Source organism: Onthophagus taurus, chromosome 8 (assembly GCF_036711975.1).
Source record: "Onthophagus taurus isolate NC chromosome 8, IU_Otau_3.0, whole genome shotgun sequence".
Taxonomy (NCBI): Eukaryota; Metazoa; Arthropoda; class Insecta; order Coleoptera; family Scarabaeidae; genus Onthophagus; species Onthophagus taurus.
In genome coordinates, this window is record NC_091973.1 from 13,419,803 (window position 1) to 13,480,750 (window position 60,948).

Below are 60,948 nucleotides of genomic sequence, written 5' to 3' on the forward strand. Positions count from 1 at the left end.
CGATGTACCACCATCTACATCATCGGCGTCGGCGGTAAGGTCAATTTTGCAACCTTCTAAACATATTCCTCAACCGCTATCGGGTGATAATAGATCAAAGGTATGCGATTTGTGCGGAATTTCTTTCATGAATCATATGGCTTTAGAGTCACATCTCAGGATGAATCATACGATTGAGGTTGAGAAAGGTGTTAAGAAGATTGCAACTTGTTACAAAGATCGAGTTGCGTCTTATAAAATATCTGGAGGTCATGATGATGATGATGATATCTCCACATATCTAGCGCGTACCCGAAATACTGTCGGAAATATTATCACACCTTACATGAACCTGAACGGCTCGGTGAAGGTGCAACTCGAGCTTTTATCCATTTTTATTAAAACAACAATTAATGAAAATGGAGATGAGACCGTTACCGCGTCCGAAAAGAATTTTAATACCAAATTCGAAGTAATTACACAATTCGCCGATTTTAATGAAACTTATGATGAGATGGTGGCACGTATTAACCATCAAGCTGAAGAGTTTCAGGAGTGGGGGTCCGGTTGGGCCTTCTTCTCTATTTCATACCTTCTTCTAAACATCAACAAATTCCAACCTATACCCGGCTCGTCATACATCCCGCTTCCTAAATCAATCGCTACCAAGAAAGCATGCATCAACATCAAAAACTGCGATGACAACGCTTGTTTAGCTTGGAGTCTCGTATCTCATCTGCGACCGGTTGAAAGTAATAGAAACTTGACATCATCGTACCCGCACTTTTCAACCGTATTAAATTTAAAAGATATAAACTTTCCCGTGCATTTAAAAGACATTCCTAAAATTGAACAATTAAATAATTTAAGTAGAAATATTTATGAACTAGTTAAATCATCCAAAGAATACGTGATGGAAGGACCAATTTATTTTACAAAAAATCGACGGGATACCCATATAAATTTACTTTATTTATATGAAAATGGACACGGACATTACGTTTTAATTGTAAATCTATCACGTTTGATTTCTAAACAAGTATACAACCACGGTCATTCTGTACACCTTTGCGATGGTTGTTTAACACGCTTTTCCACACGAAAGTTGTTAAACGATCATCAACTGCATGATTGTAATCATATTAAAACCATTTTGCCATCGAAAAATGTGCGCTCAAGGCCAAACTTTCTAGGTTCGTATACACCTGAAAATATTTTACAATTTAATAATTATAAAAATACTCAAAACGTTCCCTTTGTTATATATGCGGATTTTGAATCGATTTTAAAGCCGGTAGAGTTTTGCGAACCTAATACTTCAACATCTTTCACCGAAGCGGTAGATATACACATGCCGTATAGCTTTGCTTATTATATCGTTTCAACATCCGATGTTAAATATTATAAATTCGAAACGTATACGGGCCTCGATTGTGGTAAAGTTTTTGTTTCAAAATTAATCGAGGACGTTAAATTTATTTACAACGAATATTTAAAATGTATTAAACCAATGCTACCTGTAACCGCTGAAGAGGAATTGAAATTTAATTCGGCTTCGTTATGCCATATTTGTAAGTCACCGTTTGATGGTTTTAATCAGAATAAGGTTCACGACCATTGTCACATTACCGGCAGATTTAGAGGTGCCGCACATTCAACGTGTAACCTTAATTTCAAACTCCCTAATTTCATTCCGATATTTCTTCACAATTTTAGCGGCTATGATTCACACTTTTTCGTAAAGGAATTAGCTGATATCGATTCGGAGGGTGGTATCGATGTTTTACCCAACAATAAGGAAAAATACATTAGCTTTAGTAAAAACGTTTTAGTTGATCGCGTTAAAAAGCAGCACAGAGATGATTTTGAAAACGTCTACATGAAAATGCGCTTTGTAGATTCATTTAGGTTCATGGCATCCTCTCTCGATTCGCTCGCCAGCAATCTTGTGGAGGATGACTTTATCCACGTTAAAAAAATTTTCATACGTCACGAACAGTTTAAATTGTTAACAAGAAAGGGTATTTTTCCTTATCAGTATATTGATTCTATTGATAGATTGGGTGAAACATCATTACCATCTAAAGATGCTTTTATGAATAAGCTGAGCTTCGATGGTATAAGTGAAGATGAATACAATCATGCGTCTGTTCCGGCCGTATCACTAAAAAGGCTAAAGGTGTAAAGAAGGCTGTGGTTAAACGCAAAATTACCTTTGAACATTATTTGGAATGTTTAACGTCAAAAAGAGATATTTACATGAAACAATACTTGTTCAGAAGTCAAAAGCATAGCATATATACCATGCTACAAAATAAATTGGCTGTTTCATCACGTGATTCGAAACGTTATATTAATGATGATGGGGTGAGTACATTAGCGTGGGGTCACTATCGTATCAACACTCCATTATCATAAATAGTTTATATTTTTTGATTATATAATTGTAAAAAAAGGATTTCGATGGTTGAATTGCGAATCGCGTTTAAATGTAATTTTCTATTCCCTTTATGTTGTAAGTTCAATTCGGCCACTAAGGTATTTGTTAACATTACTCCATCGAAATCCTTTTTATTATTTAAATTTTTGATGTTAAGTTAAATTCTGCTGTTATTTAGTTGACTTTTAAAAAATTATGTTTAATTCTAAATTTAAATCATATGTGTCTCAGTTACCTTTTAAAAATCGAAGTGTTCACATCGTCGTCATAATGTCTTGGACTGACTTTCGTCTTAAACTGAAGCAGTGTTTAAATACCGATTTCCCAGAAGAAATTACTCAGCTCGATTTGGTACTTGTAGATATACGAGACATCGATGGTGATAAAATAAATGATTCACAATTTGTACAGTTTTGTGAATTTGAAAATAACATATGGAGGGTTTATCGCAAGGGTGATATTCTGTATGTTGGTAGTGATGAAGACTTTGAAGATCATCGAAAATTTAAAGACTTCCTAAAAGTTAATGGATACTTTCCTGATAATGAATCAGCTAAATTAATTATTGGCGACCATATTACTGTTAATGATTTTGAATATATTAACGATTGTTATTACAATTATAACTATTGGCATGTGTATCGTAATGCCAATACTATATTTGTTAATTTTACCGATTGTTAAATTTTGTATATATTATTTAATTGTGTATAAACTTTCAAGATTTTATTTTAAAATGTTTCAATATATTTAAATTGGGTTAATTGGGAAAATTAAATTGTATTATTTAAACCTTTTCCTTCATTTATTTAAATGTATTTTTTTTTCACGTACATCATTTTTGTTAATGAAAATACATTAAAACAATTTTATAATTTGTATTATTTTTTTTACTTCCTTAATATTAATTATACAACATTACAATTAATTATACAGCATTTCATTTAGGTCAATTATTCCATTGCTCAGCATTATTGCAGCCGGCGAGGTGCATTGCACTTTACTTAGCGATGCGCCGCGTCGTTTGTCGTAATTTGACACTTCCGCCCGGCGAGGAAACCATTGTATCGCGTAACTCATAATCAGTTTTACTTTAGAAACCGAACGTGTCAAACGTAAACCGCGCGCAATGTCTCGTAGTCGTCTCTGTGTTTTTCTTTTTTTCGGTCTCTGTGAGTTTAAACAAATGAAAAAATTTATTCGAAGTTGAGTTGGATTTATCCGTCAAACGTAAACCGCGCGCAATGTCTCGTAGTCGTCTCTGTGTTCTTTTTTTTTTCAGTCTTTGTGAGTTTAAACCAAAGATATAAATTTATTCGAAGTTGAGTTGGATTTACCCCTTTTACCCTATTTATTGTTCATGGAAAACGTCTTACGAGCTGCGCATGGTCGTCACCTTCCGTTGTGGTGGAGTTAGAAGCGGGCTTGCTTCTCAACGTTTCTTTTTTACCTACCGATCAAGAAATTTTTTGGAGTTACAAGATCAATGTATCATGTATAATAATAAAGCATGGTGGTAAACCGAAGCCCGCTCATATAATTGAATTTGTAAAAAAAAGTACCATAACATTAAGGTTTTTATTGGTGTAATTATTATTTGTTTCCATCATTCGTATCAAAATAAAATAAAGAGTTGCACTTTTTTTTAATGGATAATTGTTATATTTATGTTCTACCGGTTTCGACTCAAAATAGAGTCATCTTCAGGAACGCGTCATGATTTGAAAAAAGGCCTGGTATCAATATTAAACATTTGTTCGTGATTAAAAACTTAAGAAAATTAAAAATTAAATAAATGTGTAATTATGGGCGGATGCGATGAATCGTTTTAATATTGATACCAGGCCTTTTTTCAAGTCATGACGCGTTCCTGAAGATGACTCTATTTTGAGTCGAAACCGGTAGAACATAAATATAACAATTATCCATTAAAAAAAAAGTGCAACTCTTTATTTTATTTTGATTAAGGTTTTTATTATTTTTTTTGTAACTATTTATTATGTAATTAAAATGTTTATTAATACTTTTATTGGGTTGATTGGGGGGGAAATTAAATTGTGTTAAATTGTGTTATTATTATTTTCCGGAATATTCCCAAGTTTCTGCGCACGCGCATTCAAGAGTTGTGAGGCGCGCTTTTATGCGTTCAACACGCCATCTTTCAGAAACGCCGATTCTAGACAGGAAGTTGTTGCTCCTCCGCTCCTCCGTGACGTCATCCGCCCGATGTAAAAGGATAGGGGGGAGGGGTGTCAACCAAAGGCTTGGGGGAAAAATAGGTTGGTAGCTAGATCTGGTGACTTTTTAAAAAAGTAGCAGTCTACCTGGTTGGTAGTGGTTTAGTTCCACTACCAGCCACTAGGTGGCGCGTTACTTTTTTAAAAGTCACCAGATCTGGTTACTTTTCCAATACCAACCTATTTTTTTTTCTCCTCCGCCTTAGGTTGGTACCCTTCCCTATCCTTTTACATTGGGCTGATGACGTGACGGAGGAGCGGAGGAGCAACTTCCTATCTAGAATCGGCGTTTCTATACTACTCTCTGGTCCGAATGATTTTAGTTTTAGGAGTTTCTATTCGTCCGAGATTCCAATGCAATGGAGGAAGTTGCTCATTTTTCACCAAGACCATATCACCAATCTCCGAAGAAGAGGTAGATACATTCCATTTCGCTCTCTGGTGTAAAGTTGATAAGTACTCTTGTTTCCATCTATTCCAAAAGTTCTGTACGGCTCGCTTTATAAGTTGCCATCTGTTCAAACGATTAATAGGAACCTGGGCGAATCCGCTGATCACCAATTACTCTTAGCAATGCCATTAAAATGTGGAGCTCCTGGAAGATGAAATACCCAGGTTAATTCTAATTTTTCCTCTGAAGACTGGGCGAATTCTTTCAATTTGTTATTGGTCCCTATAAAGTTGGTCCCTTGATCCGAAAGAAGTGTAGAGCATCGTCCTTAATGCGATATAAATCGTTGTAGAGCAGAATGAATCCGTGGTGAGATCTGAAACTAGCTCTAGACGAATCGCCTTCGTGGCGGTACAAACTAAAACACAAATATAAGATTTTACAAACCGCGAACCTCTACCACGATTGAACGTGGTGTAAATGGGGCCGGCAAAATCCACAGCGGTTGTTGCAAATGCCTTGACCTCTGATAGTCGACAACGACGACGATCCGCTATAAACTGTGGATATGATTTGAGTTTACACCGAAAACATCGGATACATCTGGATATATTTCGGTAAATGATGCTCCGGGATGATAAAATCCAATATTGTTGTTGGACCAATGAGTAGAAAGTTCTTTGACCCAATATTCATTTTTGGACGGCTCTGGGAAGTTTTATTATTTGATGTCAAAACTACTGTCCTTTTCCAGAAATGCAATCAGTTGTTTGTCGAGATTTCAAATTCAGCATGTTCAGCTTCAAAAGTGGTATTTATTGAAGAGTTAATTTTTTGAAGTAACAAGTTAAATAACAGACAATCCCATTGATCGACGGGAAAGCCCAATGTTCGAAAACCTTCTACACTTTCCTGGAATGTATCGATAAGGAAACGAAAACCCTTAGCAGAATCCTTCAGAGGTTTTTATTCTGTTAACGCCCTTTAATGTTTTATAGGTGATAGCATAATTATCATCAGTAACCGGAAATCCCTTCAACAGATTAAATGCTTCTCCAGTTAACGGTGTGAGTAGATGTTGATATTTAACAATAGGAGAAAGTGACTGGTTTTCATGTATCATGGTTCTGTATACAGTGTGTCCCCGGATAGGTGAAACGACTCTTATAAAAGGTAAATTTTTTTCGATATTAATTGTAATTTTTTGGGGTTTAGCCCTGCTTGGTGAAAGACTAATTTTGAACATATTTTCAATTTAAAAAAAACGAGTGTGTCTTGACAGTGAAAGAAAAACTTTTTTTGTGGCAGGTAAAGTACCTTTTCTGTTTACAGTACGTCAAAGTGTTACTAAGAAGTTTTGTTCAGAATGAAAAACCATGGCCATATGCAAATTTTCAGAATGATCGGCCTACTTTGATAAAAATCCGTTTCAAACAATTTTATTTCTATCAAAGACTGCCATGGAAAAACAAAATTGCCTTCCTGTCAATGTTAATCTGCCAAACTGTAAATTAGTAAACTTAAAGTGTTTTTTAAATACAATGTAACATTAGAGGAAAAAGTTTACGTGATTCAATGTTATGAAACCGGGGAAAAACTGATAAATATGGCTATTGCTTTATTTAGTGGAAAATTTTCAAATACTGGAATTAAAAGAAGTACTTGTTGGCGTTTAATCAAAAGATTTCTTACCGCAGGAAGTATTCACCCTAAAGAAAAATTATGATGAAACTGATTAACTGTTAATTATGATTAACTGTTTTCTTTTGTGAGCGAACACACAATTAATTTTTTGTAAACATTTTAAGAACGGTTTGTTTATTTCTCCCAAACAATCTGATTCTCAAAACAAAAAATCTTAATAAAGCATCTAATCTTATAAAGTAGGCCGATGATTCCGAAAATTTGCATATGGCCATAACTTTTTATTCTGAATAAAATTTCTTAGTAACATTTTACCATACTGTACACAGAAAAGGTACTTTACCTGACACACAAGAAGTATTCGCTTCTGTGTCAACACTCACTTAAACTTTTAAAACTTGAAAATATGTTTAAAATTAGTCTTTAACTAAGCAGGGCGGAACCCCAAAAGATGACAATTAATATCGAAAAAAATTTACATTTTATAAGAGTCGTTTCACCTATCCGGGGACACACTGTAGATCGCAAAACGTGTGCCAATTTTTATAATTTCCATCAAAAATAGGCAGTTAAAGTTTAGTCAATTTCGGTGTTGTATTTACTGGAGAAAGAACATTTGCTGATGTAGATGGTTCTGATAATTTGTGAAGTAAAGCGTTAATTTCATAGTAATCTAAATCCACTTGTTTACGAACGGCATCTTGAGCGTTGAAATCGACTTCATCACAGAGACCAATAATTGAATTGTGTGCCATTTTAAAATTATCGTAGATATTGGAAACATCGCTTGCTCTTTCAGTAAAAATTTGATCTTGCATAGGATTAACAGGATTGGTAGTTAAGGCGCGTCCGAATGTGACGGTTTCAGAAATTTAAATAATAAAAATAGTACGTTTTAAAGTTAATTTAGCAAGTTTGTCAGCCATAGTTGAAACCAAATGGAAAAGTTTCAAAAGAGAAAAAAAAAATGAAATGAGAAAACCAAAATAGAATGCTTCCAAAGGGAAGAGAGAAGTCGAAAAATCGAACAGAAATATAAAATAAAATTCCACAGAGAATGAACCAAGGGAGTGGAGAATCGTAGAAATGGTAAGATAATTCAAGTGTATATTTTTTTCTTTTCTTTTCGAAAAATAATAAAGAATGACGTATTTAGATTCTTAAAATAACGTAAGTAACCAAAAATAACTTTCGAGAATAACTAAAAATAGCCGTAACCAGTTTTTTAGGTAACCTGTGATGAACATATTTTAATATTCAAAGTTACATAATTATAAATTATTGTTATTATATAAGTTGCCAATTAAACAGTTTTATTACATTATCGAGTTCAAGTAAAGTCCAATGCACCTCGCCATCGGAAGTGTTAAGTTACACTTTGGCCATCGGCGCGTGGTTACAATAACGCTGAGCAATAAAATTGTTGGCGCAAATGAAATACATAAGTAGTCAATAATTCTAAGCGAAAAGCATTCGTAGCCACATAGTTTTAACGAACACAATAGACATGTAATAAAGTAAAATAAATTAGTAATTTTAAACTAAAAAGAGTTTAAATCTTATCCGAAAATACATACATACACCCTAACATGTGCACCAAGATAGGTTTTGGTGAATCGAAGACCGTGAAAAAACGTGGTTTTTGAAAAGGACGAATGACACCAATTGGTGAAAATGGATTCGATCCCCAAAAATAAAATTTTGAGTGAAAATGTGATCGAAAATATGAAGGAAAGAGAAAATTCCGGATAGATCCGGCTCAAAGGACCAATAATTAACGCGCGGCAATAAGCCGGGATCTAAAATTGAAGGTGCTGGTTTGGTAAAGTGAAGAAAATAATAAATGAAATAAATGGAATAAATTCTTACTCTCTTTACTATGATTTCCCACCATACATAAATTATTTCATAAGCATAATTATAAAATACGGGTCGCGTTTTACAGGTTTTCGTGTGTTCTTACGTGTGGAATTCACTTGATTTTTAATGCGAGCACGGGCCAGGAAAACGTCGCTTTTTCCCCGGTTCCTAACCGGCGCGCGCGCCGTTGTGTGTGTTTGGTTGCAGCTTCAACACTTATCGTAGACCCTTATTAATTACCTCGAATAATAAATTTATTTCCAGGATAGGATTGAGGACTATTGAAACGACAATTATATTTTCATATGCCAATATTTCGCTTTTGTATTAAAGCTACTTCAGGACTTGAATTTAAACATTACAAAAACTTACAAATTGTACTTGAAACAATAAAAAATATCAGAAATCAGCCACGATGCACATCTTAAGTCCATGTGAGAACCACAAAGGTCGAACATCGGTCGACGAATAACCGAAAAAACAAGTTTTAAATGAAACACGTGTTCCTCGTAAAGCGTGAAAACGTGAAAAACACTAAAATTTAAATTTAAAAATTTAACCCAAAAGCACCAAAAACCAAACGGGATTAAGTGAATTTAATCAGAGGGTTCAGGGTCGGAAGCAGAATTATTTTTGTTATAAATTTCAAAAATTAACGAATGAACGTTGCTCAGGGAGCTGACATCAGTGCTAAAATTGACTGAATTATAATTTTTATTCACAATGTGGAACATTTCAAGAAATAAGCGTTTCTGCTAATTGTTTCCCTATCCAAAATCTTGGTCTCCTCCAAATTGAATAAGTGAGCAGTATCCAAGCTATGGTGAGCTAAAGACACCTCTCTTTTTTAATCATTGGCCAGTTTGACCAACCTAACATTCATTACATAAACCACAAGGTACACAATAGATGACATTAGATTGATATTCAAAGGGAATTTTATCTTTCAACTTTACCAACTTTGAAAGGGTAATACTCTACTATTTTTATTTACTATTTTTATTAATTTATCAGTCAATTCAGGAATGTAAAGCAACCTCCTGTACGTTATACGTGCCTCATCTTTTTCACCATTGAGAATAAGAGCAATATCTTGACGAATGTTTCGACGCAATGTAGTGTACAGCTTCAACACTGAAATATTCCACTAATACTGTAGTATTAGTGGAATAAATCACAAAGGAGTTAATGCTGGCCGTGTTCACCATCCCGTAGAATATACATAGAGTAAGTATGAGAGAAGTAAACTTGTGGTGCATTTGTCTGTACTATGTTTTTCCTTGCATTTACCGCAGATTGTTGTTTCGTCGCAGTTTTGTGTTATGTCGGTTACGATTATTTTATAATGTTTGAACATGAAATAAAGTCCTTCCTTAACTAGCCTTTGAAAAGCATTTACATCCCCTGTTGATTGGTCTTTGAGTGTTGGCTTGTTGTATCTATATATAATTTGAAATACGGGTATTTCGAAAACTAATGGATATCTTTGAAGAAACAGTCGATGAAGACTTGTAGAACTGTCGAAGACGGTCGTAGAACTAATAAAAATCATAATTTTGGCCGGCTATTTATACTGTTTCGGGGTGAAAAATGGATTTTTCCGCGTGGGGGATCGTATCAATACAAGTTATCAAAAACTAATTTACAATGCGCGGCGTTAATTAATAAAAATAACAAAAATCTAACGGTGCCTCGGATGCGGGATACAAAATTACATAAATTCAGTTTTCGAACGGATAAAATCAGTTAAGAAATAGCCGAGTTATTAACAATTAATTAACAATGATTAACGGAAAAATTTATAACAAGTCAAAAGATACCTTTACTTACACGGAAAATCACAAAAATATTATTAACAAAATCGATCACTGTTTACGGCACTTATACAGGGTGATCCAAAAAACCGTTGACAGACTTCTAGGGCAGGTAATACATTAAAAAATTAGGATGAAAAGTCGCAAATGCCTCCTTGACGAGATATAGCGGGTCAAAGTTTCTTTAAAATTAAACATTGTCTGCAATAAAAAACCCTTTTTTAAAAATATTTTCAACTCCACCGCTAATTTTGTCAAACGGGCAGTATTTTCGTGTAAAGTGATCAATTATCTATCAATTGGTCTCTTACAAAACTTTGATTAAAGCAACAGTTTTTGATTGAATTAACAAATTTTCTACAAACGTGTTTTTCTTAGAAACTATTGCTTTGATCAAAGTTTTGTAAGAGACCAATTGATAGATAATTGACCACTTTACACGCGTAGAGAGTAATGGCGAAGATAATATTTTGAAAAAAGTGCTTTTTATAGCAGATAATGTTTAATTTTAAACAAATTTTGATCCGCTATATCTCGCCCACGAGGCATTTACGGCCCCATGTATATTAAGACTATTCATCTTAATTTTTCATGTATTATCTACTCTAGAAGTCTGTCAGCGGTTTTTTTGAATCATCCTGTATAAACAAACGTTTTCCCAACCACGTGTTTCACGTTAAAACCAATTAATCGGTATTAATTTACGCGCACCTTAACACAAAAAAATTCCAGCAGTTGGGCGATGTTCGGGGCAATCCTACATGGGCAGTTCCATGGATGACCAACAGGAACGGAGTAATTTAATTAATTATAATGCGGGATGGTTTCGGTTAATAATAGTGTTAATAATAAACGGATCATCTTTAAAATCGTTCAACGGTTATTTCATATTTGTAAATGTTTGAAATCAGTTCGATCGTTCTACGACTTCTAATTCCGCATCATAAAAAATAGTCGCTGTACGGTAGCTCAACGGTAGCTCGCTGGCTGCTGAAACTTCCTCGGAACGGTCGGCTGGACTGATAGCAACACACTTGTCATATCTTGTTTGAAAATTTGTTAATTTCGTAATTATTTAATTATTTGATAATAATTTTTCGGTGAGTACATGTTTTCGTGATTCAGCAATTTTATTAATTACTTTCATAACGGTTTCGAAATGGGAAACGGAGAAAATTAAAGTTTAATTAAGAAAATAATCAAAATTAATAAAATGTGAAATGGGTTGCATAAACGGGTAGTGTGGGAAGTATACTCGGATGTATTTAGTTTTCGGTAATTTTTCGGGATTTTCGGTTTTGAAATATAAAAAAAATGTAACTTCGTTACAAATTTAAAATTAATACTGGAGCTAATGTCAATTAGTATTATATCCTTAAACAAATTAAAACTAATAAATCGTGAAACTAAAATAGAGAATACTAATGAAAAATTATCGACTTTCACGGGACAAATTATTCATATTCTTGGAAAATGTAATTTAAAAATAAAATTTGGATTAAATCAATGTATTTTCTGATAAATTAATTACGACAACAACAAAAAGGTTATATATAATAACTAATACATTTACAACACCAAACACAAAACGGGTCCTCGCCTAGCTCAATTGGAGATTGGGTCGGGTAGAATTTCTGTAATGTGAAACACAGTTGCTTCCGTATTGTCCACGAACTGTGATGTGAAGTTGGTAAAGTGAGTGTTGTAAACAAATGACAAATACAACAAAAAAAATTCATTTTGTGGATCCTTGTTATCAATATGTATAAATATGAAAAAGTCATGTATGTTTTTATGCTCTTATTGATAAATAATTTAAAACTCTGCCTGACGCGTTTCGGCGATCTACGCCATCTTCGGAGGCTCTACAAAATTAAACATAAAGGTACAGAAATCATTTTGCGCTGTTACAATTGTAAATATTACTAATGTGAGTAGAATTTTTAAAATTAACATTAAGATTAACAAACTGAATATAAATTAAATGAAACAAAGTGTAACAAATTTGAATATTATTAAAAAACATGTGTCTAACTTACTTCGTCCTTTTTGGTTATGTCAACATAAAATATAAGTCACTCTATCCATGTGCGGTACAATCAATATGCTTACTGTAGTAATCGTTTTAAATATAAACTAATGATGGTTTGGATTAATAATTTTATCAATAATTATTTAGTCTTACTCGAGAGCGAACAAATTTGGGAAGAGGCGTGCTTGGTGTTCGTTAGTGGTCTTGCGCAGTATTAACTATATGGTACGCATGCGTGTTGAGGATGGTCAAACTCTTAAGTTTAAATATGAATTTTGAAGAAGTTGTCATTAACATTCCATAAACAAATGAACTATAGAGGAAAAAGGGGGAAAAGGAGAAATAAAGGTGGGAGGAGGGGAAAGTGGGGGGTTAGGTAGGATAGGGGGAGAGTAGCCGTTGGGACCCCATGAAGTGCGGAGACTCCACACGGACAAGATGAAGAAACCCTCGGCATCATGGGGGTTTTTTGAAAGGGTATTTGAGGAAGGTGTAAAGTGGTATCTTGGTATCATAAAAACATACATGACTTTTTCATATTTATACATATTGATAACAAGGATCCACAAAATGAATAACTACGTTAATGCGACAGAACTGATCCACCGCTATAATAATTACACATTCAAGGTACAACAATACAATCAACACATCCAATTCATTAAGATCTGCAAAACAGAAAAGCTGACACCAAAATTTATTAAATACAAGCTACCCCAACATTTGAACCACTTTCATAGAAAACAAATTAGGGAACAACATTTGAATCAGGAATTTAGGAAACATCACACTAAAATAAATTTTTTCAATCAGGAACTTCTACTAACATATAATATCATGTGTAAATCACTTCATTATTTAGAAATTTACGAGATTATACATAATGCTAAGATGTTTAACAAAATGGAATTGGATTGCAGCTGGAGAACAAAACAGAGAAAATTAACAAAACTCCGTAACATCAAACTTCAAGAAGAGAAAAAGAACAATCACCCTATACAGGCTTCAACTCATAAATTCTATCGAAGAATTACCAACCTTTCACATACGGTCTTCAATGATGACGAAATAGAATTTCTTAATAAGGGACATAAATTCATTATTACACCTGCACAACCAAACATGGGAGAGATAGCAATCGAGATAGAGGCCGCTACACATGGATTACCACAAGAGCAAGAGGAAGAACTTAGGAAAGATTTAATTCAGTTGATCAAGAAAGAAGAGAAAATTCATACCTCTAAATCTCAAAATATATCAAGAACCACCATGCAACAAAGGACGATAATATGTAACATCAGAAAGAAGATCAAGAAAAATAACCTCATTATCACGGGAGCAGATAAAAATGCAGGTTTGGTTATTTTAGATAAAAATGATTACCATAACAAAACAATGCAATTCTTTAACCAAAACCAGTTCACAGAGGTTAAAAATAATCCAGCAAACGCATTTCACAATAAAAGCAAAAGAATTTTAAAAACAATAGAACCTTTCCTAAAAAACAAGAATTTATTCCTTCGAAATATGATTCCAATGAATCCCCAACCACCTTTGTTATACTCCTTGATAAAATTACATAAAGAGAATTGCCCTATTAGACCAATTATTTCATCAATAAATTATAGCACTTACAGAATTAACAAATTTCTCAAATTTTTTCAGAAATGAAATACAATTTGTTCCGGAACATACCATAAAAAATAGAGACGAACTAATCCAGACATTAGAAACAATTTCATTACCCGACATTTACACTTTTATATCCTTTGATATTACCAACCTTTACACCAACATTCCTATAGAAGAGACTTTGTTAATAACCAAAAACCTACTTATGACGAAAATCGACCAAACTGACACAAACAATATATACCAACTATTGAAGCTGAGCACAGAAATGAATTTTTGCCAATTTAACCAAAAATTTTACAAATACAAAGACGGGCTCCCGATGGGTTCTCCACTTAGTAGTTTACTATCTGATATCTTCCTCAATTCCCTGGAAAAGACTATTCTACATAAAAACAATAACAAAAATAAAAACATCTTATTTTGGAAAAGATACGTAGACTATATAATAGTAGTTTGGAACGGCAATGATAGACATGAAATAATGAATTCGGCGATTAGAGCATATTTACAGCGCATGAATGAAACCCCAATGCAATCGTTAAATAGAAATAATGAAATTAACATAATTAAAACAATAGCCATAAACAATAAATTCCCAAACAACTTCATACACAAAATTATACACAAAATTAACAACAAGAATCAATTGCAACAAACCACTACTTTACAAAATATCTATAACAGGAATGAGAAAATATACAGATCTATAAAATTTTGCGGCCCTGTTTCATACAACATTAAACGAATCTTTAGTAAATATAACATACAGATTTCTTTCAGAAATAGCAATACCACAAAACATATGCTATTTAACGCAAAAGATAAGACAAACAAATTACAAAAAAGTAGAGTATATAAATTAAAATGTAATGACTGTAATGCTTCCTACATAGGTCAAACAAGGAGAACACTAGAACAACGCATCAAGGAGCACATAGCACAAACAGAAATAAGAGATGGCGAAAGGATACTTAAATCGAATTTTGGTAGACATTTGAAAGAAAATAACCATGCTTTTAACCAACAAGAGGATGCAGGACTAATAATTCAATTAAATAAAGGAACAAAGTTAGAACTTCATGAACAGTATGAAATAGATAGATTAAGAAAGACTAAGCCAGACATAATATGTTTGAATGATCAGACACAATTGAACAAGATACCACTTTATACCTTCCTCAAATACCCTTTCAAAAAACCCCCATGATGCCGAGGGTTTCTTCATCTTGTCCGTGTGGAGTCTCCGCACTTCATGGGGTCCCAACGGCTACTCTCCCCCTATCCTACCTAACCCCCCACTTTCTCCTGCTCCCACCTTTATTTCTCCTTTCCCCCCTTTTTCCTCTATAGTTCATTTGTTTATGGAATGTTAATGACAACTTCTTCAAAATTCATATTTAAACTTAAGAGTTTGACCATCCTCAACACGCATGCAACGAACACCAAGCACGCCTCTTCCCAAATTTGTTCGCTCTCGAGTAAGACTAAATAATTATTGATAAAATTATTAATCCAAACCATCATTAGTTTATATTTAAAACGATTACTACAGTAAGCATATTGATTGTACCGCACATGGATAGAGTGACTTATATTTTATGTTGACATAACCAAAAAGGACGAAGTAAGTTAGACACATGTTTTTTAATAATATTCAAATTTGTTACACTTTGTTTCATTTAATTTATATTCAGTTTGTTAATCTTAATGTTAATTTCAAAAATTCTACTCACATTAGTAATATTTACAATTGTAACAGCGCAAAATGATTTCTGTACCTTTATGTTTAATTTTGTAGAGCCTCCGAAGATGGCGTAGATCGCCGAAACGCGTCAGGCAGAGTTTTAAATTATTTATCAATAAAAGCATAAAAACATACATGACTTTTTCATAAAAAAAAATAAGTCGAAGATTTGAGTTGCAATAATATTTATTTGGGATAATACCGAAAGAACGAAAAGCAAACAAAAAAAAATAGATAACAAACAATTAAATGTAGAATTTCGCAAAAATCAAAACAAAATAAACTATTCATGGTTCCGAAAACAAAATTAAAAAAAAATAATGTAATTAGCGAACGAACAATGAATGAAAATAACAAAAAAAAACTAAAAGAAAAATCCCTACATTGAACCCGCACGACTCCGTATATTTGAGCTCAAAATAAAGCCGTAGAAAGAAATAAAACCGAAATCAAAAATAACTTCGCCAATGTAAATTATCTCACAAAAAAGATTAATATTCAGAACCCAAAAAAAAACGATCAAACAAAATATAATTGAAATAAGAAATAAATGGAATATAAAAATGGAAATTAAGGAAGTTCTAGAAGTACGCTGCTAAAAAATAAAATACAAACAAATGTATTAATAAACAATAAAAATAATTAAATATATCACGTTACGCGTATTATGCAACTCAAAATCTTCCTTCTTTGACAACACAAAACAAATTTACACCAAAACAATTCATTAAAGACACAAAAAAATCAGACCGTTACAATTTCTACATTTTCTGTTGAAGAAGGTGATAATGATTCCATTTTGGGACTCGACACCAGTTTAAAAATAAATATTGTTAGATCTAATAATGAAGACTTATTAAATGTTATATCTGTAGTTGATTTAAATTATAATCACTTAATTTATCAATTCAAAGATATTGGTTGTTTAGGAAAGCCATATCATATTGAAATTGATAAGAATTTCACTCCTGTAGTAAAACCTATAAGAAATATACCTTATTCATTACAAACTAGATTTCAAAATTGTTTGAAGGACTTAGAAAAATTAGAAATAATTATGAAAATTAATTATAACACTGATTGGCGCACCTGTAACATACAAACACGCAAGTTTCTGACTTCAAGGTCGGATTACAGCCGTATAAATCCAGAGGGCATTTTGGGTGACAAACCCCATGTCTTACCTATAGCTCTCCCGCATTGACCGAATGCAACGTACGCTTTTTTTACTCTATTATCTAGGTGAGCTCTCCATATCGTTTTATTGTCAAGTCTGATGCCCAGATATTTGACTTTTTTTGACAATACCAATGGAGTATTAGCAAGGGATGGCATTCTGGGCTTGCCAACTTTCCTCATCCGTGTGAAAAGAATCAACTCTGTCTTCTTAGGATTCACAGAGACTCATCAATTTCTCATTCGTCACATCAAGACTCTATCAATTTGAGAGCTACTTGCATCCTATCAAAAATCACGTTTATCTACTTTAAGTTGTTTTATCAAAAGCTCCTTCTATATCTATGAAAACACCCAGGGCGGAATCCTTTGGGTCCAGCACTCCACCAACAAAGCTCGTCACCGAGTCAAGAGCCGTTAGTGTGGAGTTGCCCTGAGTGTAAGCGTGTTGATTAGGATTTACTGGTTTAGTTGGGAGACAGAAATCTGTAATGTAGCGATCACACAGTCTTTCCAGGGTTTTCAAAAGAAAGGAGGAAAGCTGATTGGTCTAAACGATTTCGGTGTGAAATAATCAAGCTTACACGGTTTTGGTATGAAGTTCACTGTGACCTCACGCCACAGACTGGGTATAAAGAACTTGGCAAGTGTAACCTCCAGGTTCACCATGGTGAGTATTAATAGGATAAAAAAAAATAAATCCACGATGATATTTTATTTTTCTAATTTCGGTACAACAATGTTTCGCTTTTTCTAAAAGCGTCTTCAGGTACGACTAGAATAATATGAAAGACAATTATTACTAGTTGACGGTTTTTTTTTAAGTTGGTGATATAAAATTAAAATAAAATTTTTTAAAAAAGATCTTACAGTCAAAAACTAAGAATGGTGATCAAAAACTCCAACGTCGGGTATAGGTTAGGATAGGTTAGAAATTTTTTGAAATGCTGAGGGCAGGCGTAATTAAGCGCCTTCAGCCTTAACAGTTAATTACGCTTGACTTCAGCATTTCAAAAAATTTCTAATCTATCACCCGACGTTGGAGTTTTTAACCTGACATGGTAAACCCACGCCGTTTCCAAAAATTTTACTTAATTCTTTAATCCGTAATTTTATCTTCAATCATCGGTCCGTCGTAGTTTTCGTAAGAGAAATTTTTCCACATGATGACAACCTTTTGTTACGGGGGATGGATTGCGCCGAAGAAGAAACAACAGTTGTTGAATAAAACGAAATAATTTATTTACAAATATGTACAAAAAAAAACCCTCAAAGGTTTTTTTAAGACGAAAGGGGTCGTCTTCGAATTGGCGGTTGAAGTGCTGGCTTGTTGTCGCTGTTATTGTTGTCGCTGCTGTTGTCGCTGTTATCGTTGTAGCTGTTGTTGTCGCTTCGGAGTTCGGTTGGAATTGCCCGCTGATGGAAACCCGGCCGCCTTAAATAGGCGCCCTTGGGTAACACCCTATCAACCGGGCGTTGTGGTTGGTTGGCGACCGTCCGATCCGTAGGTAGGGTTGACGACCAATGGCCAAGCAGATCGAACGGCGCTCAATTCGTACTTGGTGACACTTTCCTTACGTTCTCGGCCAGCCTTTCCAATCCTTGAGATGGAGGTTGGTCCTCATACGAGAGGTAAACTGATGCCATCGACTTGACAAGAGTGTTCTCATCTTCCTCAGCGGTTGGAACATCATCTGTTGCCATCCGTTCTGCCGTCTCTCCTTCCGCGGCTGCTCCAACACCCTGCTCGGGGTCGTTTAATCTGCCAACGCGGGCCTTTAAGGTGTTGAAAAGGTAGCAGATTGTACGTTCATTGGTTTTAAGCCATTCGGCGTCCTTCTTCGCTGCCCCGAAGACAATGAGGCGACTCACAAGGTCTGTCCTCACTTTGTAGCGGAAGAGGCACCAGTTGGCGACATCTAGGCTATTTTGGGCCGCTAGAACCTGAAGTGTCTGTTCCCCGGTGTTCACATCCACATCAGTATCGGAAATCCAAATTTGGATTCTTGAAAGGGTAGGAAGATCAACTTCCTTGACAACACTTAGTACTACGCCCTCTAGGGGCGGTATCAGCGGTACTGCAGCCTTCAACCACGTTAAAGAGCTTGATCCTGAACAATTAATATAATTTCATCTTTACATCTAAATTCTTTTACGTTAAAGAGTGGTCATCATTGCAGGCGACCTGTAAGATCTGGCCTGCATAGACCATCGATGTAAACGTTGCTATCGGCGTTTGTTGTTTAGGGTCGAGCTGAGTAATTACTTTAAACAAAGCGTTCGTCAGCTCGTATTTGACATGAAGAAGTAAGATATTTAGGATTCAAATTCTCAACGTCAGGTACCTGTTTAGATGACGAAATAAATGCAATTACAAATATGCCTAACCCTAAGAATGTTAAAGACGTTCAACGATTTTTGGGTCTTATAACATATATTGGTAGATTCATAAAAAATTTATCTCAACGAACACAATCTCTCAGAGATGTTATAAAGAAAGACAATGTATTTGTACGGGGTAATGAACAACAACATGCTTTTAATCAATTAAAACAAATGATAGTCAGTCAAAAAGTTCTTCAATATTTCGATTCAAGCATATTTCCAAGCAAAAAACCATTCGTTTTATCAGTCGATGCTTCTAGTCATGATTTGGGTGCCGTATTAATGCAAAACGGTAATCCTGGTGCATATACATCCAGGTCTCTAACGCAAACACAATTAAACAAATTTATTTTGGTGTAACTAAATTTCATCATATGTCTTTGAAAGTTTCAGTGGAAACTGATCATAAACCACTTATTACAATATTTAAAAAACCGCTAAATTCATGCCCACCACGATTGCAAAGAATTTTACTAATCATTACAAAATTATAATATTAATCTTATAAACCTGGGAAAGATTTAATAGTGGCTGATACGCTTTCTAGAACACCTTTAGGGGAATTATTGAATCATTCAATTTCATATTTGCACTGTTACTAAGAAAATTAACATAAATGTCAATAAATTAAAATTACTTATTGAGGACACAGATAAAGATGGAGAACTAAAACATTCAAAAAAAAGGATGGCCTAACAAATCAAAAAATATCCCAAATAATATTAAACAGTATATTAATCTAAAGTTCAATTTAACTGAAATTAATGATTTAATTTATCTGAATGGTAGATTGGTTGTAACTTCAACATGGAGAAATAAAATGTTAGAATTAATTCATACTGGACATTTAGGTATTACTAAAAGTCTACAAAGAGCTAAAAAAATTTTATATTGACCTGGGATAACAAAAGATATGATTAATTATACAAAATTGTGCACTTCTTGTTTGAAATATTCAAACTCTAATAGAAAAGGACCAATGATTATTGACAAAATTGAACAAATTCCTTGGTATAAGGTGAGAGTAGATCTGTATGAATTGTATGGAAAAGTTTATTTGCTGATTGTCGATTATTATTCTAAATTTCCGGAAATTGTATTTTTGAATAATAACTTAACATCAGACAATGTAATTAATAAAATGAAATCGACATTTGCTCGACATGGCATCCCATCTATTGTTGTCACGGATTCAGGGAAACAATTTACAAGCGAAAATTTTTTGGTATCTTCAAGAAAATAGAACTTTAATCACAAAATAGCTATCAATAACAATTGAATGGTTTAGCAGAAAGGACTATTCAAAGCGTTAAAAAAGTAATTAAAAAATCAATTGATAATAATGATGATATATATATGTCATTATTAGCCTATCGAAACACACCCATTTACGGAATGTATGCTAAAGACAAATTTATTAAACCCAAAACTGATCAACAAAAAAGAATTTAAATCAAATTTTTTAAATCATCAAAACAAAACTAAAAGTTATTATGATTAAAAAGATGTAAAGTTGCGTAATCATTAATCATTTTAAGACAGGTAGTTTGATAAGATATTGTAGTAATTCAGACTGATACGAATATCTGATCCATATCTACTCCAAAATCTTATTTTCAAAATTCACCGATAATGATAAAGACTTATTTAAAACCATCTTGTTTCTGAAATTGAAGAAATTTAAACAACAAATCGATACAATATCATTGATAAACATCATTTTTGGAAAAACGGAAAGAAGAACATTTAAAATATTTTGATCGACATTGTATGTCATTCCGAAATTCTACATAAATTATCTTTTGACGTATCTTGTAAAAATAAATTTGAATTATTTTTGGAATAATCTAAGATTGCCAGAACTTAGTCACTATGCATTTTGATAAAAAAATTGAAGAACCGACGCTTAAAAAAATAACAAACAATCAGAGTTGAAACGTTGAAGACAAAGCGTCGTTTTGTTGTGAACGCATTCAACAACGAAAAGAGACTAAAAACAAGAACATAACCCGAGTGAAGGGGAAGAAGAAATATCTTAAGGTGAATTTTAATATAAAAAAAAAACTAGAACTTTAAAAAAAAAGACTAATTTAATCAAGTGTATTAAAAATTCGTGAACCTTTAAAACATTACCTGAGACAATAATCAGGATACAAAAAGGAAGAATACAATTAATACGACCGATTTGGAATTGAACACCTAGCGCCAACGTGTGAAATCACCGAGGATTTAAGTTGACATATAAAAGGCGTCCATAGTAACCATTGTTTGAAGGAGAAACAAATTCTAATTAAGATAAGTCTTTAATTCGAATTCGTCGAATTTGAAGGCTTAAGATTTCTTATAGATACGGGAGCAGAATGTTCTCTTATCAATTCGAAGTTATATGAAGAAGTTAAATCGGTTTACGCATGCGATAGTCAGGAATTTAATATAAGAACACCTCACGGAGTTGAAAAAACAAGAAGCGCGGTTTACGCACCGCTTCCTAACATCTTTAAATCACCGGAATATCATTTATTTGTATTCTTTGATTTTTCACGTACATTTGATGGTTTATTTGGTTTCGATCTGTTAACAAAATTAGGAGCTTCGCTTGATACAAAGAAACAAGTCATTGTTACAGATAATACAACAATTCCTTACAAAATTGACAATACTCAAACAATTAAACCATACTCGCAGTCATTAATGAGTTTTCAGGTCACTAACATTGAAAATGGCTTAGCTTTGTTTCCTGTAATGAAAGATGATACAGACAACGTAATGATCCCGGAAGCACTCGTCGAAGTAAAAAACCATGAAACGCAAATTTTTGTTACAAACAATTATGGAAACCCGATCCGTTTGAACCCGACGCCGATAGAAGTGCAACCAGTAAGCGAAATTGAAGAAGAAATAAACATCGGTTATAATTTTATAGATAAAAACCATTTAGCGGCACTTCAAGAAAAGAATGTTGAAAAGAATTTGAAATTGGATCATCTAAATTTAGAAGAAAAGAAGGCTCTTCAAGCATTATTATCGAAATACAAACATTTATTCCATATAGAGGGACAACAATTAACTTTTGCTCATAAAATAAAACATCATCTTAACCTAAAAAATAATAGACCCATCTATGTTCGAAATTATCGTCAACCAATCGAGACAAAAAAGGAAATAAAAAAACAAACTATGGAACTACTACGACAAGACATCGTGAAAGAAAGCGTTTCGCCTTGGAACGCACCTGTCCATATTGTAACAACCCAAAAAGACGGAAGAATAAAAAATCGAATGGTAAGTAGTATAGAAACGCCGATTCTAGATAGGAAGTTGCTCCACAGCTCCACATCCGCTCCACATGACGTCATCAACCCAATGTAAAAGGATAGGGAAGGGTACCAACCTATGGCTGTGGAGAAAACAAAAATAGGTTGGTATTGGAAAAGTAACTAGATCTGGTGACTTTTAAAAAAAGTAACGCGCCACCTAGTGGCTGGTAGTGGAACTAAACCACTACCAACCAGGTAGACTGCTACTTTTTTAAAAAGTCACCAGATCTTGTTACCAACCTATTTTTTCCCTCAAGCGTTTGGTTGGCACCCCTCCCTATCCTTTTACATCGGGCGGATGACGTCACGGAGGAGCGGAGGAGCAACAACTTCCTGTCTAGAATCGGCGTTTCTGAAAGATGGCGCGTTGAACGCATAAAGGCGCGCCTCACAACTCTTGAATGCGCGTGCGCAGGAACTTGGGAATATTCCGGAAAATAATAATAACACAATTTAACACAATTTAATTCCCCCCCCAATCAACCCAATAAAAGTATTAATAAACATTTTTATAATAATAAACATTACATAATAAATAGTTACAAAAAAATAATAAAAACCTTAATGTTATGGTACTTTTTTTACAAATTCAATTATATGAGCGGGCTTCGGTTTACCACCATCCTTTATTATTATACACGATACATTGATCTTGTAACTCCAAAAAATTTCTTGATCGGTAGGTAAAAAAGAAACGTTGAGAAGCAAGCCCGCTTCTAACTCCACCACAACGGAAGGTGACGACCATGCGCAGCTCGTAAGACGTTTTCCATTAACAATAAATATGGTAAAAGGGGTAAATCCAACTCAACTTCGAATAAATTTTTTCTTTGGTTTAAACTCACAAAGACTGAAAAAAAAAAAACACAGAGACGACTATGAGACATTGCGCGCGGTTTACGTTTGACGGGTAAATCCAACTCAACTTCGAATAAATTTTTTCTTTGGTTTAAACTCACAGAGACCGAAAAAAAGAAAAACACAGAGACGACTACGAGACATTGCGCGCGGTTTACGTTTGACACGTTCGGTTTCTAAAGTAAAACTGATTATGAGTTACGCGATACAATGCTTTCCTCGCCGGGGCGGAAGTGTCAACTTACGACAATCGGCGCGGCGCATCACCAAGTAAAGTGCAATGCACCTCGCCGGCGGGAGTGTCAAGTTACAATCAATGCTGAGCAATGGAATAATTGACCTAAATGAAATGCTATACATATATATAATTAATATTAAGAAAGTAAAAAAAAATAATACAAATTATAAAATTTTTTAATGTGTTTTCATTAACAAAAATGATGTAAGTGAAAAAAAAATACATTTAAATAAAAGAAGGAAAAGGTTTCGGCGGCTCAGTGGTGATGTAAATTAACGAACTATATAATACAGACTTATTTAATTTAATTTAATTTTACGCGAATTGAACCGATAGCTGCAAGGTGAAATATAAATACTTTAAAGACAATAAACCACTGAACCACCGAAACCTTTTCAATTTAATATTAAAAGCCTAGCAGTTGAACGGAAATACAAACAAAAAAGATGCGTGTTTAAGAAATATATAAAACTTACTTATTTAATTGAATTTTAGCGGATTGAATTGATGGCTGTAAGGTGAAATAGAAACAACAAAATGATGTGTTTAAGAAATACATTTGTTATTATTTAATTTTTAAGAATATATAATTTTTATAATACAATTACATTTATATTAATACAGATGAACATCAGGGTCATCGGTCGGAAAGTTTTTACGTTTCAAGCTTCTTGACGAAATCCAATAAATATACAGGGTGTGTTTTACCAATGTCTTTTGCACCCTTATAAATTATAGACATTTTGCTAAGTTCCATAATTTCTTCGTCGGTAATATCTTCTGCGATGCGTCTTGGTAAATAAATTACGAATCCAGCCTCCAGTTCAAGTACCACGGACGGCCAAGAACACTTTTTAAGCCGTTTCGCACACTTAATCGGGTATGGAGTGTCTGTTTGAAGCGCAGAAATTGATTTTTTCGGTGGGAAATTGCACTGACCCAATTGACTTAGACGAGACATAATTTGTTTCGTAGATTAATAATAATAAAACGTAACCTGTTAGCTTGGAAATAGCTGTCATACTAAATAAATTATTTAGAACATGTAATTATATGTATGAAAATAATGGGGGTGGGGAAATGTGTAATAGAAGTTTCTAGAAGGATGATGCAATTCGCACGTCAGGTGTTATTGTTATCTAAAAAGCAAATCAAGCAGTTTTTGTGTAATAGAAGTTTCTAGAAGGATGATGCAATTCGCACGCAGGTGTTATTGTTATCTAAAATGCAAATTAAGCAGTTTTTATTATTAAATCACCAAAGTTATGTAAAGTTCATTGAACCTCACCAACACTTGTTTCAACATGTTTAAACTTGTTTAAATTAAAATAAATATAATTTTTTAACGCAAGTATTCGTCAACATTCTTAATAGTAGTAAGTTTAAACTCATGAAATCATATCAATATATTCCATTAAGTAATAATTTATTTCAGATAAATTTTGCAAGCAAAATTCTCGAATTAATTTTAACTTATCCTTCGAAAATTTAGTGTTCATAATAAAATCAATGTAATCATTAAAATGCAAATTGTCTAATACTTTTAATTTGTATGAAATTAAAAATTCCTTAGATAAAATGTCTTGAACTTCCATCAAGGTTAATATAATCGGAATAAAAAAATTATTTTCAGGGTCCATATCTTCATATGTGATGCACACACAATTCTCAACGTCTGCAGTAACTCTAAGAATTCCATCCGCTAACGGTATAATTTGGTCAGAAAAGTTCATTTTAAAACGAATGATTTTAAATACATTAATCAATTGTTCCCAATCTTCACGTAGAAAAGAGAGTATATGTGATTTCGATTCTACATCATTCCAAGATTTAAAAATCAATTTCACACATGTTATAAAACCTCTCGCCACACTAATACCAACTTTTATGTTAAATCTATCGATCGAATATAAGGTTTCACCAATAAATTTATTTTCTTTCTCTATATCATCACGAAACTTCTTCCATTGTTTATTAATTGATACCCAGTAAGGGCTTTCAGAAATTTCACACCCAGTGTTAACATCCATATTTCATCAAATTTAGTTGTAAACTGAATACATTAATTTTTTAATTATATGATATATCTCACACCCCCACCCTCTCCCAATAAATTTTACAACTATTATAATAATAAAACTACAATCAATTTTTTATTTAAAAATTATTATATTTACAACTTAAATACAAGTAACATTATTGTGATTATATAAAAATTTTTGTAAAATTAATACATTGTTTTGTGAACATACTGCTGGAGAGCCGGTGTGGAACCAACATTGATTGTTGGATGAATTTAATTTAGTCTCATCCTCCTCCGCAAATTCTAACGCAATATCCGTTAGTATTGAATTGCTGTTACGTGTTTTCAAAAACTGCTTCTTTTGATTTCCCTTAACAAATATTTGATCGTAGGAGGAAATTAAGGTATCAATTACATTTAGACCTTCTGATTGATTTATCCACCCATCGCTATATAGCAACCTGTGATGGTTGCGTTCCAAATATCTCACTGATCTTCGATCTCGAACGTTTAACTGTTGGAATGGTATACTAGCTTTTAAGTGTAAATGTATTATGTAGTCGGTGGTGATATCCACAAGAGTAAATTCTTTAACTTCGAATTTAGAATTGATGTAAAACCCCTGAACGTCTACAACCGCGATTTTGAACTTCATATTGTAAACTAACATATGACCTCATGTGTAATTTAATTTATAATTACAAATACCTCCCCACTCAAAGGTTTGTATGTATACATGGATTCTTGGAGTAGTATACAGTATGCTTTTGTATCAGGCGGAAAATCTTTACCGCTTTGAATTTCGATACGCACCTCACATGATGCGGATGGGGCGGCTTCTTCATCGTTATTCTTAGTGGTATCCACCACGAATAAAGGTCTTTTTTTAAAGCTTGCGAAATCCATAATCGGTTGTTTTCGAGATGTTTCCCAAATATATGGTTGAAATTCGGTATACATTTTATAGAGTTCAACATAATTTTCTTTCGCAAACTCCAAATTCATCGACTCGAATGGATAGCAGTATGAGTTTAGATATACTTTAAGATCTATAATGTTCAAGTGATCGAAAAGTGTACAATCTGAATTCGGCTGATCCTTTCGATTGGTTTGGAATGCAACTATAACGTATTGAGGTCTACCTCTGTTAGTTGTTGACGTGACCGACCAAATCTCTTTATTTCCCTTTCTCATTGAAGGTAGCTCATAAAAAGACCACTTCCGAAACGGTACGGGAATGTTTGCGTTTTTATTTAAACCATCTAACAGCTTCATCTTTATAGATGGGCTTGGGTACACATGTTTCGCCAACAATGTAACCGTTTTTACAGTAAACTCTGCGGTGCTAGAATCGGCTTTTGATGTAGATTTATAACAATTGGAGTCAGTACGACTTCTAACAAATCTAAATTTGAAGCGACCTCTCATAACGTGATTATAGTCCCTAAATAATCCGAAAATATGACTTAATGGGATTTGAAACGTGAAATCCTTGTTCGCACTAACTGTGGGCAAATTTCCTTCGGGTGGCCATTTTAAACCAGCTATTTCTAAAGATTTGCATTCCACTTCGTTTTGTTGAAGTAGGGTTCGAATCAATGATGTTAAACCGGGTTCACGTACCCGTTCGATTTCAGTACCGTTATGCTCAAATGCGATATACTCAAATAGATATGTTGGTAAGTTGTGCGTTAGCTGGATAGTATCAGTTGGATCGTTTAATTTTTCTTTGTAATCTCCCTCAATACGTATATAACTTTCGAAGAACGAAAATAAAACATCTTCTTGGTTTAGTTCAATGGTAAATATATCGTTATTTTGAAAAGAATTTGTGGAAGGATGGTAACTATGCACTTCTTCTCTAGCGATCGAATTATCCACGATGGGTTCGCGGTATATATTTAACTTTTGTGTAGACATGATAACCCAACTGCTCGAGAAAACGTCTGTTGTCCGCTCGCAATGAAGTCTTTCTTTTAACTGATCTAGATGTTCTCTTTCCACCTGAGTTATAATGTTTTCTTTTGATAGATGAACGCTGTTGAGGATCGGTGGCTTTTAATTGGAACAACAGCCCCATTATGAAGTTCGTTTTAATTCTAATCTAATAACAATTTCTTCTCCACGAAAGTTTACCAATTTACCACGCTGATCAAGTAATCTTAGTGTAATGTTCGATATCGGACGATCGGTGTCCACTGGCAAATAAATGGGGTTCCTTGGCTCTATATTTATACTGAAACCAGGATCCACAGTTGGAGCGAATTCATATAGCGTGTGAGATAATTTGTTATTGTAATACGAGCCGGAAATTATATTACATTCCACTCGAACGGATGTCACACGTATTATATTTACCGGAAGATCTGATTTATGCTTTATCGATACATCTAGTTTACGATTGGAAAACCCCAATATAGAAGCTATCGTATTTGGTTGAGAGAAATCTATCTCAAAATAATCGCTTTTTATTTCACACTGCAAGGTGTTATTGTTAGCCTTGAGTGAAAAAAATTTTTCAGGATCATCAACCGTATTTAATCCGATACGACGTAAAATCTCTTTTTGTAAAAATTTCTCAATGTCCGTTATTTCATATGCACCAGTAGGAATTTTGATTTCCTGTGGTAATGCCCCCTCGTCTATAGTTGATTGTCGGCTTTTATTAATGGGCAATTTTTCGGTAAAGTAAAATTTATCGTTTACTCCTTGTTCAATGTTTGGTATACTGTTATACGTATAGAATCCAATAAGACCAAGCGAGTAACTCGAGTTAGGGTCTAATTCTATAGGCGGATAATAGTCTTCGGAGATTTCGCTTTTTGTACTGACCAGTGTGAACGTCTGTGACATTTTCACTCAAATGAGTTATTTCTTATGTTAAGTAGGAAATTTATACATAATTGACCGCAGTTATACGGGTTATCCTTTTGAAAATTATCGTGGTTATACACAATTTGACATTTTTTAAAGTATTTTAAAAGTTCTTTAGGTGGTTTTAGATCTCCATAACTGTCGAAATATAACACCCTATTGCCAATTTTTTTATAGGCTACCCAATGGGTTCCGCTACCTCGGTGATCATCTAAATTTACAACAGCTGACTCATAATATTTAGGACCTTCTTTAGGCAATCCATTTCGCATATACACTCCGCGAAAATTTGGAATTTTAAGTGTTTTAGCGTATTTTATTATATCGAGATTTGTTAGAGGTCTATTAGGTAGCCTAGTTACAAGTTTTTTTGTTGCTTTTTACTTAAATATAAACCCAATCCTTTTTTATATTTTTTAATATAAAGTCCACTTCCGGTTTCGCCAATCGCGATAGCTTCCATCGCCTTATTGTGTCGTTCAGCTTCTTTCAACTTCTCTTTAGCCTCTTGACCACTCTTCACCGCGCGATACACACCAGCCGCGCTGCCTGATAACGCTCCGAGAGCTGATAGTCCGGCAAATATGGCTGGTAATATCGGTAGTATACCACCACTTGTAATAGGTAACGGGATTGTACGCGGAATTTTAACTTTTTTCTTTCCACCCGCGGATTTAACAGCTATACGAGCACTTTTCAAAGCTAATCTAGCCGCTTCCCGTAAATTATCTGTTGTTTTGGGTAAATCTTTAGCGATTTGCTTTACCAACACGCTTTTAAATGCTATCGGTTTATTTTTTTTATCTTTTAATCTTTTAATTATTTTTTGTCCCTTATGACCCATTCCCAATTTTCGTTTCACTTTCATAGCGTTTGTAACTAACCAAGCTGATGCTTTTTCCCCCAATGTCGAATCTTTCGCTTTCACTCTCCCCCAAGCGTTTTCCTCCAAACGTCTATCGGCCATGCGACGTTGTTCTAAAGAATTATTGTCCGAATACGCTATATCGTGTTCTCTACAAGCCCGATCTAATGGATTTATTCCTTTATCGCCTCTAGCCAAACGTTTCTTCAATTTTGTTCCTGGTCCACAAAATTGATAGCCTGGAACGTGTAACTCAACGGGTAGTTTATTGATAAGTGTATTAAGTATTCCGCTTCCCCCCGCCGTCGCAGATGTACTATCTCGAGTAAACAGCATACTCAACTGATGCGGTTTACGCTTTCACATCCCTTATATACCCGCACATGAAGATTAAAACTCATTTTAGTTTTATAATGCGTGTAGTGCAACACCCATCTCTCACAATGTCATTAACCGATCTCGATCGGTTAACGATGATGAAACCGATAACCAGTCGTAGGCATGGCGATCTCATACCGAACAGTATACGAGCAATAGTATGCGGTCCGAGCGGATGTGGGAAAACCAACTTGATGTTAAATCTCATTTTCGATAAAAATGGTTTAAATTTTGAAAATATTTATATATACTCAAAATCCTTACATCAACCGAAATATGCATTTTTAGAAATGATTATGAAACAGTTACCCGAAATAGGACTTTATAGATTCATCGATAATGATGCCGTTATAGATCCGTCTGAAGCTAAACAAAACTCAATTTTCATATTTGACGATGTAGCATGCGATAAACAGGATAAGATATATTCGATCATTTTTCTGTATGGGACGACATAATAATATTGATTCGTTCTACCTTACGCAAACCTATACGCGGATACCTAAACACCTAATACGAGACAATGCAAACGTCTTAATTCTATTCAAACAAGATGAGGTTAATTTAAAACATGTGTATGATGAACACGTTAACACCGACATGAAGTTTGATGTTTTCAAGGACGCTTGTAAACGGTGTTGGAATGATGATAAATATAACCCTATGATTATTATGAAAGATTTTGAAGTAAAGGATGGAAGGTATCGTATAGGAATGGATAAATTTATTTACCCGGACTAAATTATTGCATTGTTATCTGGTATTTGTGAGAGTAAGCATGTCACATAACGATGAAATGACTAAGCGTTCCATACGTGAGAGGGATAAAGCTATAATTAACATAACAAATACTATTAAGAAAAAATATTTAGCGCTTAAACTCGGTCGAGAAAACGATGACCGTCTTATCGCTAAACTACATCAGCCTTTAAGCGATTCATTAAAAGATATGACTAATAAATTAAGTGAAGTGAAACCTTCTTCTTCTGTACATTACCATCACCACTATCAACCTACTGATGATGTCGGTGTTGACGTTAAAACGAAATTTGATGAAACCGATTTTAAAACTCCGGCATTTAGGAAAAAATTAACTTTTCCTGAAAGTGATGATGAATTTAAAACGCCGCCGGATGCAAAACAAAAATTGAAGGCGGAGGATTTACCTATAGAAAATCTACCGAATCAAATTCGGGATTTATATTATACGTTTGGTAAAAGAGGAGAAATTGATGAGAGAATGGGTATACGTTATGATCCTGATGAAAACGATTGGATGATTGGATCGAAGACTGTCCAGTTTAAACCTTCTCATATTGTTCTCGGAGGCGAAAAACGCATACAAGCCTCTACGGGGTTATATGAACTTATACAGTTAAAACGACCTACGAACTATACCGAAGAGGATCTACAACGTTACAAATCTGTTCTAGCGTATACGGGTGCGCATAAGCGAAATTTTACGGGTCCTATAGTTGGAAATAAATCGTACAAGTATACTAAAATTATTAAACCTTTATTTACATTTAATAAGTCGGGGGATGGATTAATACCCGGACGACATCTTGAAGTGAACTCGAAAATCGTTGAGTATAAATATTGGGATGATGTTAACGAATTGGTAGATCGATTGAAATTGTTGTACGCTTCACATGCGGCAGGAAACAATTCCCATATTAATGAAATCACATCCATTATAGAAGAACTGAAGGAGAGCGGCGTTATATAATAATAATAATAATAATAATAATAATAATAATAATTTATGCGTACCAATGAACGGTGGATCAAGCGTGAGTGGTGTGAGCATTGATAAGTTTGGTCGTACATTACGTTCTGCGCGGAATAAAGTATTGAATGATGAGAATTTAACTACATCTCAACGCCATATTGGATTCCCTTTAACCGTAGATGGAGATTATGATATCCAGGGGCGTAAACTATCTAACGTTCAACAACCGACGGATGAAAATGATTGTGCGATAAAAATTTATGTAGACGAAATATGTGAAACATTGAAAGCTACAATCTTAAACGAAATTAAGGTCATAATAGCGGACGTTCAAAGAATTATTGGAGATCATAGTAAACGTATACATCAGGTGTCAACAAAAATTGATATTAAAAACTCTACACTCTTACGCGACATTAAAAAAATTAACGCGGAAATCCTATTAAATGGTCAGCAAATTACAACTCTAACAAAATCATTCAACACTAATTTAAATGCATTTGATATACTCACAACAAATCTACGAAATGGGATACAGGGTGTTGCAGATCGTCTACTTGATATGGAAAGCACTATAAATTCACGACTAGATATATTGGAGAAAAAAAAGTTGGACCTAATCCATGAGCGTAAGAATGCAGGTATCGAAAGCGAAACAAACTATAGTTGAAGAACTTCATCGTCCCGCTAGACGTTTATTTCCTAGACGCAGAACTATATTGAAGGGGATCGATGATTTATGGCAAGCTGATCTTATTGAAATGATTGAATTTGGTAAAATCAATGTTGGACATAAATACATCTTAGTGGTTATCGATTGTTTTTCAAAGTATCTCTGGATGCGGCCGTTAAAAAATAAATCCTCAACAGATGTAATACACGCGTTACGTTCAATTCTCTCTGAAGGTCGTGTACCTAAAAATCTACAAACTGATCAGGGAAAGGAATTTTACAATACACACTTCAAAAAGTTGATGATGGAATTTAAAATTAATCATTATTCAACGTATAGCGTAATGAAGGCTGCAATAGCTGAACGCGTAATTAGAACCATAAAACAAAAGTTGTATAAAATGTTTAGTCTTTACGGAAATCATAAATGGTTACACTTATTGGATGCTATTACAACTCAATATAATAATTCAAAGCATTCAACCACGAAAATGAAACCATCTCAAATAAATTCGAAATCTGTAGAAAATAAACTTCTCAATACGGTGTACAATCATATTAAAATTGCCGGTAAGGGAAACTTTAATGTTGGAGATGTAGTTCGCATTAGCAAGCATAAGCATGTCTTCGATAAGGGATATTTACCCAACTGGACCACTGAGTTATTTAAAATAGTTAAAACACAAATTACGAATCCAATTTCTTATTTATTAGAAGATATGAGTGGACAACCTATTAAAGGAGCTTTTTATGAATTCGAACTTCAAAGATCCAAACAACCTGATGTGTATCTTGTTGAAAAAGTGTTAAACAGAAGAAAGAATCAAGTGTTCGTTAAGTGGTTAGGATTCGATTCATCCCATAACAGTTGGATACCGAAAGACAATATCGTTTAGGTTTAAATGTTTTTTTCTAAGTAAAACGTATATTTACTTTACATTATTGTCAACTTAAATATTAATAAATCCTATTATTTATTTAAAAACTTTTAATTTATTACATCCTTATAATTAATTAGCGTTTTAAATTTCTATTTATCCGTATTTCATTTACACCAATAATTCTATTGCTCAGCATTATTGTAACCACAATGTAATTTAACACTTCCACTGACGTGGTGCATTGAACTTTACTGAACCTCGACGATTTAATAAAAACTGCTTAGTTTGCATTTTTATCTAATATAAATACCTATTATTTCTAGAAACTTTTTACTTCACAGTCATCTGTGGTACTCGCAACATCAGCAGTTTTAATAAGCGGTTGCTCTCGTTAAAGTTTATATTTGACACTGTCAATTTCAAATCTCTTTAAAGATGTTCGCGTGCGATAAGTGTCAAAAGTCGTTCACTGCCAAAAGGAACCTCGATCGGCACACGCGACTTTCGCATACTAATAACGTTAAGAACGAGTGTTCTTTATGCGATAAATCTTTTTCGAGATTCGATAGTTTTCAAAGACATAAAAGATTAGTGCATGGTTTAGAAGTTGGTCCTCAGCGTCAAGCGCCACCTCCAGCAATGGCAAATTATTCGAAAGTGAAATCCACCATCGATGTACCACCATCTACATCATCGGCGGTGAGGTCAATTTTGCAACCTTCTAAACGTCTTCCTCAATCGCTATCGGGTGATAATGGTTTAGAAGTTGGTCCTCAACGCCAAGCGCCACCTCCTGCAATGGCAAATTGTTCGAAAGCGAAACCCACCATCGATGTACCACCATCTACATCATCGACGTCGGCGGTAAGGTCAATTTTGCAACCTTCTAAACACCTTCCTCAACCGCTATCAGGTGATAATAGATCAAAGCTATGCGATTTGTGTGGAATTTCTTTCACAAATCATATGGCTTTGGAGTCACATCTCAGGATGAATCATACGATAGAGGTTGAGAAAGGTGTTGAGAAGATTGCAACTTGTTACAAAGATCGAGTTGCGTCTTATAAAATATCCGGAGATCGTGATGATGATGATGATGATATCTCCACATATCTTGCGCGTTCCCGAAATACTGTCGGAAATATTATCACATCTTACATGAACCTGAACGGCTCGGTGAAGGTGCAACTCGAGCTTTTATCCATTTTTATTAAAACAACAATTAATGAAAATGGAGATGAGACCGTTACCGCGTCCGAAAAGAATTTTAATACCAAATTCGAAGTAATTACACAATTCGCCGATTTTATTGAAACTTATGATGAGATGGTGGCAAGTATTAACCATCAAGCTGAAGAGTTTCAGGAGAGGGGGTCCGGTTGGGCCTTCTTCTCTATTTCATACCTTCTTCTAAACATCAACAAATTCCAACCTATACCCGGCTCGTCGTACATCCCGCTTCCTGAATCAATCGCTACCAAGAAAGCGTGCATCAACATCAAAAACTACGATGACAACGCTTGTTTAGCTTGGAGTCTCGTATCTCATCTGCGACCGGTTGAAAGTAATAGAAACTTAACATCATCGTACCCGCACTTTTCAACCGTATTAAATTTAAAAGATATAAACTTTCCCGTGCATTTAAAAGACATTCCTAAAATTGAACAATTAAATAATTTAAGTATAAATATTTATGAACTAGTTAAATCATCCAAAGAATACGTGGTGGAAGGGCCAATTTATTTTACAAAAAATCGACGGGATACCCATATAAATTTACTTTATTTATATGAAAATGGACACGGACATTACGTTTTAATTGTAAATCTATCACGTTTGATTTCTAAACAAGTATACAACCACGGTCATTCTGTACACCTTTGCGATGGTTGTTTAACACGCTTTTCCACACAAAAGTTGTTAAACGATCATCAACTGCATGATTGTAATCATATTAAAACCATTTTACCATCGAAAAATGTGCGCTCAAGGCCAAACTTTCTAGGTTCGTATACGCCTGAAAATATTTTACAATTTAATAATTATAAAAATACTCAAAACGTTCCCTTTGTTATATATGCGGATTTTGAATCGATTTTAAAGCCGGTAGAGTTTTGCGAACCTAGTACTTCAACATCTTTTACCGAAGCGGTAGATATACACATGCCGTATAGCTTTGCTTATTATATCGTTTCAACATCCGATGTTAAATATTATAAATTCGAAACGTATACGGGCCTCGATTGTGGTAAAGTTTTTGTTTCAAAATTAATCGAGGACGTTAAATTTATTTACAACGAATATTTAAAATGTATTAAACCAATGCTACCTCTAACCGCTGAAGAGGAATTGAAATTTAATTCGGCTTCGTTATGCCATATTTGTAAGTCATATTACCGGCAGATTTAGAGGTGCCGCACATTCAACGTGTAACCTTAATTTCAAACTCCCTAATTTCATTCCGATATTTCTTCACAATTTTAGCGGGTATGATTCACACTTATTCGTAAAGGAATTAGCTGATATCGATTCGGAGGGTGGTATCGATGTTTTACCCAACAACAAGGAAAAATACATTAGCTTTAGTAAAAACGTTTTAGTTGATCGCGTTAAAAAACAGCACAAAGATGATTTTGAAAACGTCTACATGAAAATGCGCTTTGTAGATTCATTTAGGTTCATGGCATCCTCTCTCGATTCGCTCGCCAGCAATCTTGTGGACGATGACTTTATCCACGTTAAAAAATTTTTCATACGTCACGAACAGTTTAAATTGTTAACAAGAAAGGGTATTTTTCCTTATCAGTATATTGATTCTATTGATAGATTGGGTGAAACATCATTACCCTCTAAAGATGCTTTTATGAATAAGCTGAGCATCGATGGTATAAGTGAAGATGAATACAATCATGCGCAAACCGTTTGGCGTACATTCGGGTGTCAAAATTTACGTGAGTATTCAGATCTATATCTAAAGACCGATGTACTTTTACTTGCAGACATCTTTGAAAAGTTTCGAGAGGTTTGTTTTAGTACTTATGGGTTAGACCCTGCCCATTATTATACAGCGCCAGGTTTATCTTGGGATGCTATGCTTAAGTTCACGCAGATCAAACTCGAACTTTTAACAGATATAGATCAGGTACATTTCATTAAAAAGGGAATTCGCGGGGGCATCTCGTTTTGCGGTCATCGTCACGCTAAGGGAAATAATAAATATATGGCCGATGGTACTTTCAACACCGATTTACCTTCAAATTATTTAATGTATTGGGATGCAAATAACCTCTATGGATGGGCAATGTCTCAATATATGCCCGTTAATGAGTTTGTTTGGTTGGATGCGGCCCAAATTGGAAGTTTCGAATTTAGAAACGTATCCGATACCTCAGATTACGGGTATATATTGGACGTTGATATTGAATATCCGCGCGAATTACACGATTTGCATAACGACCTACCATTTCTAGCCGAAAATATATGCCCGCCAAACTCTAAAAGCGTAAGCGATAAAAGACTTATTCCAAATTTATTTAATAAGAAAAATTATGTAATTCATTATAGAAATTTAAACCATGCCGTCGCTCACGGTCTTATAATTAGAAAAATTAATCGTATTTTATCTTTTAAACAATCAGCTTGGCTTAAACCTTACATCGACGTTAACACACATTTACGTCAAACTGCTAAGAATAGTTTTGAAAAGGACTTTTTTAAATTAATGAATAATGCGGTTTTCGGTAAAACTATGGAAAATGTAGATAAAAGGGTCGATGTGAGGTTAGTGACAAGTTGGGAAGATATACGTAAGAGAACGGGTAGACCAAAATTAGGGGCACGTAGTCTAATTGCTAAATTAAATTTTAAAAATATAAAAATTTTTACGGAAACATTTTCGGCTATTCAAATGGAACATCTGCATGTGGTTTACGATAAACCCTTATATGTAGGGTTTGCAGTTTTGGAAATTTCTAAATTACTTATGTACCAATTTTATTATGATTTTTTGAAACCTAAATTTGGTTCTGAAATTCAATTGTGCTACATGGATACCGACAGCTTCACTGTGTCCATTACCACAGATGATGTGTATGCATTCGTAAAAGATAATTTAGAACGCTTCGATACGTCAAATTATCTTCCGGATAATGAGTTTAGCATCCCACTACAAAATAAAGCGGTATTGGGGTTGATGAAAGATGAAAATTCAGGTAGAATCATGTCAGAATTTATTGGTTTACGTTCTAAATTGTACGCTAATAGGGTCTGTTCCGGCCGTATCACTAAAAAGGCTAAAGGTGTAAAGAAGGCTGTGGTTAAACGCAAAATTACCTTTGAACATTATTTGGAATGTTTAACGTCAAAAAGAGATATTTACATGAAACAATACTTGTTCAGAAGTCAAAAGCATAGCATATATACCATGCTACAAAATAAATTGGCTCTTTCATCACGTGATTCGAAACGTTATATTAATGATGATGGGGTGAGTACATTAGCGTGGGGTCACTATCGTATCAACACTCCATTATCATAAATAGTTTATATTTTTTGATTATATAATTGTAAAAAAAGGATTTCGATGGTTGAATTGCGAATCGCGTTTAAATGTAATTTTCTATTCCCTTTATGTTGTAAGTTCAATTCGGCCACTAAGGTATTTGTTAACGTTACTCCATCGAAATCCTTTTTATTATTTAAATTTTTGATGTAAATCCATTTTAGTTGTAAGTTAAATTCTGCTGTTATTTAGTTGACTTTTAAAAAATTATGTTTAATTGTAAATTTAAATCATATGTGCCTCAGTTACCTTTTAAAAATCGAAGTGTTCACATCGTGGTCATAATGTCTTGGACTGACTTTCGGCTTAAACTGAAGCAGTGTTTAAATACCGATTTCCCAGAAGAAATTACCCAGCTCGATTTGGTACTTGTAGACATACGAGACATCGATGGTGATAAAATAAATGATTCGCAATTTGTACAATTTTGTGAATTTGAAAATAACATATGGAGGGTTTATCGCAAGGGTGATATTCTGTATGTTGGTAGTGATGAAGACTTTGAAGATCATCGAAAATTTAAAGATTTCCTAAAAGTTAACGGATACTTTCCTGATAATGAATCAGCTAAATTAATTATTGACGACCATATTAATGTTAATGATTTTGAATATATTAACGATTGTTATTACAATTATAACTATTGGCATGTGTATCGTAATGCAAATACTATATTTGTTAATTTTACCGATTGTTAAATTTTGTATATATTTAATTGTGTATAAACTTTCAAGATTGTATTTTAAAATGTTTCAATATATTTAAATTGGGTTAATTGGGAAAATTAAATTGTATTATTTAAACCATTTCCTTCTTTTATTTAAATGTATTTTTTTTTCACTTACATCATTTTTGTTAATGAAAACGCATTAAAAAATTTTATAATTTGTATTATTTTTTTTTACTTTCTTAATATTAATTATATATATGTATAGCATTTCATTTAGGTCAATTATTCCATTGCTCAGCATTGATTGTAACTTGACACTCCCGCCGGCGAGGTGCATTGCACTTTACTTGGTGATGCGCCGCGCCGATTGTCGTAAGTTGACACTTCCGCCCCGGCGAGGAAAGCATTGTATCGCGTAACTCATAATCAGTTTTACTTTAGAAACCGAACGTGTCAAACGTAAACCGCGCGCAATGTCTCGTAGTCGTCTCTGTGTTTTTCTTTTTTTCGGTCTCTGTGAGTTTAAACCAAAGAAAAAATTTATTCGAAGTTGAGTTGGATTTACCCGTCAAACGTAAACCGCGCGCAATGTCTCATAGTCGTCTCTGTGTTTTTTTTTTTTCAGTCTTTGTGAGTTTAAACCAAAGAAAAAATTTATTCGAAGTTGAGTTGGATTTACCCCTTTTACCATATTTATTGTTAATGGAAAACGTCTTACGAGCTGCGCATGGTCGTCACCTTCCGTTGTGGTGGAGTTAGAAGCGGGCTTGCTTCTCAACGTTTCTTTTTTACCTACCGATCAAGAAATTTTTTGGAGTTACAAGATCAATGTATCGTGTATAATAATAAAGGATGGTGGTAAACCGAAGCCCGCTCATATAATTGAATTTGTAAAAAAAGTACCATAACATTAAGGTTTTTATTATTTTTTTGTAACTATTTATTATGTAATGTTTATTATTATAAAAATGTTTATTAATACTTTTATTGGGTTGATTGGGGGGGGGGAATTAAATTGTGTTAAATTGTGTTATTATTATTTTCCGGAATATTCCCAAGTTCCTGCGCACGCGCATTCAAGAGTTGTGAGGCGCGCCTTTATGCGTTCAACGCGCCATCTTTCAGAAACGCCGATTCTAGACAGGAAGTTGTTGTTCCTCCGCTCCTCCGTGACGTCATCCGCCCGATGTAAAAGGATAGGGAGGGGTGCCAACCAAACGCTTGAGGGAAAAAATAGGTTGGTAACAAGATCTGGTGACTTTTTAAAAAAGTAGCAGTCTACCTGGTTGGTAGTGGTTTAGTTCCACTACCAGCCACTAGGTGGCGCGTTACTTTTTTTAAAAGTCACCAGATCTAGTTACTTTTCCAATACCAACCTATTTTTGTTTTCTCCACAGCCATAGGTTGGTACCCTTCCCTATCCTTTTACATTGGGTTGATGACGTCATGTGGAGCGGATGTGGAGCTGTGGAGCAACTTCCTATCTAGAATCGGCGTTTCTATACTACTATGGTAGTTGACTTCCGACGACTAAACGAAAGAATGATAGAAGACAAATATCCAATTCCAAACATTGCCGATATATTAGATAAATTGGGCAGGGCAAACTATTTCACCTCTCTCGATTTGGCATCAGGCTACCACCAAGTCGAAATGGAACCGGAAGATAGAGAAAAAACAGCGTTCAGCACCGAACAAGGCCATTTCGAATTTAAAAGAATGCCTTTCGGATTGAAAAACGCCCCGGCTACCTTCCAGCGTCTAATGGACGAAGTTTTACGTGGTTTACTAGAAGACACATGCCTGGTATATCTCGATGATATCGTTATTTACTCTTCATCGTTGCAAGAGCATATACAAAAACTAATTAAAGTTTTCGACCGTTTAAATTCAGCTAATTTTAAAATTAACTTACAAAAATGCGAATTTCTCAAGAAAGAAATTAAATATTTAGGACATATTATAACAGACAAGGGTGTTAAACCTAACCCAGAGAAAATTAGAGCAATCATACAATTCCCCATACCGAAAACAAAAACCGAAATCAAAAGTTTTCTCGGACTACTAGGATATTACCGTAAATTTATTAAAGATTTCGCCAAAATTACCAAGCCGTTTACATCTTGTCTAAAGAAAAACGCTAAAATCAACATTGAAGATTCATCATACATAGCCGCATTCGAACAGTGTAAAGGATTACTTACTAATGATCCTATACTAAGATACCCAGACTTTACCAAAGAATTTATTGTGACAACAGATGCGTCAGATATCGCTCTTGGAGCTGTTCTTTCACAGGGCATAATTGGAAAAGATCAGCCTATTTGTTACGCGTCTCGAACACTCTCGGAGACAGAAAGGAGATACACGACCACGGAGAAAGAACTTTTGGCGATAGTTTATGCTGTCAAACAGTTCAGACCGTATGTGTACGGAAAGAAGTTTACCATCTTCACGGATCATAGACCGTTAGTGTGGCTTTGGTCGCTAAAAGAGCCCAACTCCAAACTAATGCGCTGGAGAATAAAGTTGGAAGAGTACGATTTTGACATCGTTTATAAAAAGGGCAAAGCCAACACGAATGCAGATGCGTTATCGAGAATTACATTAAACGATCTGAATGTAATTACACAAAGCGATCTAGATAGCATTCTTCCAAATTTTGACGATACAGAATTATTAGAAATAGCGAGCGAAATGTCAATTGCACTGATTGACTCACCTGCACCTCCAGCTATCATTGCTACAGGACAAGGAATTGCTCGAAAAGAAATAAAAATATCGGATAGACCAACCAGACAACTAAGATCAACACGTCGGATAGAAGAAAACAAAGAAAATTCTGACAATAATACTATTCATACTACACAGACAGTAGAGCCAAAGAAATCGATTGAAATCCAGGATACTATTATTGACAACAAAAAGACGCAGTTCATTATAACAAAGAGTTTGGGAAATGGATTAGAAATTACAATCAAAACAAGAGGAGATAACACCATACACTTGGTACGAATCCCAGCAGAAAACCAATACGAACACATTCTAAATCTATATAAAAACTACATGGCTGGAAATAAAACATTTTATATTTACACGTCTGTCGACGAGCTCTATCAACAAATGTGTAATGTTTATAATAATGAAATATCAGATAGAGGACCACGGATAATCAGGTGCCTACGACGAGCGGAAGTTATTTCAGATGAAGCAAAGAAGATCGAAATAGTAACAACGTATCACGAAGGAATGACGAACCATCGTGGTATACAAGAAACTTTAGAACATCTCAAACGGAAATACTGGTGGTCGAAAATGGAGGAAACAATCACCAAGGTTATTAAAGCTTGTGAAATATGTAACAGGGCTAAATACAATCGAAGACCCGATGTACCATTATTACCGATAACTGAAACTTCAGACGCCCCATTCGAAAAATTATTCGTTGATACTTTCTCTTTCGCAAACAATAAATATCTAACGATTGTAGACTCGTTTACACGTTTGGGACATTCGATTAAAATCAAAAGTAAAAATCCAACAGATATTGTCGAAGCATTTTTGGACTACTTCAATTACTACGGAATCCCGAGAGAAATTCGTTTCGACAAAGGATCAGAGTTTAACAACCAAGTAGTAAAAGAATTGGCCGTATTACATCGAATCACTTTGCACTTCGGTACAGCAAAGAACCCAGAAAGTCAAGCTAATGTAGAGAGATTCCATTCTACCTTACTAGAACATCTGAGATGCCTTGATGAAGATCCCGGTATAACAAAAGAAAAGGAAATTCGATCTGCTACAATTGCGTACAATAACACCATCAATAGCGCAACAGGAATGACTCCATTTGAAGCACTTTTTGGCCATACAAAAACGAGAAATCCACTCGACCTATTTTACGATGCCCCGACGTATCAAGATATTATAGACAAACATAAAAGTCGAATGGCAATTATGTACGAAAGCTTAAAGAAAAAAGACGAGAACAGGAAACTAAAAACTCAAGAAAAACAACAAGAACAAGTAAGAGTTTCAACATGGAAAATTGGAGAAAAGGTATACGTAGAAAATATAACGAAAAGCAATAAAATGGTCAAACCCTACTTTGGACCATACACCATTATCAAAGTAAATGATAATAGCACAGTAGAAGTTCAAACTAGAAGAGGAGTACAAACATACCATACAAGACATCTTAAACACGGTATTGTTTCAGATGCTCCTGGGCAAGACCCGAGGTCCGAATAACAACGTTAGACGGCCCTTTATTTCCATTACATCTGGGAACAGCCAAAAACCAGGTCAGCCAATGGACAACGGTGGTACAATGTGACCTCGAACCACTAGCGATACAAATTGACAAATTAACGAAAGAATATGGCGAACTGATGAAATTTGTGGAAACAATAGAAAATGGTACCGAGCAAACAGCATTCCTGACCCTTATGAGGAATATCAAAGATCTGCTACAACAATTAAACTTTGGAAAACAACAACTCATCCCGACAAGCAGATATCGCAGAGGAGCAATGAACTTCTTGGGTTCAATTATAAAAGCAGTATCTGGTAATTTAGATGCAGAAGATGCTGAGAAGTACGACAAAGTAATAACAGAAATAGGATCAAACCAACAGGAATTAGCAACAGTAGTAGAGGCTCAAATCCATCTCTCACAAGGAACTATTAAAATGTTCAAAGATAACATCAGAACTATTCAAGAAAATCAACATGAAGTAGCTCAGCGTATAAATACTATTACACAACATATTAAAGATCAGGGTGATAAACAGGCGCGCTTTAATCTTTTGATGAGAGCACAAACGTCACTACAAGTAGCCGTTAACTCTGCCTTAATAATCGTCGATCATTTAGCAATAGCAAAGACATTCGCTAAACTGCAAACATACCACCCGACGATCATCCCGGCACACGAACTGTTGGAAGATTTACGTTTCATTCAGTCTTCAATAGTCGAACAACGAGTTCTATTAACTCCGACAGATGATAATTTATACCAAATAGAAAAGACCATAACAGTAAAAGCGTACATGAAGGGCCACATTCTCACCTTCTTGTTACAAATTCCTTTAATTGAAATGACAACCTACCAGTATTATCACTTAATTCCATTACCTATTAAACAACAATCCCATTATCTTATTCTCAACATCCCCCAACCGTACCTAGCAGAAAATAAAGATAAGTACTTTACGACCGGTACCAAATGTAAAGAATTCCAACGCGAAGAATACCTATGCCAAGCTACAAGTTTAGATACAAGCAAACGACCAACGTGCGCTTACGAAATATTGCGACACCTTCCCATATCAATGTGTACTCATAAGAAAACATCTCGACTACAGGAAGAAAGTATACATCCTACCGAATCGGAATGGATACTGTTTCAAGCCAACTCAACAGGAGAAATGGTGTGCGAAGATCGTCAGGAAGTTCGTCCACTGGAAGGAAATCTTCTAATACAAATTACTCCAGACTGTAGCGTCCACCTGGGAAAAGAAATCTTACGCACCACCACCAACAATTTACCAGATCGTCAATTCCATTTGGCCGTTGTAAATTTGTCCACCATACCTGAAGAAAAATCACCTTGGCAACTGGAAAACATCCACATGAAGAATCTCCAATTGGCAACAATCAATGATGCGAGAACCAATCTCACTGAACTAGACCAAAGACTACGAGAATTCAGAACCAACCACCTTTTCAGTCTAGGGAGTTCGATGACGTCGCTCATTGGAACCGTGACCATAATTATTGTAATCATTATTTTAGTTTGTTTTAGAAAGGGGAAAAAAGTCCAGGATAGCGACAACTCAGTAACCCAAGTCCCGGAGAGAAGCTTTCCCAATCCTTGGCTCACTTTAAGACGGGAGGAGTTACCAAATGTAGCTGCCCCTTAACAACTGAAATTGCCGAATATGAAGCGTCAGCAATTAATTATTATAAATAACTGCGAGTACTTCGATATCGAGGAATTGTAATTCCGACTCCACGAAGTACTCAAATCGTCGACGCGGTGTTCAAGTTACGCTTCCGTTTTTATAAAATCTTATATAATAAATTATAATTTTAAATAAAAGTTAAATGATTAAAACGTCCTTTTAATAAAAAAACTCTAAATAACAGTTAAATAATATAATTTTAATCAAAAAACTTCAAGTTTTGGCAGAACTATTCGACGCCAAATAGATATACTGCGGAATAGTTTCTAGTTTTTATTTTATTATCATTTAATAAAGTTTTCTTTTAAAATTAGTTTGAATAGCTTAGTGTCAAGTTAGTAATTAATTTACAGTACGAAAAGCAAAATAAAGAAAGGTAGATGTTATATTTAAATGTAAGTTTAAGTTTGTTGCATAAAACAGGCTTTGAAAATAATAAAAGTTCAGTTCATCTCCAGACGTGGTTTGATTCACATGACAGTGTTTGATGTTAAAGATGATATTCACAATAACTGGGAGCTCACTGGAGCTGGAAGCGACTCCAAGTTTTCTTACGCTCGCGTAATATTGCGTATCCAATTCTCTCTGCTAATGCGCATCTCTATTTCAGATTTCTAACAGCAGAGGTGCCATCTTTGTGTAGAAAGATTAATAATATCAAACGGCGGGAAATGTTAGTTGAAAGATAATTATAGAGAAGAATTAATATTAAGACTTGGTTTAGTTTTAATTGTTATTCAGCGCTAGATGATTGTACAGTTCTGTTCAGATATAATGCGAAAAGAGCCGCTCGTAGAGGCATAAAATTATGCTAGAAACGACCTACGTTCACGAGACATTCAATTCGGTTTTACCTGCTCTGTAGTCTTGTAAAAGTTCCGAACAGGCAAGCAGGGTGGTGTGATTTATGGCCAAGATGACTGAATCACAAAGAAAAATTAAGAAAATAAATTGGTATAAGCAATTCATTTACTTTACACAATTCTTGTAGTAAATGAAAATAATTACTAATAATTACTGTATTACTTTGGTAATACAGTGGAAGAATACGTCGAACCTCAAAAGAAATGAAAATGATATATTGATAATAAGTTATATATAAACTATACATATATCAATATAATAAAACATAACACTCCTATATAACAAAAAATATAATATATTATTATACATATAAAATATAATAAATATTATAATAATCTAATTGGGGAGAATTTCATACGGTCCATTATACAATGCGATCAAGAAAGCCGGTTCGCTAAAAACTACTTTCCCAAGCGCTTGATACCAATAGTTACTGCCCTCGTCACAGCGGTCACACCCTCCTTCCACTTGTTTTAATAGTGGTGGGGAAATGGGAGGAAACTTTTAGTTTAGTAAACATAACCTTAAAAACTCACACGCACAAAATTAGAAATGTCACTCTCGTTAAACAAAATTCGAAATAAATTCTCTCTGGAGTTAGATTGGTGGATGTAAATTTAAATTATGATGAAAATAATTAAAAAGGATTAATTAATAAAAAGAAAACCCTTTAAACTATTCTTTTGTAATTAATTTATTTCATAAATCAAAAAAAGATCTTTTATTTCATTATAAAAATAAAGGTTTAGAAGTTTTATTTATTATAAAACGAATTCAAAATGTTGACCATTCTTTTCTAAACATAAAGTGATTCTTCTTTTCATATTATCGAAGACCTGTACATGTTGCTCTGCAGTTATTTGTTGAACATTGTGTAAACGGTTTTTGTAGACAGAATTTTTGAAATGACCGAATAAAAGGTCTATAAAAAGAAATCTAGTGGGGTTAGATCGGGTGAGCGAGGTGGCCAACATCCTCTACCGATTACTCAATCATCATAAAATTCATAAAGGAATCTTTTGTTTGTTCGTGCAGTTGCATTGTCATGTTGAAAAAATCCTTCCAATTCATCATCATGTAATTATTCAATGAATTCTTGTAACAAAGCACTTTGACAACTTTCCTAATGTCTTAGTATGTTATGTCATAGTAATTCACTACATTTTCCAGGTATGTCTCCCTAAATTCCTCTACACAAAGACTTGTTCAATATTTTCATACCCCATTTTGATCTTTTACTCCATTTCGAAGATAAGATTGGAGAAGAAATTTTGTCTTAATAAAAACAGAATATTAAATAAAACCGCAATAAATTCATAATGAAATATTGAAAACACCAAACGCCAAAACCAAGAACACGACTCTGAGCTGCTCTGAGCTCAGCTCACAGAACAGTAGTATAGCTCAGCTGATCGAAACCATTGAAACTAAAAATCGATATCACCTCGTCGACCAATAAGAACGTTGAAAATTAAAAACAAGTAGAGATGGGAGGAGGCTGTGACGAGGACAGTAAGTATTGGTATCAAGCCCTTGGGAAAGTAGTTTTTAGCGGACCGGCTTTTTTGATCTCTCGGTACCATCAAATATCAGTATTTTGTGTAATACCCATTATTCTCTATGCAACATTGCAATCTGGTGGACATAGAATTTACTAATCTTTCGCATACATCCTTGCCGCGAAACAATTCCCACACAACTGTAATGTTGCGGCGCAGATTATCCACATTGCGAAAAGGAAAGTTGGCATTTTTATTGAACTGTTTCTCCACCAAAGTCTATAGATTTTCGAATGGGTTTAGATCCGGTGACCACGCTGGCTGGGGTATTCGCCTAACCTCATTATGATCGTCAAACCAAACATGAACAATTCTTGAAGAATGCACGGGCGAATTGTCGTGGACTATCGTGATGATCCCTTCTGGATACAGGTTCTTACTGGTGGTATCAAAACATCCTCCAGCACTCGAATGTATTCAATCGAATTAAATCTTCCTTTAATTTCGGTCAGTTCTCCCGGTCCATGAATCATCCATCCCCAATAACCCAAGGAAATGTGTCCACTTCTTGTATTGGGTTGAACATGATTAGCATTATAGCGGGTTCCATCTCTTCGCTATAGTAATTTCTTATGGTCGTCCGATGAACAGAAGATTTTTTCGTCTGTGAAGATGACTGGTCCCAATTATACTTAAGGTATTCACGGGCAAATCGTGACCGTGTTGTAGTCAATTGCTCCGTAATTAGGGTTTTTTTTACAGCTACCCGGTCATGAATGAATTTTATCTGACGTTTTATTTATAGAAATACTCTAAAATCATTTATTAGACGAACATATAAAAAATCGTGTATTTGTTGTGCTTAAAAATATTAAAAAAGATTTAAAATAAAATAAAATTAACACATTTAAAAAAAGGGTGATCCATTCTTTGGCCCACTTCAAACTGGGATGGTTTTACCTGGGTTAAGGAAAAGGGTACCTTTAGGCTTCCTTTAGTCTCAGAAATCGTATTGAATAGAAACAAAAGATGTCTCCGTCTTCTTCCAGTACCAGCGTCATGTCGGAGCTAACAGTGGCCGATTCGCATTAAATCTGAACAGAACTGTACATTTTTGTTTAACTAAAAGTAGAACTAACTCTATGTAACATGGGTTTCGTTGGTGAATTTATCGATATTTGTAAGATCTATTAACGTTAGGGGTGGGGATGCGGATATCATTAATCCGTACCGCGTTTCCTCTTCCTTTTTCGTTATCGATCCTTGGTGTAGTACACTGGCGTAATTTTTAGTAAAGCTTAACCGCATGGTTGTAGAAGATTTTTATTGAAGTATCTCAATAATTGGTTTTGGAGATCTTCTTGTCGTAGAACAAATCGACAAGAAGATCTAAACTAATCTGGTCAATTGTTATTGGCGTGATTTGTTCCGGCGTTCCTGGTTCCGTTTTAATCAACACGGCTACACGTTTAATAACTTAAGGTAAAAATATTCTACTAAATATTATTTTCAGGGTTCGATCTTTTAGTTGTTTTGTGCATTTTTATTGAATTTGGTGATTTTTATTGATTTGTAAATTTGAGGACCCTGATAAATTTTCCATTCGAATTCGAGACGCCATTTTGGACGCCCTCTAAAACAACATAGTTACATCCGTTTCAAGGCAATGTTCGTATATAAGGGGTTGTCTAGGTTTATACGCAACCATACCACAGAATAACCATAAGTGACACTGGCGCTATCCCACCAAATCTGACGTCATATTAATGCGAGGAAGCAAGGTATGGCTGCTATTGGTGGTAAATTAAGTTGTCTCTCTCATTCATTGTGCGTTTATCGCGCCTACGGATCCTCGCGATATGATGGCGGATTTTAAATCGAGGTCATAAAACGAGATGCTGCCAACATCAAAAGAATCGACGTCAGTGTCACATCTGGTTATTCTGTGACCATACTGCGCATTACGTAATTGGCGGAAAATAATACCGGGAAATAATTCAAATTTTTAAAATAACGAATTTGAATTACTTTAATATATTTAGTGTGGTATTAATTTTTGACATAAATTCACTTATCACAAAATAATTGAGGGAAACTAAAGTAGTAATTGATTTATGTTATACCAGAGCAAAGGTGGGCACGGGTACTGAATGAAAGTACTCGGGTAACGGGTACGGGTACGGGTACTTTAATACTATTCGGGTATCGGATACTTTTTACATTTTTTTTTTATAATTTAAAGTACCCGAGTACAGTACCCGGGTACTATTAGCGGGTACTCGGGTACGGGTATTTCAAAAAAAGTTACGATTGTGTTAAAAATGAGCAACAACTTGTAAATAAAAATAATAATTGGGTTGTACTACATACTTCAAAAAATATTTTCTTATATTGTATATTATAATAAATTAAAGTCTAATAAATGTTTGTTAGCATTCAATAATGTTAATATTTCAAAGTTGTAGTCTGATAGCGCTTGGCGTCTTGGAGTTAGGACCATGTTGGCCAATGAGAATAACCTTTCGACAGGTGCCGATGATGGTAATGCGGTATTGTATTTTAGAAACAATTTTTTTAATGTTGGGTAATCATGAATAATGTTTAAATTTGTACGTTAATATCGTAGTAGTTCTAACTCAACTTTTGGTCCATAATGTTTAGTTTGCTTAACGTTTTTTTGTACTTCACTTTCATAGGTTATTCTCCTCCCCAGGCGAGCTTTCAACGTCGTCCTCTTTTAAGTCCACTGCTGCTCGCACTATAAATTTTTTAATTTCATCAATGCTTAAATTTGGGTTCTTCATACCTGACAACCATCTCAATTTAAAATTAGGTTACAATACACACGCGCCTATGGAATCATAGCTCTTCATAAGAAAAATGGTTGAAAACCTACTTTGCAATTTCTCAATGCACATATCTATGATGATATCCCCACCATATTTAAATTTATTGTTATATTTTGTTGTTATATTATTAAAATACATTCAAAATACCCGGGTACTTCGAAAATACCCGACTACATTCAAAATACCCGGGTACTCAAATATTGTACCCGGGTACGGGTATTTTTCGTCGTTTAAATGTATCCGGGTAACGAGTACTCTAACAACAAATTACCCGGGTAGTGCCCACCCTTGTACCAGAGAAGACACTTCAGCTCTCACTAAACATGGCCTTGAGAATGACCTTAAAATCAAAGTATTGCAGTATAGGAACCTATGTATATATAAAACTTGTGTCCAAGGTAGATGATGAATGTAAGGTATGCTTATGCCCAGAAAGTGATGATGCGCGGAAGCCAATTACTAGCGCGATTTTTAAAAGGTTAATGAGAAGCGAGTAACCCAATATACATTACTGGATTTAATTACGTTACTCAAAAATAAATTAAAATCATTCAAAGAGCACATAACACGCGTTTGTCAATCATCTCCACACACAAAATAAAATCTTACTTTTCACACTTATATCTTAAATAACTATTCTATAGGTAGAAAGGTAAAATAAAACCAGCTTATTATCTTAAAAATTTCGGCATATATTAAGATTAGCAGTCCCTCTTAAAAATCGATGTTTTTTTTTTAATCGGTAGGAAATGACGCAAAAGATGCGTTAATGAGTGCGCAAAAATGCAGTACTTACCGAAAAATCACTTTAAAGTTGCGATTTGACGTTTCTTTTTGGAAGTTAAAAGCAATGTTAAATATGCATTTTCGTATTAGATACTTTCGTAGCTGATATCTTTCTTATTATTAGAGATAGCGAAAAACTAAATGCGCCATTTAAAAGCTTGATTCTTTCTCTATTTAAAACTGGTCTTTGTCTGTCGATAAGTAATACTAAGATCAATCTGCACTTAAAGTACAAAGCGGTGGCTCTGTACTTAGATTAAATAGCTTAAAATTACCAAACTTCAAGCCTATGTGCAATTGTTATCAAACCGAATTTTAAAAAACTATTATCACATTCAGAAAGAGCGCTCTTTAAATTATCTTAGTCCGGGTTTTCGTTGGTAAATATCTATCGGCGTCATGCTTAAATCGCCCTTAATATACATCCCTACACGCAAACACGCTTAATTACTATTCCTTTAACCAACTTTCTTATTTGATAGGGAGAAAACTATAAAAGTATAGATCTATCCTATCTACAATTTTTTGCTCTTTCTAATGGTGTATAACACGCGGCGATCGCTGCTTGGTTATAGAGTTTTTTCCTGGTGATATAAGAGAGTTATTGATCCCAACAATGTTTAAAAGTAGCTAAAACGTGTGAATTTGGTAATTTTTTAACAAAAACGTCTTTGTGCAAGTCTATAACTTCAAGATATACTTCTATAGTTTTCCTCATATCAAATAAGAAAGTTGTTTAGAGGTAGAGCAATTAAACGTTTCTGTATATAGATATGTATATTAAAGAGCGTTCTTTCTTATTGTGAACACAGTTTTTTAAAATTCGGTTTGATAACAATTGCACAAGGGCTTGAAGTTTGGTAATATTAAGCTATTTTACGTACAGAACGGTGTTCTTCATCTTTTATTGATCTTCATATCAACATATCGGCAAACGAGGACCGACGATTTCATAGAGAAAGAATCAAGCTTTCAAATGGTGCATTTAGTTTTCCGCTATCTCTAATAATAGGAAAGGTATCAGCTAATAAAATAGATAGGAAATTACGGGTAAAAGTTTGTTGTTGGAAGGTTTGTTGCTATCGTCACACGGGTTATTTATTTATTTTTATTTTGTAACCATGTATACACATGTCTTTTTTAATAACTATTTTAATTTAAGTAAATTACTATTAAATAAGCTACTATACTTATCATTTATATTTACAACATAAAGATATTTCAGCCGTTTGACAGATCAATTGATACACAATCTATTAACACAAAGTCTATTAACACACATTTGGTAGAAACAATTCTATCTAACGACAGGTAATTGTCATTATGCATTGATAGCCTAAGAAATAAGGTTTTCATCCGAAAATATGTTGTAATCTTAATAAGTTTAGTGAAAATAATCTTTTATTTAGTGCGTGGGTATAAATTAAACAATTTCAAGTTAGGATTTAATACGAAAATGCATATTTAACATTGCTTTTAACTTCCAAAAAGAAACGTCAAATCGCAACTTTAAAGTGATTTTTCGGTAAGTACTGCACTTTTGCTTTTCGGTTTGATAACAATTGCACAAAGGCTTGAAGTTTTGTAATTTTAAGCTATTTAATCTAAGTACAGAGCCACCGCTTTGTACTTTAAGTGCAGATTGATCTTAGTATTACTTATCGACAGACAAAGACCAGTTTTAGATAGAGAAAGAATCAAGCTTTTAAATGGCGCATTTAGTTTTTCGCTATCTCTAATAATAAGAAAGATATTAGCTAAGAAAGTAGATAGAAAATTACGGATACATGTTTGTTGCTGGACAGTTTGTTGCTATCTAATACGAAAATGCATATTTAACATTGCTTTTAACTTCCAAAAAGAAACGTCAAATCGCAACTTTAAAGTGATTTTTCGGTAAGTACTGCACTTTTGCGCACTTTTTTTATCATTAACACATCTTTTGAGTCATTTCCTACCAATTAAAAAAAATCATCGATTTTTAAGAGGGATAGGTATTCTTTAATTATTCCAAAATTTCTTAATTTTATTTTTTCTTTGTACCTTATTAATACTAAATTTTTTGCTTTAAATCATGAAGTCTTGTACATATAGGACATGATTCTTACTATTTGTGTGGTCACTTCTTTAGGTAGACTTGATGATTGTGCAACCATGTCCGCCACTCTTTTAAAAATGAATGGTTCTGTTGACAACAATTTTTTATGATATTTATTAAATGCATGCCAGATCTGTTTTACCAATATGTACAATTCTTCTTTTGGGTATAACAAGTGTCAAATTGATATTTGCTTTCGTATTTGAAGGCTATAACTCGTCTTCTACCTCAAAATCTTCATTTTCTACCTAAAATTCGTCAAAATTCTCTAATAGTTGAAGGTAATCCTCTTCTTCGATTCTGTAATTCTGTAACGAATGAAGTAATACTGGCCACAATATCTTCCTCTGGTTTGTCAACTTGGGTTTGATTCTGTTCTACAACATTCAAATTGCCCATGAAGTCAGTTACAAACATCCTTGTGGAGTCCGGTTCACAACAGCGATTAGAACGCACACGTGGTGTTGTGTCCCAGCTTTATCGAGTGATTTAGGTGGTTTATCTTTGGTTGAGAATTATTATTTTTCGCTTATTGGCATAAAGGTTAGTACCGATTCTTTCGTTCTCCTTTTTTCAAAGGTTTCAGTTTTGGTTTCTCTACTAATTGAATTTTTACGAATTGGTTGGTTACATTAATTCTCCTGGTTTATGATGGTTGACCTTGAGTGCTAGTCGGCGCAGCGGGGATGGCCGAAGAGGGTCTACTGCGGAGTTGGGCCAGTTGGTTGATCTCACAGCAGAGAAGCATGTTGATGTCGCGACGATTATTTCCGTGGACGGAGGTAATCGAACGAATTATTCTGCTGTTGTCAAATCGTTAAGCACAAATACCAAAAGTAATTCGTCATTTGTTTCGGTACAATTTCCCTGATAGAGAACAAGCAATAATTTTTGATGCAATTGAGGGTAATCAAAAAAATTATTTTATAATAGGGGTCGGTCAGTTAATCAGTCCGCGTAATGTTTTGTTGGCATCGCGGGTATCAAACAATATAATATGCATCTGATGCGTCTGCTGGTGGAAACCTTCGTAAAAGAACAACAGGGAATTATGTTAAATAAGCAATTTATATAGGCCAGACGTTTGGTATCTCCTGCCAAACGAATAATTGTCTGTCTAAGTAATTTTATTGGTGCGGGAGTTAACAACTCGGAATATAAACACGTCCACAGTCGTTGAAACGTCAAATTTCCGCTACTTCTGGGTCTGAATTATTAAAACTACAATACGACAGGTAGAACCATTAAGACACTCAAATAATAAGCAAGTGAATCAACCCCCAGAGGACAAGCAGTCGATTGTAATGACTGAAAGTCCAAAATATTTGCCAGAACCTACACAGTCGTTGAAGCGTCAAATTTCCTCTACTTCTGGATCTGAATCATTAATCAGCGACAGTAATGTAGACGTAGGCCCTCATAGCGCAGATACAAAAGTTGTGAATGACAGAAAATTCAAAAAACCAAGACGGACGTAAGCACGGATGATTCACATCTGTATACAGAGTTACAACCAATTTTTGAATGATGATATTCAAGTTATTAATTATGAAAAGTTTTGTAAGATTCGAACGGAGGTCAAAGGTAAACAGGAAGCAAATCTGGTTGTCTTATCATACACCAACGATTTGGACTCCTTTTTGGAGGTATTGATAAATGCTATTAGATCAGCGGAAAGACCATTAGGTCGATAGCTGTAATAAAGATTTATTTCTCTCTGCTATTAGAATAGTTAAAAGCAATACATTAAAGGGAAGAATGAAACGGTTGGCAAAAAAAATAAAGCCTTTTTACAAGGTGATGTCTATCTTAGCACTTCCCAGGAAGAATATTCAACAGACACATCTGAATTCTAAGTGTTTTCTGGGATTCTTTTATAAAAACTTTTACTTACTTTATTTAATTAAAAACAAAACAAACAAAAAGGAATGATCGGTGGTAAGAATTCAAAATTCAAGATTCTACAATGGAATTGTCAATCTGCTGTTGCAAAAAGAGAAAATATCGACTTCTTATTATCGGAATGTTCTACTGACATTGAAATGTTTTCAGAAACTTGGTATAGAGATAGATGTAGTGTTACGAATAGACATTTTGACATCATACGGAAAGACAGAAACGATGGTTACAGCGGGATTGCAATCTTTGTTAAAAAAGGTCTACAATATAAAATATTATCATTTAGTATATAAATAAAACAACTAGACGTTTGCGGAATTACATTGATGCACTCAAATATATCAGTTGTGTCAATTTATCGAACTAGTGACTGCCGGATATCCTTAGAACATTATCTACGAGTACTGTCTGAGGTGCCGTTTCCTTGCATTGTTGGTGGAGATTTCAATGCTCATCAACAATGCTTTGGTTCACACAAAAATGATAACGCGGGCAATGTTTTGGTAAAAGCTATCGATGAGGTGGGCCTTGTTTACTTGGATGATGGAACACCAACACGTTTAACCCATCCTGGGCAAGGACTATCTGCAGTCGATTTAACTTTGGTATCATCCCCGATCGCTCCTAGAATCACATGGGAAGTCTTAAACGACTCCTATACATCCAACCATTTTCCTATAATGATGACGCTCTTACTCAACTACGATAGGAATTCAGTACAGCCATCAAGAAAATGGAAAATTGACACAAATAAATTTCCGGATTACTCAAAACATATTAAGCAAACGCTAAGAGACTCCTCTTCTCCGAATGATGTGGAACAAAAAATTGATTTTGTCATTGAATGTATACATTCTGCCTCGGACAAAGTGTTTTCGAAGAGAAAGCCATTCAAAATCATAAATTGTAGGCCTCCTCCTCCTTGGTGGGATAAAGACTGCCAAAGAGTAGTTGATCAGAGAAGAGATCTTCTAAATGAATACAAGGCAAACCGAACGTTGGAGGGTTATTTGAAGTATAAAAAAAGCATGACGTACTCTAAAAAACTCTTAAAACAAAAGAAGAGGTGCGGTTGGCGACGATACTGTGAAAATCTCAATCAGAATAGTTCTGCAGCAGAAATCTGGAAGTCCATAAAAGCTTTTAAGAGGACGTTTGTGGGACGAAATACTCCACCTCCGAAATTTGTAGGCAAAGTATTTCATGATTTAACACCTCAGCCTAGATGAAAACAAGATTTTACGTAAGATTAAGCAAAAAATTAAAACTAATTCACTCATTGTTTATCAATTTCCTACCAATGAATCCAAAAATTCCTCTAGTTTATTCCTTATTGAAATAACTATCCAATTAGACCTATAATCTCGTCAATCGGTTCTAGTACATATAACTTATCAAAATTTTTAATTCAATTTTTTAAACAAGTAATTAATTTTAAAGCAGGTTACACTATCAATAATTTACAAAATTTATCATTGCCTAAAAATTATACTTTATTATCATTTGATAATACTAATCTTTCCACCATCCCCATTGAAGAAACTTTACAGATAGCTAAAACTATACTAACAGACAAAATTAATTCAAGCGAGATCGAACATGTTTATAAACTATTAAAGATTTGCACTGAACAAAATTTTTGCCAGTTTAACGAAGGTCTTCCCATGGGATCTCCCTTGAACGGTCTCTCTTTAGTAACACCGTTAATAATAATATTATTTTATGGCGCAAATATATGTCGATGACACATTAGTAGTTTGGAATAACAACAGTTTGAATTTAATTTAAGATTTTCATTCTTACATCAATACTTTACTACACAAAAATATAAAATTCAACATAGAAGTTGAGAACAATAGTAAACTAAATTTTTTAGACAACTGAAAACTTGAAATGATGTAAAAAAGTGTTTTTTCAATTAGGAATTATAATATTCAATCTATTTCTACCCAACAAGGGTTATTGATTTAGTAAAAGACTAAATTATCCTCGTCTTTATCGACTCCATTGCTTTTTAATAATAGCTCCAGCCGTTTAACATAAGTCTCAACATGATTTACATCATAGTGCTCAATGGACCTCACAAAGCCTGTCATTCTTTTCTATTTTTGACCTTGAAGACTTCTTTCTTTTGTTTTTCTTTATCTCCGTCGCCAAATTTGATGTATATCCCAATAAAACACTAGTTTCTTATTTACTACCTAATTACGTCTATTAACAAGTGTCTTTGTTCTTTTTACTAACTGCTTTTTAGGACGATCTCTCTCTAATGCAGATTCCTGGCTCTTTCTAGTTCCCTACACGTTAAGTATTATTGTAACAAAATTAATATTATATTGTATTAGTATTGTGTATAACAAGTAAGCAATAGTATTCCTTTGTACAGGATGACTTCGATGATGAAGCTAAAGAAGATGACGTCAATGAAGAAACTAGCTTTAAAAATTCTTTTTATACTACACTGCAGCCATTTCTACCAACCGATATTGAAAATTAATTATTATTTATGGACTTTTATATCAACTTTGAGTACCTCGTGTGGACGTATGAAGCATGGCACAACATTTTAATATCAAAACGTTCCCTTTAGAATTGTACGAAGAATGTAGCTACATCTAGATTATCCGTCAATATATACACCTTGCACTTCTCCTGTCTCTCCGGATTTTGGACAGGAAATTCAAATATGCGAAGATTTATTAAACTGTTCTTGTACTCAAAATAAGCACATATTCTCAGCATGCTGGTTAAAAAATCACACATTATCTGTAAATATATTCAGGTTTTTCTAAATTTATATACTATTGCAACTTACTTGAGGATATAAAAGCTAATAAACACTTAAGGAGACAATAAGAATACAATAACAGACGTAACTATAATAAACTATTCACAACTAATACACTTAAAAACGACTAAACTGAATATCGGGAGAAACAACAATTAATTAAAATTAAGTTAAAATGGAAGAAGCAGTCGAATGATCATAAAGAGTGTTCGAAGAAACACCATAAGGCAAGGGAAAAATGTATCGATAATAAAATTAAAATTAACGATCAGAAAAAGATTGTTGATGACAAAATCGGTGATAGATTATGCCCACCTCCCCCTATTTTAGATAAATTCGATCACCATGACGAACAGCGAATAATAAACAATGATTTGTTAGAACCACCGATGCTTTGTGCCATAACCGATGAAAAAAATTATGAGAATTTCCAAGATATTAATAAAAATAATAATAAGCGTTGTTTTACCCCAGATTTAAATGATTCTAGTCCGGAAAACTTTTCGTCAAAAAAAAAAAGAAAAGGTGGGACGCCCAAAAATTCATTACTATCATGGAGTTTATCTACAACATAAACGTTGGTTTCTAATGAGGCTAAGAAGGGTTATGCGAGTGGATACCTTTTAGTGGCTAAACAAAGGTTACTTGAAAACAGTACGTTTTCGGATACCCCGCTGAGATTAATCGAAAAATCTAATGAACACAAGAAGGAGAAGAAACAAAAAATAGTGGAGAAATGTAAAATAAGGTCGAAATTGAAAACTGAACCTATGATTAAGTGTTATGGCAAGATGATGACGATGATGAAATTGAGGATAAGTTTAAGGAAGATAAATTTAAGGAAAATAAACTTATTGAAAATAAATTTAATGAAAATAAACTTAATGAAAATAAGTTTAATGAAGATAAGGTTAAAGACAAACTGAAACAAGAAAAATTAAAATTGGGTCAAGATAAACTAAGTCATGAAAATGTTGGTGAAAATCTTCAAAAAAATTTTAAAAATGAAATGAAAGAGATTGATTATCGTTGTCTATCAAAACCGGATGATTTGGATAAAAAGGGAGTTTTAACAGCAATGGGAGGGTTATTTTACGCAGGAGAATTAAAAGCGGTTGAACCGCCCGACGTTCACTCCATAACTTTGAACGGGGGCTTTCTTTATTTTAGATTTTAGAAGTTTATCCAAGAAACGAAAAAGAATTAACGGTCGGAACAAGAGTAGTTGCTTATAGGAGTCAAAAATATCGTTGCCTTTATCCCGGAAGTGTGGCAGAACCCGATTCATCTACCTCAACATTTCTTTCTGTCTATTTCGACGACGGCGATAACGGAAAAATTCCTGAAAGCCTTCGTACTTATAATTAATTAATTTATTTTTATTTTTAATTGTTTAAGCTAGTCTATTTCGAAATACCTGCTGCTTTCATCCAAAGTATCCTCGATATTCTCCATGGTAATTTCATCTTCGGGATTTGCAACCACATCATCTGCTAATTCTACATTAAAATCATTTTCATCATTAATATCTTTTTCTTCATTAATTTCTTTCGAATCAATTTTTTCGAACCTTTTCTTCGAATCGAAATCGATTTCTTCATTAGTAATTTTGAGTACTTCAACATTTTTCTCATCGCTTTTCTCGTCTTTATGAAGATGTTTCTTGTGTTTCTTATGCTTCCTATTTTTGTGTTGACAATTTTCCTCGGTACACCGATGTTTTCGCTCCTTCTTTTCAATCTCTTGGTTTTCCACTTCCTTTTCATCCTTGTCATCATTAATATTAGTAAACGTCGAGGAATCCGTTTGGTGCCTCTCCTGGATTTCGAAATGATCCTGAATTTTTGATTCGGTGTTGGTGGAGTCGAATTTTTTCCGCTCGAATCTTTTATTGTTAACGTTCTTCTTTTACTCTTGCTTAAGCTCGATAAAGAATTTGGGTCATATTTCATGAAGGGATAATCCGAAGGGATTAATCGGATGTCTTTCAATGGAATTTTTCCGTTATCGCCGTCGTCGAAATAGACAGAAAGAAATGTTGAGGTAGATGAATCGGGTTCTGCCACACTTCCGGGATAAAGGCAACGATATTTTTGACTCCTATAAGCAACTACTCTTGTTCCGACCGTTAATTCTTTTTCGTTTCTTGGATAAACTTCTAAAATCTAAAATAAAGAAAGCCCCCGTTCAAAGTTATGGAGTGAACGTCGGGCGGTTCAACCGCTTTTAATTCTCCTGCGTAAAATAACCCTCCCATTGCTGTTAAAACTCCCTTTTTATCCAAATCATCCGGTTTTGATAGACAACGATAATCAATCTCTTTCATTTCATTTTTAAAATTTTTTTGAAGATTTGCACCAATATTTTCTTGATTTAGTTTATCTTGACCCAATTTTAATTTTTCTTGTTTCAGTTTGTCTTTAACCTTATCTTCATTAAACTTATTTTCATTAAGTTTATTTTCATTAAATTTATTTTCAATAAGTTTATTTTCCTTAAATTTATCTTCCTTAAACTTATCCTCAATTTCATCATCGTCATCATCTTGCCATAACACTTAATCATAGGTTGAGTTTTCAATTTCGACCTTATTTTACATTTCTCCACTATTTTTTGTTTCTTCTCCTTCTTGTGTTCATTAGATTTTTCGATTAATCTCAGCGGGGTATCCGAAAACGTACTGTTTTCAAGTAACCTTTGTTTAGCCACTAAAAGGTATCCACTCGCATAACCCTTCTTAGCCTCATTAGAAACCAACGTTTATGTTGTAGATAAACTCCATGATAGTAATGAATTTTTGGGCGTCCCACCTTTTCTTTTTTTTTTTGACGAAAAGTTTTCCGGACTAGAATCATTTAAATCTGGGGTAAAACAATGCTTATTATTATTTTTATTAATATCTTGGAAATTCTCATAATTTTTTTCATCGGTTACGGCACAAAGCATCGGTGGTTCTAATAAATCATTGTTTATTATTCGCTGTTCGTCATGGTAATCGAATTTATCTAAAATAGTGGGAGGTGGGCATAATCTATCACCGATTTCGTCATCAACAATCTTTTTCTGATCGTTAATTTTAATTTTATCATCGATACATTTCTCCCTTGACTTATAGTGTTTCTTCGAACACTCTTTATGATCATTCGATTGCTTCTTCCATTTTAATTTAACTAATTCTTGTTGTTTCTCCCGATATTCAGTTTAGTCGTTTTTAAGTGTTTTAGTTGTGAATAGTTTCTTATGGTTATGTCTGTTATTGTATTAAAATTGTCTTTTTAAGTGTTTATTAGCTGTTATATCCTCAAGTAAGTTTCGATAGTATATAAATTTAGAAAAGCCTGAATATATTTACAGTTAATGTGTGATTTTTTAAGCAGCATGTTGAGAATATGTGCTTATTTTGAGTATAAGAACAGTCTAATAAATACCCCCAATCTTCGCATATTTGAATTTCCTGTCCATAATCCGAAGCGACTGGAGAAGTGACAGGTGTGTATACATTGACGGATAATCTCGATGTAGCTACATTCTTCGTTCGATTCTAAAGGGAAGATTTTGATATTAAAATGTTGTGCCATGCTTCAATGTTGATACAAAAGTCCATATTTATGGACATTTATAAATGGCTGCAATTTAGTATAAAAATTTCTATTTTGTGTTCATTCTTACTCGTAGTGTTCTATCAGACAAAAAACTGTTTATTAATAATATTAGAGATGGTGCACCGTTCATTCTTGCCAGTTTAAATAGAAGACCTTTATGCCACACTGAGTCAAATGCCTTCTTGGTATCT

General features: G+C 34.2%; 4 protein-coding genes across 4 annotated transcripts; 2 read left to right on the plus strand and 2 right to left on the minus strand.

The window, feature by feature from the left end:
- Positions 1 to 26,460: 26,460 nt before the first annotated feature.
- Positions 26,461 to 27,693, minus strand: LOC139431209 (uncharacterized). Its single transcript, XM_071198846.1, has one exon. The coding sequence runs from the start codon at positions 27,691 to 27,693 to the stop codon at positions 26,461 to 26,463; it is 1,233 nt and encodes a 410-aa protein (XP_071054947.1).
- A 5,917-nt stretch (positions 27,694 to 33,610) lies between these two features.
- LOC139431210 (uncharacterized) lies at positions 33,611 to 37,712 on the plus strand. The gene is made up of 2 exons (XM_071198847.1): positions 33,611 to 35,544; positions 35,660 to 37,712. Exons 1-2 carry the CDS (start codon positions 33,611 to 33,613, stop codon positions 37,710 to 37,712), a joined length of 3,987 nt encoding a protein of 1,328 aa, XP_071054948.1.
- A 5,142-nt stretch (positions 37,713 to 42,854) lies between these two features.
- On the plus strand, positions 42,855 to 44,330 carry LOC139431211 (uncharacterized). The gene has a single exon (XM_071198848.1). The coding sequence runs from the start codon at positions 42,855 to 42,857 to the stop codon at positions 44,328 to 44,330; it is 1,476 nt and encodes a 491-aa protein (XP_071054949.1).
- Positions 44,331 to 58,553: 14,223 nt separating this feature from the next.
- Positions 58,554 to 60,733, minus strand: LOC139431212 (glutamic acid-rich protein-like). The gene is made up of 5 exons (XM_071198849.1): positions 60,584 to 60,733; positions 59,966 to 60,341; positions 59,362 to 59,711; positions 59,270 to 59,320; positions 58,554 to 58,973 (listed from the first exon to the last, which is right to left on the minus strand). The coding sequence occupies exons 1-5, from the start codon at positions 60,731 to 60,733 to the stop codon at positions 58,554 to 58,556; spliced, it is 1,347 nt and encodes a 448-aa protein (XP_071054950.1).
- Positions 60,734 to 60,948: the final 215 nt, after the last annotated feature.

Bases quoted from the DNA above. Each gene is read 5' to 3' on its own strand.
- LOC139431209 (XM_071198846.1), bottom strand. From the start codon at position 27,693: ATGTCTACACAAAAGTTAAATATATACCGCGAACCCATCGTGGATAAT.
- LOC139431210 (XM_071198847.1), top strand. From the start codon at position 33,611: ATGTTCGCGTGCGATAAGTGTCAAAAGTCGTTCACTGCCAAAAGGAAC. The intron at 35,545-35,659 runs GTTATGCCATAT...TCACAATTTTAG, and splicing joins TTGAAATTTAATTCGGCTTC to CGGGTATGATTCACACTTAT.
- LOC139431212 (XM_071198849.1), bottom strand. From the start codon at position 60,733: ATGGCACAACATTTTAATATCAAAATCTTCCCTTTAGAATCGAACGAA. The intron at 60,342-60,583 runs GTATTTATTAGA...GAATATCGGGAG, and splicing joins CAAATATGCGAAGATTGGGG to AAACAACAAGAATTAGTTAA. The intron at 59,321-59,361 runs GTTCACTCCATA...TCTTTATTTTAG, and splicing joins AAGCGGTTGAACCGCCCGAC to ATTTTAGAAGTTTATCCAAG.
- LOC139431211 (XM_071198848.1), top strand. From the start codon at position 42,855: ATGAGGAATATCAAAGATCTGCTACAACAATTAAACTTTGGAAAACAA.